The sequence below is a fragment of the Megalobrama amblycephala genome, linkage group LG5 (assembly GCF_018812025.1).
Source record: "Megalobrama amblycephala isolate DHTTF-2021 linkage group LG5, ASM1881202v1, whole genome shotgun sequence".
NCBI classification, from domain to species: domain Eukaryota; kingdom Metazoa; phylum Chordata; class Actinopteri; order Cypriniformes; family Xenocyprididae; genus Megalobrama; species Megalobrama amblycephala.
The window spans coordinates 36,265,221-36,337,309 of NC_063048.1; the positions used below are offsets into that span (position 1 = coordinate 36,265,221).

General features: G+C 35.6%; 1 protein-coding gene across 2 annotated transcripts; it reads right to left on the bottom strand.

The window, feature by feature from the left end:
* Positions 1-1,196: 1,196 nt before the first annotated feature.
* On the bottom strand, positions 1,197-59,170 carry LOC125269233 (cysteine-rich motor neuron 1 protein-like). 2 transcript variants are annotated; one of them, XM_048192105.1, is made up of 15 exons: positions 58,582-59,164; positions 51,458-51,616; positions 51,007-51,168; positions 39,070-39,309; positions 32,961-33,140; positions 25,364-25,567; positions 22,064-22,192; positions 21,448-21,601; positions 17,407-17,528; positions 14,200-14,424; positions 12,682-12,894; positions 10,850-11,071; positions 9,028-9,132; positions 7,398-7,576; positions 1,197-2,564 (listed from the first exon to the last, which is right to left on the bottom strand). In XM_048192105.1, the coding sequence occupies exons 1-15, from the start codon at positions 58,880-58,882 to the stop codon at positions 2,412-2,414; spliced, it is 2,748 nt and encodes a 915-aa protein (XP_048048062.1). In that variant the 5' UTR covers positions 58,883-59,164; the 3' UTR covers positions 1,197-2,411. The 2 variants fall into 2 exon arrangements, with proteins under 2 accessions (XP_048048062.1, XP_048048063.1); XM_048192106.1 differs by lacking the exon at positions 22,064-22,192 and having other exon boundaries at positions 58,582-59,170.
* Positions 59,171-72,089: the final 12,919 nt, after the last annotated feature.

The following is a 72,089-nucleotide window of genomic DNA, read 5'->3' on the forward strand; positions in this document are numbered from 1 at the left end:
AAAAAAAAATGAGTGAGCATACTAAATTTTATTGCATTTTAAATGAATAAAAAAAAACTTAGACAAAACCTAGAAGAGTGGCAGTTTAAAAATGTAAAATTACAAGTAATTAACATTTGGGGTAAAAGTAATTAGTCTTTAATATGGCATAAATTGATTTTTGTTGTAAATATCCCTGACAAGATTGTTACACTGAATGACATTTTAGTGGGTGTCGTTCTGTAAATCATGGTAAAAATATATATTTAATTTTTGCTCAGAAAAACAAACAATTGAAACAGGATCCATTCTGATGTATTACTCTTATTTTGATGCTTGAAAACCCTTTTTCGTGTTTGATCTTTCCTAATTTAGTTTACATTTGGAGACAATATAAATCATCAATCAAACATATAATAGTAAGTTAGTCATTCGTTTTGCAGCCACTGTTCAATTTTTAACTTTTTGATGTCATAATTACTGATGAGTTTAAATTATGCATTTGGGTTTAAGATTTAGTCACATCACACATCTCTAAGAAGTTTGACCCAGAAGTTATGTTGCGCAATAATATTTAACAATGCATAATATCTTTAGCCAAAGGCAATGTAGCAATAAAATCATATTTTGCAATGCAGTTGATTATCAATATAAATAAGGCCGTTTTCAGACCTCGCTTGATTTGTTCTGAAACGGGTATTAAAATTGTTACAATTTCTTGGTTCGGTTACATTTTAAATGTTTTTATGTTTTTTTTTTTACAATAATACTAAGATTCAAATGAAATAGTCATTTTACGCCGGACTGCTTCACAAACGAGGGTCAATTCAACACAAAAGATGAACATGACGGCACATGCTAGTGGATGAGTTGAATCAACTCCACAGCAACTACATCAATTTATCCACTAACCATTCAGAAACGTCTAAAAGTTGTAACTTCTTCCTGAGTCTCTCCATCAGTGTCGACTCCGGTTTGAACAATGTAAGGCTGAAAACTTTCGTCATTTTGGCTGCGTGAGATTCTCCAGCTTTGTTGTTGTTGAGCTGTTAAAGCTCCGCCCTCTTCTGGAGCAGCAGCTCATTTGCATTTAAAGGGACACACACAAATGGCCGCATTCTGGAGACACCAGAGACTGATATTACATTATCTTGAGAACGGGGCATTATAGGCCCTCTTTAACATTTATGACACAGGAATATTAAGCTACAGACATGACAGTTCACACAATTCATTTTTATTTCAAAAACAAGTGTACGCGTTACAGCCGAACATCTAGAGGATCATATAGACACGTGGCAAAGGTCAAATAAATAAGCAGACAGACGGTTTACAAAATCTGTACAGCAGCTTTGGGTTTCTCTGCCAACATCACAGACCAGACAGAAATCGCAATCACTTACTAAAGTTTAGTATTAATAAATAAATGTGAAAAAATAAATAAGATACTTTCCTCTACTATTTTTTTTATGGTTTTTGTACATTTATCAAACAACTGCATTCGCTCTAATTCCCCACGAGCGGCTCAGACATTATTTAAAACCCTCTGAACGATAATCATCATGTAATTCATTCAGACTAACATGTTTTACTGAAGCCGTTTTTCATTTGGATAGTATGAGATCAGAATCACGATGATCATAACCCTCTTGAAGTCTCGTTTGTTACGTAAACGTCTTCCTCAGTCCGTTTATTGAACCTAAACCGCAAAAATGACTTCATATGACATCACAACCATTATTAACATATGACAGAGGTCCACCAATCACAGCAGAGGTCATTTACATATCTCTTAAAGATACAGTATCAAAAAACAGTCAAACGAATGGATGTTAATGTAAATAATTTCTGCCTTTTTTGGCACCAAAAAACCTCGACTTGGTTTATAGATGAATTTGGAAGATATAAAATATGTAAACTATAAACATGATGCTGTCTAGTTAGACGACTCACTAGGGTACAGAAACCGATGCTTGTGAAGTTCATCTGTTCATGACGCACGGGAATGTTTAGTCTGGCCGTCGGGATGTCGTGTCTCCCGCTTCGTCGCGACACGAGGCTTAAAAGTGACTAACGATAAACTACAAGTAAAACATATAGAAATTAATAAACAGACTTGAGAGGTCAGGAAACACGCCAGTCCTGTAAGGCCTCGGAATATGTTGGAAATTCCTCTTTTCTGTGGTCCGTATGGATTTACACAATGGTAATAATTGTTCCGTCTGAACGTTTCGTCGTGGATTGACACAGAACGGCACGGAGCTCCATGTCCATGAAACTGTCGTCCCCGTTGACGCGTGATAAAAACATTTAATAAAGCACGAGATGTCGAGCGTTTCACAATACTTGATTCTTCTGCCGGAGACCGAAGCTCCTAATGAGTCGCCGCTGGATTCTCCAGCGTTCGGTTGGAGTATCCGGTCCAGGTGCGGTTAGCGTCCGTGTCCGTTGGCGAGTTTGGCCCGCGGGATGGTGATCCGCTCTGCGTCTGATGGGAAGCTCATGGCGCTCTGGAACTTGTTCTCTTTGGACGGCTCCATGTACACGACCGAGTTCGTATTCACGTGCTTCTTCAGGATCACCGTCTACAGATGAACGGGAGAGGAAAAACATGCAATGTTTGGTTTTTCTGCAAAAGAATTTCACCAGATGACTATGACTTTATTTATGAACACTTGAATGCGAGAAGGTTTAATAAAAAAGCAACATTTTGAACAAAAAAGATGAGAAAAACTGCTTTTTTCAAAGACTACAACACTTCTATCTCTTGTTTCTGCTGCTTCTTTTCCTGTGTTTTGATCCAGAGATTCTGTACTCTTTCAGAAGATGTGTAATAGCGCCCCCTACCATATAACAGTGAGAAAACAGAAAGCTGGAAAATTCCGTCCAGGCGGGGAAAGAGTTAATATCATGTCTTGCATTCATCATATTAGAGCTGTGCGATACAATGTTAGATGATCTAAACAATCACAAAGTTGATATATACTGTAGAGCATATATATCACACGTTACATGAGCGTACTGTATATGTGGATAAAGCTGGACATGTTTATATATGCTGTGTGATAAAAGAGTTTCTATGACGATTGGGGTGATTTTGCTGAGAAGTGCATCTGCACGGAAATGTTTTTTTTTTTTAAAGCTAAAAAAATACGGAGCCCCGCGCATGAAATACTGGAAAAAAATAGTAGGCTAAAATCGTGCACACGATTTAGCAAATCATGGGAACGAAATAGTAAATCATGGGAATGAAATAGTAAATCATGTGCACAATTTAGCAAATAGTAGGAACGAAATAGTAAATCATGGGAATGAAATAGTAAATCATGTGCACAATTTAGCAAATAGTAGGAACGAAATAGTAAATCGCGGGAACAAAATAGTAAATCGTGGGAACAAAACAGTAAATCGTGCACACAATTTAGCAAATAGCAGGAACGAAATAGTAAATCGCGGGAACAAAATAGTAAATCGTGGGAACAAAACAGTAAATCATGTGCACAATTTAGCAAATAGCAGGAACGAAATAGTAAATCGCGGGAACGAAATAGTAAATCGTGCACACAATTTAGCAAATAGCAGGAACGAAATAGTAAATCATGCGCACAATTTAGCAAATCGCAGGAATGAACTAGTAAATCACGGGAACGAAATAGTAAATCATGGGAACAAAATAGTAAATTGCGGGAACGAAATAGTAAATCGTGGAAATGAAACAGTAAATCGCGGGAACGAAATAGTAAATCATGTGCACAATTTAGCAAATCGCAGGAATGAACTAGTAAATCACGGGAACGAAATAGTAAATCATGGGAACAAAATAGTAAATTGCGGGAACGAAATAGTAAATCGTGGAAATGAAACAGTAAATCGCGGGAACGAAATAGTAAATCATGCGCACAATTTAGCAAAAAGCAGGAACAAAATAGTAAATCGTGGGAACAAAACAGTAAATCGTGCACACAATTTAGCAAATAGCAGGAACGAAATAGTAAATCATGCGCACAATTTAGCAAATCGCAGGAATGAACTAGTAAATCACGGGAACGAAATAGTAAATTGTAAATTGTGCACGATTTAGCAAATTGCAGGAACAAAATAGTAAATCACGGGAACGGAATAGTAAATCGCGGGAACAAAATAGTAAATCATGTGCACAATTTAGCAAATCGCAGGAATGAACTAGTAAATCACGGGAACGAAATAGTAAATCATGGGAACAAAATAGTAAATTGCGGGAACGAAATAGTAAATCGTGGAAATGAAACAGTAAATCGCGGGAACGAAATAGTAAATCATGTGCACAATTTAGCAAATAGCAGGAATGAAATAGTAAATCGCGGGAACAAAATAGTAAATCGTGGGAATGAAATAGTAAATCATGCGCACAATTTAGCAAAAAGCAGGAACGAAATAGTAAATCGCGGGAACAAAATAGTAAATCGTGCGCACAATTTAACAAATAGCAGGAATGAAATAGTAAATCATGGGAACAAAATAGTAAATCGTGGGAATGAAATAGTAAATCGTGGGAATGAAATAGTAAATCGTGGGAACAAAATAGTAAATCGTGGGAATGAAATAGTAAATCGTGGGAATGAAATAGTAAATCATGCGCACAATTTAGCAAATAGCAGGAATGAAATAGTAAATCATGGGAACGAAATAGTAAATCGTGGGAATGAAATAGTAAATCGTGGGAATGAAATAGTAAATCATGCGCACAATTTAGCAAATAGCAGGAACGAAATAGTAAATCGTGGGAACGAAATAGTAAATCGTGGGAATGAAATGGTAAATCGTGCGCACAATTTAACAAATAGCAGGAATGAAATAGTAAATCATGGGAACGAAATAGTAAATCGTGGGAACGAAATAGTAAATCATGGGAACGAAATAGTAAATCGTGGGAACGAAATAGTAAATCGTGGGAATGAAATGGTAAATCGTGCGCACAATTTAGCAAATAGCAGGAATGAAATAGTAAATCATGGGAACGAAATAGTAAATCGTGGGAACGAAATAGTAAATCATGGGAACGAAATAGTAAATCGTGGGAACGAAATAGTAAATCGTGGGAACGAAATAGTAAATCGTGGGAATGAAATAGTAAATCGTGGGAATGAAATAGTAAATCATGCGCACAATTTAGCAAATAGCAGGAATGAAATAGTAAATCGTGGGAATGAAATAGTAAATCGTGGGAATGAAATAGTAAATCGTGGGAATGAAATAGTAAATCATGCGCACAATTTAGCAAATAGCAGGAACGAAATAGTAAATCGTGGGAATGAAATAGTAAATCATGCGCACAATTTAGCAAATAGCAGGAATGAAATAGTAAATCGTGGGAATGAAATAGTAAATCATGGGAACGAAATAGTAAATCGTGGGAATGAAATAGTAAATCGTGGGAATGAAATAGTAAATCATGCGCACAATTTAGCAAATAGCAGGAACGAAATAGTAAATCGTGGGAACGAAATAGTAAATCGTGGGAATGAAATAGTAAATCGTGCGCACAATTTAGCAAATAGCAGGAATGAAATAGTAAATCATGGGAACGAAATAGTAAATCGTGGGAACTAAATAGTAAATCGTGGGAACGAAATAGTAAATCGTGGGAATGAAATGGTAAATCGTGCGCACAATTTAACAAATAGCAGGAATGAAATAGTAAATCATGGGAACGAAATAGTAAATCGTGGGAACGAAATAGTAAATCATGGGAACGAAATAGTAAATCGTGGGAACGAAATAGTAAATCGTGGGAATGAAATGGTAAATCGTGCGCACAATTTAGCAAATAGCAGGAACGAAATAGTAAATCGTGGGAACGAAATAGTAAATCGTGGGAACGAAATAGTAAATCATGGGAACGAAATAGTAAATCGTGGGAACGAAATAGTAAATCGTGGGAATGAAATAGTAAATCATGCGCACAATTTAGCAAATAGCAGGAACGAAATAGTAAATCGTGGGAACGAAATAGTAAATCGTGGGAATGAAATAGTAAATCGTGCGCACAATTTAGCAAATAGCAGGAATGAAATAGTAAATCATGGGAACGAAATAGTAAATCGTGGGAACGAAATAGTAAATCGTGGGAACGAAATAGTAAATCGTGGGAATGAAATGGTAAATCGTGCGCACAATTTAACAAATAGCAGGAATGAAATAGTAAATCATGGGAACGAAATAGTAAATCGTGGGAACGAAATAGTAAATCATGGGAACGAAATAGTAAATCGTGGGAACGAAATAGTAAATCGTGGGAATGAAATGGTAAATCGTGCGCACAATTTAGCAAATAGCAGGAATGAAATAGTAAATCATGGGAACGAAATAGTAAATCGTGGGAACGAAATAGTAAATCATGGGAACGAAATAGTAAATCGTGGGAACGAAATAGTAAATCGTGGGAACGAAATAGTAAATCGTGGGAATAAAATAGTAAATCATGCGCACAATTTAGCAAATAGCAGGAATGAAATAGTAAATCGTGGGAATGAAATAGTAAATCGTGCGCACAATTTAGCAAATAGCAGGAATGAAATAGTAAATCATGGGAACGAAATAGTAAATCGTGGGAACGAAATAGTAAATCGTGGGAACGAAATAGTAAATCGTGGGAATGAAATGGTAAATCGTGCGCACAATTTAACAAATAGCAGGAATGAAATAGTAAATCATGGGAACGAAATAGTAAATCGTGGGAATGAAATAGTAAATCGTGGGAATGAAATGGTAAATCATGCGCACAATTTAGCAAATTTTATAGTGCAACTTTAAAATAACAACACTAATATTTAGCTCTGAATTTCGTAATTTTGAACGTTAAACTTTTATTTTGCTGATTTGCATGTAAATGAACAGTGCTGCGCTTCACTTTGAAACACACGGCACATTTATTATCGCAGTCTTCGTGATATCGCAATTTTATTTCAATATATCATTCAGTCCTATTTTAGACGTCAAGATGACATCAAAACAGACTTTATTTCTTAATTCCTGTTTTTTATTGTGAATAATTCATCATCAGTGACGTTATACTGACGAATGTTTTTTCTCGTTAAATATTGAGACGCATGAGAGTGTCAGAATGGAAGATTCATGTCGACTTCAGAATGAAACCACTTGTTTTGCATGAGTGTTTTGAAACAGACCCGCTCATATGATATATGAGATTAATTACCCATGCTGCAACACTTCATTTCATGCCATCTAATAAAGCTCTTGACACATTCTCCTCTTTGACATTTGGCAGACTACGGATTCACTCATTCCAGCTTTAATGGCTCTTACGACATCATGTGCTCTTGAGTTCGGAGAAGCAGCGACACTTTTTCATTTTTCATTTTATTGTTTGTGTTTGTTTTATGATGCTCAGTAAAGCACAAATAAACTCTGACTTTTACCTTTTTGGGCGCGCTGTAGCAGGACATCTGGACCCAGTTCTTCCTCTTGTTGACCAGGACGGCCACGATGAGGAAGATGACGACGGCCAAGAGGATGCCGGCCAGAATCCAGGCTGCTGATTGGTAGATGAGCGTCATCTCCATCTGGTTCGGGACAACCTTCGATAGTCCTTTACCATCTAGACAAGAGAAGGCTGACGTCAGAAAACATCGATCTGTAATATGGCAGTGTTTCCAGTGCTGTATTCCCTCATCTAATCAGAGCAAATGAAAACAGCTCGGATCTTCCTCTGTTGTTTTCATTGGCTGCTTCGTCTCGTATTGTTCCCACATCAGTCTGATGGTTGTAAGCCAACACTTACATAAAATCAATCGAATTAAAACACTAAAAATTAGACATAAAAATGTAAAATAATTGCTTAATAAAAAAGCAATCGAATTAAAACACTTAATAAAAATTAGACAATTTTTTTTTTTTTTTAATAAAATCAAAAATCTAAAAATTAGAAATAAAGAATTAAAATTAAAGTCATTTTAAAATAAAATCAGTCGATTTAAAACCTTACTAAAAATTAGACAGAAATTTTAAATTAAAATCAATAATTTTAAAATAAAAGCAATCGAATTAAAATACTTAATAAAAATTAGACAAAAAAAGTATTTTTTTAAATAAAATCAATCCAATTAAAACACTAAAATTTATACAAAAATGTAAGATATTTTTTTAAATAAAATAAATCAAATTAAAACCTTACTAAAAATTAGAAATAAAAATTTAAAATTAAAATCAATCATTTTAAAATAAAACCAATCGAATTAAAACACTTAATAAAACTTATACAAAAAATTAAAACTTAAAATAATTTTAAAATAAAATCAATCGAATTAAAACACTAAAAAATAGACAAAAATGTAAAATAAAAATATAAATAAATAATTTTAAAATCAAATCAAATTAAAACTAAAAATTAATCAAATCATAAAATGTAAAATTAAATAAATAATAATAAACACATTAAAAATTAAACAATTTGAAATTAAAATAATTTTAAAATAAAATCACTAAAATTAAAAAAAGAAATAATACTAAAAAACATTAAAAAAATAAAAAATTAAAGTAATCAAAATAAAACAGTTAAACATTAAAATTAAAATAACTTTAAAATAAAATCAATAAAACTAAAACACAACAAATAAAATTAAATAAAATTAAAACAAACATTAAATAATAAAAACATAATTAAAATAAATTATTTTGAAATAAAAACAAAAGAAAACACTAAAAATTAAAATCATAAAAATGTAAAATTGATCTAAATAAATAATTTTAAAATAAAAGCAATCAAAATTAAACACTTATTAAACATTAATCAAATCATAAACATGTCAAATTAAATAATAATTTATTTATTTTTTTTACATTTTTTAATTTAATTGTTTCATTTAATCATTTAAAATTTAAATAATAATAAATAATGTATTGGCAGTATTTGCAGTGTAGGCCTGAATGAAAACAGCTCGGGTCTTCCTCGCGCTGCTCTTGTTGTGATTGGCTGCTTCGTCTGGTGTTGTTGTCACGTGAGTGAGAGTGTTGCTGATCAGTGTCGTGACTGATCGTGTCTGATCGCACCTGTGGCGGTGAAGAGCGGAGGAGCGGCGCTGGTCCCTGTGCTCCGGCTCTCGGGTTCGGCCGCGGCGCTCGACAGCATCACTGGCACTGACGTTGTTGTGATCTCTGAGGACGGGGAAAAAAAACAATTTCACAAACTAAATGAGTGTGGAGAGTCAAGAGAGACTCATCAATCTCATCCGACATCATCCAAACCCGCAGCCACACCAGCCGGAGGGCGTGTGATTTATCCCCATTTCCACTGTAATATTTTTATGGGGAAAAACAAGCTGCCCGTTTCTGAGCTCGACTCCAAAATCAAAACAAAGAAAAGATGAAACATGGAGGGCGAACAATGCGAGGCTTTTTCTCTCGAAAGGAAAAGCTGATGGAGTGATTTGCTTTGAGAGCCGCGGATCAGGAAACGTGTGAATGTGCGGATATCGCTGGAATGTTTTCCTGGCTTTAGTCTGTCAGATGACTGATCGATCTCTATGACATGCCAGCGTTTGTCTTTAAACAATGCTTTAAAGTTACTGATCACAGCCCCGCCCCTCTGCTCTGATTGGATGAGCCGCGGAATTTTTAAATAAAAGCAATTAAAAAACGTACAAAAAATTAATTTAAAAAAATTTTTTTTAAATTAAAAAAAATCTAAATAAAACACCTAAATTAATAAAATAAAATAAAACACTAAGAATTTAATGTAAAATGAAAATAAATAATGTTAAAAGAAAAGCAATCAAATAAAACACTTACTAAAAATTAATTAAATCATTAAGAATGTAAATGAAAATAAATAATTTTTAAATAAAGGCAATTCAAATACACTTACAAAAAATTATTAAAGTCATGAAAGCAATCAAAACTATAAAAAACACTTACTAAAAATTGTATTTAATATTTAAATAAATAAATCAATAAATAAAAATAATCAAAATAAATCAAACCAAACAATAAAACATAATAAAATAAAACACTAAGAATTTTGTGTAAAATAAAAATAGAAAAATTATTTAATAAGAAAAGCAATCAAATAACGCACTTACTAAAAATTAATAACATTTTAAAATCATAAAATCAAAATAAATTAATAAAATAAAAAAAATAAATAAATCAAAAATCAAATTAAACCTAAATAAAATTAAATCTAAATAAAACACTTAATTAAATAAAAAATAATTAAATAAAAATAAAATAAAACTAAATAAACATTTTTTTAAGTAAAGGCAATCCAAAAACACTTACTAAAAATTAAGTAAAAAAATAATAAATAATTTTAAAATGAAAGCAATCAAAATAAACCACTTAATAAAAATTGTATTTAATAAAAAAAATGTAAAATGAAAGTGAATAAATAAACTTGAAAGAAACCAAATATAAAAATAAATAAATAAATAACCGAAATAAAACAGTTACCAAAAATGTACTAAATCATAAAAATATTTTCATAAATAATACTAGAAAATTAAGCACTAAAAATGAAATAACACAAAAAATTAAGTCTAAAATAAATAAATACATTTAAAATAAAAGCAATCGAAATAAAACACTTAAAACTATATTATAAAAATGTAAAAGATACAAGGGAATAAAACACTAAAAAAATTTAATATATATATATATATATATATATATATATATATATATATATATATATAAATGCTAAATTAGAAAAAAAAAATCAAAATAAAATAGTTAAAAATAAATTTAAAAAATGTAAAATAAATAAATACTTTTAAAATAAAGTTTGTGAGTCCCTGACACTCTTCAGCACGGTAAACTCAGTGTAATGCAGTGATCACGAGGATGAATGTGGTTTGGTGGTGGTGGACACTCGTACCCAGGCACTGTGGGCAGCACTGGCCCTTACGCAGGACAGGAACCCTGCAGCCGGCGGCCGGACACTGCTGCGAGAAACACCGGACGCTCCCGTTCCGGCAGGTGCAGCTGGTGCAGGCGTTGGACTTCCACGAATCCCCGGCCAGGAGGATCTCTCCGTTGCTGGAGATGCAGTATTCCTGTCGGCTGCTGTTGACGGGGAGGAGCGGCTCGAGTTTGTCCTCTGCGGGCAGAAACACAGAACATGACCGTGATTCACTGCAGTGACCGCATGTGTCCGCAGGTACGAGCCGTTAAATGAGACGTGCGTGACGGCCGGCGGACACATGTGTTTCGTGCCCTGAGGTTCACTTCGCCCCAGCTGCTTTATTGAGAGTAACTCGACTCTGTGTCTGAACAAGCACATGTTCATGAGACGGACCGCAATTAACCTGTGACTTTTATGACTTTACATTTTATTATTCAAGCTTTATTACCTGCAAACTATATGAGAGTTTTCTATTCTATTTTTATTTAAAAAATCAAAATAAAACACTTTCTAAAAATGATTAACATCATAAGAATGTAAAATAAATAATTTGAAATAAAACACTAACATTTTATTAAATCATAAGAACTGTGAACGTGTGAATGTGTCGTAAAATTACTGAAATATTAACTTGAATGAACTTCTTTTTATTACATATTGTGTGCTCCTAAAACACTTAAATTAAAAATTAAATCATGAAACATGTCCAAATAAAATTGGAAACAAAGCAAAATATAACACTTAAATGTTAAAAATGTTACGTTTAAAAATAATTAAAAAATAAAAACGAATACAAATTAAACAAAATAAATAATTTTAAAAACAATCAAAATAAAACACTACAAATTAAAAGGCATAAAATATGTAAAAAAAATAAGAACAACAAATTAAATCATTAAAATGTAAATTAAAATAAAATATAAAATAAACACATAAAAATGAAACACTAGTAATTACTTTAAAATGAATAAGAACAACCAAAATAATTAAACCAAATTAATAATTAAATTATAAAATGTAAAAAATTTAAATAATTAATTTAAAATAAAACAAATCAAAATAAAACACTTACTAATAATTTATTAAATCATAAAAACCCTAAATATGTGAATGTGTCGTTAAATTACTGAAATATTAAGTTGTGAATAATCCTTTTTTATTACATATTACTTTTATTACGTTTGCATTTTATTATTCAATTTTTATCATCAGCACTACTTGAGAGTTTTTATCTATTTCTCCAGAGATTGTACATATATACATTTTTGATATATTTTTACTAGTGGGTTCAGGACACTATAGTTGATTTATGTAAGTGAGGATAGCAAAATAAAGTAAACTGTGACATACTGTACCCAAAAATACAGTGGACTACCAGTAAAACTGATAAAAATTTGGAACCAAAAATGATTCAGACACTTTGACATGACCATGTTTTGCTTAAGTGTTATCTGACATAATTAAGATTAATGTTTTCTGACACAGTTTAACTCTGAGATCTTGTCATATTTTATTACTGTTTTTTAAACTATAGTGAATAAACTGTATTTATCAATGAAATGTTCAAGGTGTCTTTTGGTTTGACTGTATATATACAGATTTCCTCTGAACCCCTCCACCTCCCCAGCTCCACCTGCCTAGATCTGCTACAGGATTGATGTATGTGTATTTATGCAGCAGCAGCAGCAGATCTTACAGGCTCACAGCAGCATGTCTGTGTATCTGTTAGTAGAAAGAATCTTGCAGCAGCAGCAGCAATAATCAGCAGCAGAGTAGCAAATGCTTCAGGGTTTGTGATCTGGTACCTGGGCAGACGGAGCAGCAGCTGTCTTTGCTCTTGACGGGTGCGTGACAGAGAAGCGGAGGACACACTTCAGCGTCGCAGAGCACGCGTCCCTGTCTGCAGGTGCAGCGCGTGCATTCGTCCAGACTCCACGTCTCTCCTTCCACGTAGAGTTCGCCGTCCGGAGCGCGACACACCACCATGTCCATTCCCAGCTGCCCGCTGCCTGACTCGTCTGCGTCAAAACATGGAGAGATATTAGAATGATTTCTGAAGGATCATGTGACACTGAAGACTGGAGTAATGATGCTGAAAATTCAGCTTTGATCACAGGAATAAATTACACTTTACTATATATTCACATAGAAAACAGTTAATTTAAATTGTAATAATATTACACAATTTTTAACAGTTAACTAATCTTGAAAAGTGTTGCATTATATTGAGATCGTGGCATGAAAGGTTGCAGTGATGAACATGTAGTCGATCACACATGTTGAGATCATGAAAGCAGTGATCTCGTCATTGCAACTCAATTTCTGCACACTAACGAATGCTTTCATCATAACTAACAGTGCAAACGTGATGAAACTAAGAGATTTGTTGAATAAAACAGGAGTTTTGGTGCGAGTCACTGATAAACTCGCACTGTTTGATTGACAGCTCCAGCGATTGTAAAGGGAGCGTTCTTTGATCGCTTTCTATATATAATTTAATCACCATTTAAATAACAGATTATTTTCATCCTACTAAGAGAATCAAGGTGAAGTTGAGCGTTTAGTCGCTGGTTTGATTTACTGACACACAGACAAAGATCATCTGACTGTACATGAATCATTAATATCAGATCAGGCATTAGAATGAACACAGTTACTGACATGTTGTTGCATTACTGTCGTAAAAGTCTAAAGTCCGAAATGCGATTGATTTACCAAAGAATCCACAGTGAAATGAACCAAATACAAATCAATAAAGCTCAACTGAGACATTCACATTGTTGAAAATAAATAACCATATTCCTGCATTAGGATCCTTTGAAAGGTAATGTTATTTTAGTCCTGTATCGCTCTTCTCTCCTCCTCATCTCACTAACACACCAGTGGGCGGGGCTAACGCTGCAATGATGAAGTAGGCGTTGATTTCTTCTGCGGAGGCGGAGTTTCACCTATCTATGACAGGATCAGTCGTTCTCTGGGTCTGCTGTTGATAAAAGCTTTTATTGGACTTACAGGATATTCTTACAGTATGATGACCTCTTAAATATCAAAAGCTCAAAGAAAAGCTGATTTCCCAATTCATGACCCCTTTAATGGCATCCCGGGTCATGTCTAAGGATTTTATGTTTGTTCGGAGCATTTTATTTTGTAAACGAGGCACAGTGTAAAGAATCTTTTGTTGACAGACGACTGTGTTGAATCTGACAGCAGCTGCATCACAAACCCGTAAATAATTTCATAATGCTCTGTCTGTAGATGACGGTAGTGTACCACGACAGATCCGTGTGTAAGCGTGTCGTGAGAGGTTCGAGTGTTGAACGTACCCTCACAGCCGGGGCAGCACTGCTCGGGTCGGAGCACCGGATGGGCGCAGGTTGGCACCGGGCAGGATATCAGCACACACATCTCCCGGCCGGCGTGGCAGTAACAGTCCCGGCAGCCGTCGTGCCACCCGTCACCCTCCTCGAATCGCCGCCCGTCCGCCGTCAGACAGAAGCTGTAGGAAACCGTGACGGAGACGCTGGTGCTGGAAACGTGCCTGTCTGTGTCTAAGCATCATCACAACAAAGAAAAGATCATTAGAAATAAATGTCACGCGTTATATTAACTATGTTAATCATTTAATTCAATGCACTAACTGTGTACATACATTGTCTATACATTGTACTTAAAATAAAATCTGCATGTCTGTGAATTAATTTCTGTATTTCCATATATATATATTTAACCCCATAAGCTATTTAATAAAAAATAGTAAATTAAACCAGTAAATAAATTAAATCAAATTACAGTAAAAATTACAGTAAAAAGGAGAAAGAAATAAAAATATGTATTTCGCATGAATAAAAATATAAGCCTTATAAGATTTTTACTGTAATGCATCTGAAAATGTTTACATTATTTTTCATTCTCACTATTGACTCTGATCTGATTTTTCTATTATGGTTAAACAAACTACTGTAATCAGTGTTATTTTACAATCATTGATATACTATTATATAATATTTATTTTTATATTTTGAATTTCATTTAAGTTTTAGTATTTTTTATGTATTTAAAAAAAAATGTCTATATAGTTTTTATTCATTTTTATTTCAGTTGTACTTTGTTATTTCAGTACATCAAGTTAAACTAAATGAAAATGAGAAATGTTGCAACTAGCTGAAATTTTATTTTATTTCAAATAATGAAAATGTTTTTTTTATGGATTTAGTTTTAGTTGATGATGATGATAACCATGAATGCAATTTAAAAAAAAAAAAGAAAAGAAAGAAATGTAAATCAGCATAAATTAAAGGCAGTGCAACTAAAACTCTTAATACTTGACCAATGAAATATGTCATCATGATAACATCATTCTAACAGTATTAGTGTAATATGAATATAATATCCAATTATAATCGCCGTCTCCACCTGAAAAAACATCCTCTAAACGGCTGATATTTTGCCAATAATGAGTTTATAATTATGCAGTGGATCAACTGAACTGAATGAACCAGTTAAGCCAACACACACAACTGCAAGAAAAACCAAAGGCACCGTCCACGTGTTTATTTGCTTCCTTTAAGAGTGTTTTAGTGATGGTGAACTTTTCATCTCTCTAAATATTTAAACAGTTTGCTAAAAAATAATTCCAGATGTTTCAAAATAGCTGCTCTGAGTTTACAACGTGCGTGTGACTGAACACAGGACGAACATGAGCGCCGACGACTAAAATATACTCCGCAAACACACTATATTTACACAGAAACACAATGAAGGCATGAAACTGAGTTGACACAGTTAAAATAACCTGCCCACAAATCACTCGTGACCTGCGAACAAGTCCTTTAAACTTGCAAATGAGTATCATCAGGTGAAAATGACTAGAATCAATCACTCTAATAGAACTGCTCTGAATGTTCACTCAAATTATATGCATTCACAGCCTTTAAAAGATGTGATGTACATGTGTGTGCGCGCTTGTGTATGATATACAGCGGTGTGAAAAAGTGTTTGCCCCCCTCCTGATTTTTTTTTTTTTTTGCATGTTTGTCACTTTAATGTTTCAGATCATCAAAATAAATATGAATCAAAGATAACACAAGTAAACACAACATGCAGTTTTTATTATGAAGGGAAAACAAAATCCACAAACCCACATGGCCCTGTGTGAAAAAGTGCTTGCCCCCTAAACCTAATAACTGGTTGGGCCACCCTTAGCGGCAACAACCTCAAACAAATGTGTGCGATAACTTGCAATGAGTCTGTTACAGCGCTGTGGAGAAATTTCGGCCCACTCATCTTTGCAGAATTGTTGTAATTCAGCCACATTGGAGGGTTTTCGAGCATGAACCACCTCAATAGGATTGAGGTCAGGACTTTGGCTAGGCCACTCCAAAGTCTTTATTTCGTTTTTCTTCAGCCATTCAGAGGTGGACTTGCTGGTGTGTTTTGGATCATTGTCCTGCTGCAGAACCCAAGTTCACTTCAGCTAGAGGTCACAAACAGATGGCCAGACATTGTCCTTAAGGATTTTTTGGTAGACAGCAGAATTCATGGTTCCATTTATCACATCAAGTCTTCCAGGTCCTGAAGCAGCAAAACAGCCCCAGACCATCACACTGTTGGGATTATGTTCTTTTGTGTTACTTTTACGGCAGACGTAATGGGACACACACCTTCCAAAAAGTTCAACTTTTGTCTCGTCAGTCCACAAAGTATTTTCCCAAAAGTCTTGGGGATCATCAAGATGTTTTCTGGCAAAACTGAGATGAGCCTTTATGTTCTTTTTGCTCAGCAGTGGTTTTTGTCTTGGAACTCTGCCATGCAGGCCATTTTTGCCCCGTCTCTTTCTTATGGTGGAGTCATGAACACTGACCTTAGCTGAGGCAAGTGAGGCCTGCAGGTCTTTGGATGTTGTTGTGGGGTCTTTTGTGACCTCTTGGATGAGTCGTCGCTGCGCTCTTGGGGTAATTTTGGTCGGCCGCCCACTCCTGGGAAGGTTCACCACTGTTCCATGTTTTCTTCATTTGTGGATAATGGCTCTCACTGTGGTTCGCTGGAGTCCCAAAGCTTTAGAAATGGCTTTATAACCTTTTCCAGACTGACAGATCTCAATTACTTCTTTTTGTTACTTAATTTCTTTCAACATGATGTGTAGCTTTTGAGGATCTTTTGGTCTGCTTCACTTTGTCAGGCAGGTTCTATTTAAGTGATTTCTTGATTGCGAACAGGTGTGGCAGTAATCAGGCCTGGGTGTGGCTAGAGAAACTGAACTCAGGTGTGGGGGGGGCACTTTTTCACACAGGGCCATGTGGGTTTGGATTTTGTTTTCCCTTCATAATAAAAACCTTCATTTAAAAACTGCATGTTGTGTTCACTTGTGTTATCTCTGATTCATATTTAAATTTGTCTGATGATCTGAAACATTAAAGTGTGACAAACATGGAAAAAAATAAAAAAATCAGGAAGGGGGCAAGCACTTTTCCACACCACTGTATATATATCTCCCACAGTCCTGCTGTGAACCTCCTCCTCCACACACTCACCTTCACACTCGCAGACGCTGCAGCCCTTCCTGCTCTTCCTGTAGCCATCAATGCAGTGTTTGTCGCAGGTGAACGGCGGACACCTGACGCAGCGGCACATCTCACAGCCGTGTTTGTTCCTCCTGTGGGAAGAAACAAAAGACATGCCGTCAACATCCTGTCAATAACAGATTATGTGACTGACTACACTGGTTCACCAGTTCAACCAGCACTAACCAGCCTGTCATGAGCTGGTGATTAACAACAGAAGCGCAGCTCTTGATTCCTGTTTCTAGGTCAGACCCTCTTTAAGTTCTAAGGACAGATGAAAGCATGTCTCACGATACCTCATAATAACGCAGGACACTTTTATGCTCATAGCGTCGTCCTTCATTAAAGTTTCGCCGTTCTGAGCTGCTGTTTTTGAGGCGCGATACACCGGATCCAGATGCTCAAACGGGTCTAACGGGCATCTGGTTCTGTTTTATTCTGCTGTACATGAGCTTCACGAGTCCAGATAAAAGCAGCACCAGAAACATGTCGCACCTCCAAGTAGTGCACCACCAGTGTGAGTTCACTAACAAGAACTAGTGGACAATATAATGCTGACTATATTAGGTTTATACTAGGTTTATTTATGCTTAAATGTCAAAAAGAAGCTGAAAACATTTTATATTTAGTTTGCTTCAAAATTAATGAAGACTAAGACTGCTTCCACATTATTCCCCACCGAATCCAGTTTTACATAAACACAAATTATCGCCTTGCACGTGCTTCCGCTTTCCGTATTCTTCAAAAAGCTTACGCTGTATGCCCTACGCCTTCTCTATTGTACTTATGGAAAAAAACTAAATTGCCGCCGCATTCATTCAGTAAGTTGAAGACATACAGCATAAGCTTTTTGGAGAATACGGAAAGCAGAAGCACGTGCAAGGCGATCATTTGTGTTTATAAAGCATATACAGTTTTGTCAATCTTTGAAGTTGCACTGAAACTGTAATTTTGACCTTCAACCATTTGGAGGCAATTGAAGTCCACTATAAGGAGAAAAATCCTGGAATGTTTTCATCAAAAATCTTCATTTCTTTTCCACTGAAGAAAGAAAGACATGAACATCTTGGATGACATGGAGGTGAGGAAATTATCAGGAACATTTGATTTGAAAGTGGACTAATCCTTTAACTTCTGAGCTGATAAATTGAAGGTTCAAACCCCACATGAGCTGATTCATGAACTATCACCATTGATCAGGGCTCCTAATGAGGGTAGATGAAACATTAATGAAGATGAAACCTCATTAATTAGTAATTCTTCATGAATCAAACACGTCCCCTCACTGGGCAGCAGTACAGTAGTGGTTCGCTGCTGAGACAGCATGCAGTCGAGGTCTACAGTACACAAACACAGCCGTGACCCTCCGAGCTTTAACGTTTTCACTCGGGACGATTGCTGACTCGACACATATTCCAGCGGCCCCACCGACGGCCCTTTACGTCCTGTCAAATCCAATGACATTTTAGCTCCATTGAATAGGGGAAACGATTTAAGACCCTCTTTGTGCGGAGTCCGACTCATTCGACTGTGTAAAATGTCAATGTAAACAGTCGCTCGTCCTCTGTGACACGCAGGACTCAAGCAGGACTGGAACTGTTCTTAATCATTCTTATGGACCATAATTCAGTGCTTCAGAACCATAAATGTTATCACCATGATGAAATTATAGCCGAAACATACATAAAATTCATTTAAAACAAATATTGCATCGCAATGTTTACTTTAAATAATACTTATATTTTATTATTCATATTGCTGATAATATGTGATTAGATTTAAAGTGAACAGTGATCACAGTTGTGGTGATCAACACTATTATAAACCTAATTTGGACAATGCAATTGTTTGCAACAAACCTCTTAAGCTATGAAAACCTTATAAATAATGATAACTATAAACACAATATTAGAAACATGGAACCAGCTACAGATATTTAAGAAACAGAAGAGGGTCATCTTCTTCAAACGGTCATGATCTTTGGGTTTGTTTCCAGATCTTTGTAGCATCTGTTTATCTTACTGGCAATAACCGCCAGCAACAAACTCAGCAGAAGATGATCTCGACATGAGCCACTATAAACAGGGATTTCCTCCAGAGCGAGATGGAGAGATGGGGCTCAGAGGACTTCTAAACTTCTAAAAGGCTCTTCTGAAATGATCCAGGAAACCCTCCGTCCCCCCCGAGGGAGCTCAAATCCCGGGTATCCAGTGAAAATCTATCTGCTCCATCCTCCACTGGGGGCTCGTGGTTCAGATACCAGCGGAATCACACCTCGCGCTCACATACAGTCGCTTTTGTGTAAATGTGCATTTGATCGTTGTGTTGACACGGAGGGACGGTTTTGAAATGAAAGCAGAGTATGAGGAGAGCAGAGCACCCAGATGTTTGACCAGGTTCACGGATTACAGGGGGTAATGGGGGGGTCAGGCTGTTTAACCCTGAGTAAACATTGTTTTAACCCCATGATTAGGTTGCTTTTAACCCTGGATCATAATTATTTGAATCACTTATAACCTTGGGTTACACAATGTTTCACGTTTGTATTTACATAGAGGATAGCACTGCGTTTAAACCTATGTTAACATTATTTGAATTTCTTTTAACCCTGGGTTAAATGTTTTACACTTGTATTTAGACAGAAGATAGCACTGCAATTAACCCTAGGTTATCATTATTTGGATCACTTTTATCCCTGGTTTAAAAAACATACTTTTATTTAGACAATGGACAACACTGCATTTAACCCTGGATTAACATTATTTGGATGGCTAAAAGTGATCCAAATAATGTTAACCCTGGGTTAAATGCAGTTGTCCACTGTCTAAATAAAAGTGTGAAAAACCAGGGTTAAAAGTGATTAAATGGTTTCACACTTGTGTTTAGACAAAGAATAGCACTGTGTTTAACCCTGGGTTAACATTATTTTAATCACTTTAAACCCTGGGTTAAACAATGTTTCACACTTGTATTCAGAAAAAGGATAGCACTACGTATAACCCTGGGTTAACATTATTTTAATCTTTTTAACCCTGGGATAAACAACATTTCACACTTGTATTAGACAGAGGATAACACTGCATTTAACCCTGGGCTAACATTATTTTAATCATATTTAATGCTGGGTTAAGTAATGTTTCACACTTGTATTTAGACAGAGGATAGCACTGCATTTAACCCTGGTTTAACATTATTTTAGCCTGTGATGCGGTCACTTTTAATCTTGCGCTAACAATGTTTCACACAGATATTCGAACCGAGGTTAGTACTGTGTTTAACCCTGGGTTAACATTATTTTAGCCAGTGATGAGGTCACTTTTAACCCTGGGTTAACATTGTTTTAACCCTGTGATGTGGTCACTTTTAACGTTGGGTTAACAATGTTTCATGTAGATATTTAGACAGGTTAGCATTGTGTTTAAACCTGGCTTAACACTATTTTAACCACATGATGAGGTCATTTTTAACCCTGTATAACACTATTTTAACCAAATCCTGACATCAATTTTAACCATGGGTTAAACAATGTATTACATTTGCATTTAGACAGAGGATAGAACTAGGTTTAAACTGGTTCAACATTATTTTAACCCAGTGATGAGGTCACTTTTAACCCTTGGTTAACACTATTTTAACCCTGTGCTGATTTCACTTTAAACCATGGGTTAAACAATGTTTTACACTTGTATTTAGCTAGGTTTAATGCAGGGTTAACATTATTTTAACCCTGATGTCACTTTTAACCCTGGGTTTGACACTTTGAAAGAGGTAAACGCTGCCCCTACCTCTGCATTTTAAAGTTCTAGCCAGGTGTAACCTGTACCAAATAAATATAGCGTTAAATGATGCAGCATTACAGCAATTAACCTAATTAAAAATCCATGTGACGTTTATAAATATATGCATAAAGCATACTTCTTATAATTCAGTACATTTGGGTCTGAGATGAAGATACTGGTTATGAATCAGACCACAAGATGCTTTCTGCTGGGTGCATACATATAAACTTACACGTATCCATAAGGGCACGTCTTGCTGCAGGTCAAGGGCCGGCACTTTGGTGCGGATATGCTACATTCACACACTTCACAACCGTTGTTGTCTTTCTCATAACCCATGGGACACTCCAGAGAGCAGTACATGGACACATCAGGACAGGTTTCATCTGAAAAAAAACAACAACAGTTATTTACATACAAAAGTGAACAGTCAAGTCAAATTTATTGATATTTGTTTACTCTTTGCAAAGCCTTTTGATGCTGCAAGTGGTGTACAAACCCCAAACATTATTTTCTAAACTATAATACTATTGCACATTTGCTAAGAACTACATGTAATTCTTTGGAGCAGTTTACAATCCCATGAGCACCATGGTGGCCAAACGTCCGACTGACCCCCGATACTGTCTTGAATTCACATGAGAAAAAGCTTCGGAATCATTTCTGTCATGGGGAGGATTGAGCAGATTTGTGAGGTGGATTCGTGTCTGAGATCATTATTTCTTGAGTCAGTGTTTGCTTGTGTTGCGGGCCGTTGGCACTTTCTCAAACACAGACTTGGGAGTATTTTGGAGCGGTTTGCACGCAACACAGTTCTCATGGGTTTGTGTGTGTGTTTTTGCACTCACTGCTGACACACTGGCACAGCAGACAGCCGCTGGGATCTTGCTGGAAGCCGAACGGGCAGTCGTGCCCAGAGAGAGAGCAGTTTTCCAGCGGTGGGCAGAGCAGCGGGCTCACCGTCTCATATGACGGCTCTAGAAGAGAAAGTTACATAGATTTTGTTTCTGTTCACTGATTAGTATCAATGTTGTGCTGCTTTATATTTCTGTGGAAACCTTGATACGTCTTTTTTAGGATTCTTTGATGAATAGAATTATTAAAAATGGGGATTCCCACATGGTTATGTAATATAGAAATCATTTCTGAGTTGAATTTCCAACAAAAATACGTTACTGACATTTAAACAACTCGTATTGGGAAATAAGATTTTGGTTACACCACCCACCACTAGATAAAATTATCTTGAGAATAACATGCACTTATAAGGTCCACAATAACATAAATTAGGGATTCAAAGAGACTGATTTCACATCGACTATTTTCTACTTCCAGAGCATCTAAGATTTATAGCTGTGATGCAAACTGCTCAGATGTTTCTGGTAAATACTGGTGCGTGTTGCAAGAACTGCGTGTTGAAGTGAAACTTTAGATTCATCTGTTGTTTGGCACAGATCATCATGTGAGCCGCTCTGGGGGTCGTTCGCTCCAAACGCATCCTTACAGCGCTGTGCAGTTTAACTGCAAACAGAAGCGTCCGGTTTGCATCGATTACACATAAACACGGCCGCAATTACCGCGCAGCGATCCTCCTCATCTGACAGCCGTGATGAACGAGTATTGTTGAAAGTTGCGCAACTGCTTTTCTGATTTCCTCGATCACTAACCTCAAAATCAAACCGAACACGGCCGTCAAACCTCAACAAGATGCTTTTCGTCGCTGGGATGCCACATGTGCAGCCAGCAATGTTGGCACGTACAGAGGTAAAGAGGTGTGACTAATTATTCTTCCAGAAAATAATAATGTATAATTAAGGACAGCAGGTGGCTTCCATTTGGCTGGTCGGAGCAGTAAAAGCCAAAGCTTCTGTAGTCCACAGACGCCTGCTGCTCGACGCTATTGAGCACACGTCAGTGGAACGTCAGTTTGAGCTTTAATGGGCTGTGTGTGTGTGTGTGTTTCAAGAGCTCCAGATACAATAAACCTCTGGCAATATCTGCAGCTACCGCTAAACAGAGACAGATTTCAGCCTGCAGCAGGAACTGAACCTGTATAGATATATGCACCGATCGGGCATAACATTATGACCACCTTCCTAATATTGTGTTGGAGCCCGTCGAGGCATGGACTCCTCTAGACCCCTGAAGGTGTGCTGTGGGATCTGCACCAAGTTGTGAGGTGGAGCCTCCATGGATCGGACTTGTTTCGGCACATCCCACAGATGCTCCATTGGATTGAGATCTGGGGGATTTGGAGGCCAAGTCAACACCTCAGACCATTCCTGAACCATTTTTGCTTTGTGGCAGGAGAGGCCACAGCCACCAGGGAATACCGTTTCCATGAAAGGGAGTACATGGTCTGAACAATGCTTAGGCAGGTGGTACGTGTAACATCCACATGGATGGCAGGACCCAAGGTTTCCCAGCAGAGCATTGCCCAAAGCATCACACCGGCATGCCTTCTTACAAAAGTGCATCCTGGTGCCATGTGTTCCCCAGGTAAGAGACGCACACGCACCCGGCCATCCACGTGATGCAAAAGAAAACGTGATTCATCAGACCAGACCTTCTTCCATTGCTCCATGGTCCAGTTCTGATGCTCACTGTTGGCGCTTTCGGAGGTGGACAGGGGTCAGCATGGGCACCCCGACTGATCTGCGACTATCAGTGATGGGAATAACGGCGTTATAAATAACTTTTAGTTACCATTAGTTGACTAATCACATTTATATTAATTTAATTTCTTAAATACTGGAGAGAATAAACCATAATAATGAGCGTTTACGTATAGGCTATATAGCACATAAAGCGTGCCATAAAGAACCGGCAAAAGTAATGATTATGAATGTGACCAAAACAGCAAGGAAACATTTTAATTGTTTATTAATAAACTAATGTTTTCTGAATCAGTGTCGGCTGCGAAGATGAAAGTTGACATTGCTGACTCTCATCATCTGCTCATATAGTGGATGCGCCTAGAGAATGCACATTTAATTCGGATTACATTTTCATTTTTTAATTATTTTGTTTTTGTTAAAGTAGTTATTTCAAGCTTTCTATAGATATTTTTCTCATGTCTGTGAGGAAAGCAGCCTATACGCTGAGTTTCCGTTCATTTAGCCTATAAGACGTGCTCTAGTTCACGCGCAAGTGATCGCGCCGGCGCCTCCATGTCATGATTATACTGTCTGCTATATTTGCTTCTTATTTATTAAATCCAGGCAAACGTAATAGTTACTTTCCCTGGTAATTAGTTACTTTTATAACTATGTAACTCTGTTACTAACTCCGTTACTATTTGTGAGAAGTAACTAGTAACTATAACTAATTAGTTTTTTAAAGTAGCGCGCCCAACACTGGCGACTATGCATGCAAAACTCGCTCAAATACTTACGCTTGCCCATTTTTCCTACTTCTAACGCATCAACTTTGAGGACAAAACTCAAACTCATCATCTCCTCATAGTGGACGCGCCTAGAGAGAAAATGCACATTTCATTCGGATTACATAATCAGAGTAGCCTATTTGTTTTCATTTTTAATTATTTTGTTTTTGTTAAAGTAGTTATTTCAAGCTTTCTATAGATATTTTTCTCATGTCTGCGAGGAAAGCAGTCTATACGCTGAGTTTCGGTTCATTTAGCCTATAAGACGTGCTCCAGTTCACGCGCAAGTGATCGCGCCGGCGCCTCCATGTCATGATTATACTGTTTGCTATATTTGCTTCTTATTTATTAAATCCAGGCAAACGTAATAGTTACTTTTCCTGGTAATTAGTTACTTTTATAACTATGTAACTCTGTTACTAACTCCGTTACTATTTGTGAGAAGTAACTAGTAACTATAACTAATTAGTTTTTTAAAGTAGCGCGCCCAACACTGGCGACTATGCATGCAAAACTCACTCAAATACTTACGCTTGCCCATTTTTCCTACTTCTAACGCATCAACTTTGAGGACAAAACTCAAACTTGCTGCCTGAATATATAACAGATGATCAGTGTTATTCACTTCACCTGTCATAATGTTATGCATATATCTTCAGCATAACAGTGACGCGTCGACACGTCTCTATTCATGCTCGATGTGTGAATCACAAGCGTTTATGTAGAAAACCCTCGTGAACATGCATATGTAAGCACTTCGTACCCTCACAGAACGGGCAGCATTCTCCAGGGATCTTGACGGGGTTCTGGCAGCTCTGTTTGCAGGCCATGGCGGTGCAGTGCGGCTGTCCGTCCACACACTGGCAGAAGGTGCAGTCGTCTTCCTTCCACTGCTCCTCGTGCGCCCGCAGCTTGTGATTCACCCAGCAGCTCGCCTTCGTGCTCTCCACCGACAGCAGCTCCACATCTACAGAGTTCACAAACACACGTTTGCATTACTGAACTTTAAACATTGTTCTTTCTACATTTCTGTCACCTCATGGAGGTTGGGTTTCTTTGCCACTGATCGGTTGGGGTTTAAAATACACCTAATATTAGTCATATTATTGATTTGACATCATGATTCGACTTTGCAACATCGACATATATTCAATATGTTATTGAACTGAACTGAATCAACATAAAACTGAATTGATCTGAATAATGACAAGTCTTTTAGAGCTGCAGAATTTGATTTTGTCTTATATTTGCATCGTTATTTTGCTATTTATTACGATAAAGCTGCTTTGAAATTATCTGTATTGTATGAAGCTCTATAGAAATAAAGCCGACTTGACTTAAAAATACAACTTCAAAATAATTGTAGTTAATTTAAATAAAGCTGAAATAATATACATTTTATATAATAGATTAACATGAAATAAAAAAATTAGAAATATTGCCTTGAAATATGAATTACTTACACTAAAACTGAAATAGATATAAAATAAAACTAAAATGAAAACAAAAAAGCTCATTCAAATTATTAATAAATACCTTAATAGTATATACATTATGCATTACAAGAATAAACATGATTATGATTTCATGATGACATTTTGATTTCAGACAAGAATATATTTCTATCTCAAAGGTATGGAAGCTTATTTCCGCCATGGAATAAAAATATAATTGCGACTTGTTAAAATTGCACAGTATGATTTTTTTTCTCTCGCAATTTTGAGTTTGCATCTCATAATTCTGCATGTACATGCAGTCAGGTCAGGTTTCGAAAATTCATGAGGAGATGTAAACTGAGAACCAGGTTAATCTCACTGAAACTTTTAGTACAAGAGCACAAATTTGATCTGTTGACCACAGTTTGTCCCATAGAAACTGTTTTGAGTTTGACCTTTAACCTTTAGGAGCACAAGGTCGCAGCTGTAATGCACAGATGACTGAAATCTGAGCCGCTCTTAAAGCTGAAGAAAGACGTCTAGAGCTTCTACAGGTTGTGTTAACAGATGAAGCTCTGGCGGGCGGTGACGTGTGGACAGTTAGCCGTCAGTAACCCTGTGTTTGTTGATCTTTAGTGTGTGTGAAGAGTGTCGCTGCTGAATATGAGGCGGTTTGTGTGTTCGCTGATCTGCTGGTATTGGTGACCTGTCACATTTTTCCTCCTCGTGTAACTCATCATAGTTTATCTTTAATCGGAATCAACTATAAGAGACTGGTCTAAGATGAAACCATCAGCTTTTATTTACATTTATGCATTAGGCAGACTTTTTTTCCAAAGCAACTTCACGCCGCTACACATTTACATTTTGATTTCCCTGGGAATCGAACCCATGACCTTTGTATTGCTGCCGCCATGCTTTACTCTTTAAACTTCAGGAAATGTGCTAAAATCAGTGCAAATGATAAAATCAGTTGATTGGCTGATGAATTTCTTGTAGCTCAGCAGTAGAGCATGGCAAAATGCCAAGGTCATGGGTTTGATTCCAAAGGAATGCATGAACTGGTAAAAAAAAATGCATGCCTTAAATGAAATTTAGGTTGCTTTGGATGAAAGCATCTGCCAAATGCATAAATGTAAATGCACAAAAAACAATTCAATGAAATAATGGTAACACTTTATTTTAAGGGTCCAGAATAATGCATTATTAAGCATTAATTAATGATTAACTTGTTCACTATTAAGCATTAGTTCAGAATGAACACACTAGTAATTCATGATTAACTTTACATTTTAAGGGTCCTGAATTATGCATTAGTTAAGCATAAATAAACTAGTAATTAATGATTTACTCGTTCACAATTATGCATTAGTTAAGCATGGACACAATAGTAATTAATGATTAACAACATATAGTAGGGCATATTAGCCATTATTATATGAAAGATACACATTTATGCTATAAATAAACAAAAATAACCAAGTAATTAATGATTAACTGAATGTATAGTAAATGCCTTTTAGTCATTATCTACAACATGCATAATTAATTACAATCTATCTACAATTAATGCATAATTGTGAACAAGTAAATCATTAATTACTAGTTTATTTATAATTAACTAATGCATAATTGTGAACGAGTTAATCATTAATTACTAGTTTATTTATGCTTAACTAATGCATAATTGTGAACGAGTTAATCATTAATTACTAGTTTATTTATGCTTAACTAATGCATAATTGTGAACGAGTTAATCATTAATTACTAGTTTATTTATGCTAAACTAATGCATAATTGTGAACGAGTTAATCATTAATTACTAGTTTATTTATGCTTAACTAATGCATAATTGTGAACGAGTTAATCATTAATTACTAGTTTATTTATGCTTAACTAATGCATAATTGTGAACGAGTTAATCATTAATTACTAGTTTATTTATTCTTAATTAATGCATAATTGTGAACGAGTTAATCATTAATTACTAGTTTATTTATGCTTAACTAATGCTTAATAGTGAACGAGTTAATCATTAATTACTAGTTTATTTATGCTTAATTAATGCATAATTGTGAACGAGTTAATCATTAATTACTAGTTTATTTATGCTAAACTAATGCATAATTGTGAACGAGTTAATCATTAATTACTAGTTTATTTATGCTTAACTAATGCATAATTGTGAACGAGTTAATCATTAATTACTAGTTTATTTATTCTTAATTAATGCATAATTGTGAACGAGTTAATCATTAATTACTAGTTTATTTATGCTTAATTAATGCATAATTGTGAACGAGTTAATCATTAATTACTAGTTTATTTATGCTTAACTAATGCATAATTGTGAACGAGTTAATCATTAATTACTAGTTTATTTATGCTAAACTAATGCATAATTGTGAACGAGTTAATCATTAATTACTAGTTTATTTATGCTTAACTAATGCTTAATAGTGAACGAGTTAATCATTAATTACTAGTTTATTTATGCTAAACTAATGCATAATTGTGAACGAGTTAATCATTAATTACTAGTTATTTATGCTTAACTAATGCTTAATAGTGAACGAGTTAATCATTAATTACTAGTTTATTTATGCTTAACTAATGCATAATTGTGAACGAGTTAATCATTAATTACTAGTTATTTATGCTTAACTAATGCTTAATAGTGAACGAGTTAATCATTAATTACTACTTTATTTATGCTAAACTAACGCATAATTGTGAACGAGTTAATCATTAATTACTAGTTATTTATGCTTAACTAATGCTTAATAGTGAACAAGTTAATCATTAATTACTAGTTATTTATGCTTAACTAATGCATAATTGTGAACGAGTTAATCATTAATTACTAGTTTATTTATGCTTAACTAATGCATAATTGTGAACGAGTTAATCATTAATTACTAGTTTATTTATGCTAAACTAATGCATAATTGTGAACGAGTTAATCATTAATTACTAGTTATTTATGCTTAACTAATGCTTAATAGTGAACAAGTTAATCATTAATTACTAGTTTATTTATTCTTAATTAATGCATAATTGTGAACGAGTTAATCATTAATTACTAGTTATTTATGCTTAACTAATGCTTAATAGTGAACGAGTTAATCATTAATTACTAGTTTATTTATGCTAAACTAACGCATAATTGTGAATGATTAATCATTAATTACTACTTTATTTATGCTAAACTAACGCATAATTGTGAACGAGTTAATCATTAATTACTAGTTTATTTATGCTTAACTAATGCTTAATAGTGAACAAGTTAATCATTAATTACTAGTTTATTTATTCTTAATTAATGCATAATTGTGAACGAGTTAATCATTAATTACTAGTTTATTTATGCTTAACTAATGCATAATTGTGAACGAGTTAATCATTAATTACTAGTTTATTTATGCTTAACTAATGCATAATTGTGAACGAGTTAATCATTAATTACTAGTTTATTTATGCTTAACTAATGCATAATTGTGAACGAGTTAATCATTAATTACTAGTTTATTTATGCTAAACTAATGCATAATTGTGAACGAGTTAATCATTAATTACTAGTTTATTTATGCTTAACTAATGCATAATTGTGAACGAGTTAATCATTAATTACTAGTTTATTTATGCTTAACTAATGCATAATTGTGAACGAGTTAATCATTAATTACTAGTTTATTTATTCTTAATTAATGCATAATTGTGAACGAGTTAATCATTAATTACTAGTTTATTTATGCTTAACTAATGCATAATTGTGAACGAGTTAATCATTAATTACTAGTTTATTTATGCTTAATTAATGCATAATTGTGAACGAGTTAATCATTAATTACTAGTTTATTTATGCTAAACTAATGCATAATTGTGAACGAGTTAATCATTAATTACTAGTTTATTTATGCTTAACTAATGCATAATTGTGAACGAGTTAATCATTAATTACTAGTTTATTTATTCTTAATTAATGCATAATTGTGAACGAGTTAATCATTAATTACTAGTTTATTTATGCTTAATTAATGCATAATTGTGAACGAGTTAATCATTAATTACTAGTTTATTTATGCTAAACTAATGCATAATTGTGAACGAGTTAATCATTAATTACTAGTTTATTTATGCTTAACTAATGCTTAATAGTGAACGAGTTAATCATTAATTACTAGTTTATTTATGCTAAACTAATGCATAATTGTGAACGAGTTAATCATTAATTACTAGTTATTTATGCTTAACTAATGCTTAATAGTGAACGAGTTAATCATTAATTACTAGTTTATTTATGCTTAACTAATGCATAATTGTGAACGAGTTAATCATTAATTACTAGTTATTTATGCTTAACTAATGCTTAATAGTGAACGAGTTAATCATTAATTACTACTTTATTTATGCTAAACTAACGCATAATTGTGAACGAGTTAATCATTAATTACTAGTTATTTATGCTTAACTAATGCTTAATAGTGAACAAGTTAATCATTAATTACTAGTTATTTATGCTTAACTAATGCATAATTGTGAACGAGTTAATCATTAATTACTAGTTTATTTATGCTTAACTAATGCATAATTGTGAACGAGTTAATCATTAATTACTAGTTTATTTATGCTAAACTAATGCATAATTGTGAACGAGTTAATCATTAATTACTAGTTATTTATGCTTAACTAATGCTTAATAGTGAACAAGTTAATCATTAATTACTAGTTTATTTATTCTTAATTAATGCATAATTGTGAACGAGTTAATCATTAATTACTAGTTATTTATGCTTAACTAATGCTTAATAGTGAACGAGTTAATCATTAATTACTAGTTTATTTATGCTAAACTAACGCATAATTGTGAATGATTAATCATTAATTACTACTTTATTTATGCTAAACTAACGCATAATTGTGAACGAGTTAATCATTAATTACTAGTTTATTTATGCTTAACTAATGCTTAATAGTGAACAAGTTAATCATTAATTACTAGTTTATTTATTCTTAATTAATGCATAATTGTGAACGAGTTAATCATTAATTACTAGTTTATTTATGCTTAACTAATGCTTAATAGTGAACGAGTTAATCATTAATTACTAGTTTATTTATGCTAAACTAACGCATAATTGTGAATGATTAATCATTAATTACTACTTTATTTATGCTAAACTAACGCATAATTGTGAACGAGTTAATCATTAATTACTAGTTTATTTATGCTTAACTAATGCTTAATAGTGAACAAGTTAATCATTAATTACTAGTTTATTTATTCTTAATTAATGCATAATTGTGAACGAGTTAATCATTAATTACTAGTTATTTATGCTTAACTAATGCTTAATAGTGAACGAGTTAATCATTAATTACTAGTTTATTTATGCTAAACTAACGCATAATTGTGAACGAGTTAATCATTAATTACTAGTTTATTTATGCTAAACTAACGCATAATTGTGAACGAGTTAATCATTAATTACTAGTTTATTTATGCTTAACTAACGCATAATTGTGAACGAGTTAATCATTAATTACTAGTTTATTTATGCTAAACTAACGCATAATTGTGAACGAGTTAATCATTAATTACTAGTTTATTTATGCTTAACTAATGCTTAATAGTGAACAAGTTAATCATTAATTACTAGTTTATTTATTCTTAATTAATGCATAATTGTGAACGAGTTAATCATTAATTACTAGTTTATTTATGCTTAACTAATGCTTAATAGTGAACGAGTTAATCATTAATTACTAGTTTATTTATGCTAAACTAACGCATAATTGTGAATGATTAATCATTAATTACTACTTTATTTATGCTAAACTAACGCATAATTGTGAACGAGTTAATCATTAATTACTAGTTTATTTATGCTTAACTAATGCTTAATAGTGAACAAGTTAATCATTAATTACTAGTTTATTTATTCTTAATTAATGCATAATTGTGAACGAGTTAATCATTAATTACTAGTTATTTATGCTTAACTAATGCTTAATAGTGAACGAGTTAATCATTAATTACTAGTTTATTTATGCTAAACTAATGCATAATTGTGAACGAGTTAATCATTAATTACTAGTTTATTTATGCTAAACTAACGCATAATTGTGAACGAGTTAATCATTAATTACTAGTTTATTTATGCTTAACTAACGCATAATTGTGAACGAGTTAATCATTAATTACTAGTTTATTTATGCTAAACTAACGCATAATTGTGAACGAGTTAATCATTAATTACTAGTTTATTTATGCTTAACTAACGCATAATTGTGAACGAGTAAATCATTAATTACTAGTTTATTTATGCTAAATTAACGCATAATTGTGAACGAGTAAATCATTAATTACTAGTTTATTTATGCTTAACTAATGCATAATTGTGAACGAGTTAATCATTAATTACTAGTTATTTATGCTTAACTAATGCTTAATAGTGAACAAGTTAATCATTAATTACTAGTTTATTTATTCTTAATTAATGCATAATTGTGAACGAGTTAATCATTAATTACTAGTTATTTATGCTTAACTAATGCTTAATAGTGAACGAGTTAATCATTAATTACTAGTTTATTTATGCTAAACTAACGCATAATTGTGAATGATTAATCATTAATTACTAGTTTATTTATGCTAAACTAATGCATAATTGTGAACGAGTTAATCATTAATTAATGCTTAATAATGCATTATTCTGGACCCTTATAATAAAGTGTTACCGAAATAATGAAAATAAAACGCACAACATTTACTCAAAATGGTTTACGGTCCACTGACAAAGCAGTTAATAGAATCTGGAACTGACTTGTTCTCAAAATCATCCATTTCTGTTCAGTTAAAAGCACATGCTGTCAGACCGATGTGACAAATCAAGCTCGAGCTGGACTGATGATGTTCAGTACCTATACAGACGGGGCAACATTCTCCTTCAGGGACGTAGAAGTTCTCGCAGTCCAGCTTGGCACATTCGGCTTTGGAACAGAAGGATACTCCACCTCGACACTGACACAGCCAGCACGGGTCCATACGATACACCTCGCCCTCCGCAAACTCCTTCCCGTCATGAACACACCTGGGAGAAACTGCAGAACAGAGAGACAAACTCAAGTGTGTTTGGACTGTCTTGACATATGTATAATTATTACAGACAGACAGATGATAGGAATCAAATAGAGTACCAGTTTCCACGAAATCTTTCATACGTCACTGTGGTTGACAAATGAATCAACTGCTGTATAATGATGAGGTGTGTTTTAAATCTACATAAAACCAAGAAACACACGCATTCCCCCCAACTGCGCTCGATATATCAGTGAGCTCAGCACTTTTGCGAAGCCTCGGGCGCAGGATCTCCGACGATCCGGCCAGCTCCGCTGAGGTGGAATTCTCAGACGTGGCATGTGAAGCCGTGTAATTGGTGTTCACTCACGCACAAACGAACACTTACACATGTGAGGTCAAAGAAATGCAGCAACCGAGGCCAAGAGAGCTCCTGTACGGAGAGCCGGTAAGAGCCGGAAACCCTCGCTGTCTCCAGACCCCTCGGCACATGAACAATAGCTTCTGTACGGCTCATTAGAGACCCATAAAACCCTGCGCTCAGGAACGCCACCGTCCCCCAGACACAAAGACATACTACAGCAGAACATGATATTACTGCGGTTTTGGACACGGTACCGTGCTATTATCAGGACATTCACCGTGGCATTACTGTGTTCTTTTCCAGTATTTTCCAGACGTTAACAAATGGGACCTTATCGTAAAGTGTTACCAATTATACACACGACTCTTTCTTTGTAACACAATCTCTCTTATTCTCACACACTGACTCAAGACACACACACACATTCCCATCAGTGACCTATTGAACCTTCCCATCAACCTCTCCTTCTGTTCTTCTGACTGATGCATAAGCAGTTTTTCCTCCGCCCGCTGCGCTTCTCCTTAAGTCCATTAGTTCCAGGAGGCAGCACACATTTAGCGGCCGGGCCAAGAGGCCAACGCGGGAATTTGGATTGTTGGTAAAACGGAATATTTGACGCTAAACCAGAGTAAACACAGAGGCCCTGTCTCACTGACCCCGCCCCCTTTTCACACCTCATCACTTCCTGTCTGTCCAGCTCTCACAAGAGGACCTCAGTGTTTCATGTAACTAGAAGCAGCTCCTGACCAGCCGTGATGCAGCAGGTTTCCAGTGCCAAATAACACATCTGTCCTCACTGACAGTGACCAACAATTACTACGGAGCCGCTAAGTGGTCATGGTGATCTAAAAAATATGAGATGACAGGAAAAATCTGTTTCAATGCTCATGCATTCACTCTCAAAACTTCTCCTGAGGAACTTTGCATTCACAAGCAGAAGCATTAATATATAGTTTTTCCTCTGACCTCATATTACTTCTATCGCATAGTTTCTATAGGGAAACACAAAAGTTTTGCGAGGAAACAAAGTTGCGAGCAAACACAAAGTTTCTTGAGGGAGTGCAAAAGTTTTGCAAGCTAACGTAAAGTTTTGCGAAAGAGCGCGATGTTTCTCTGGGAAATGTAAAAGTTTTGCAAATTAATGCAAAATTTCTTGGGGGAACAAACATTTTGGGAGAAAATGCAAGTTTTGCAAGCTAATGTAAAGTTTCACGAATTGAAGAAAATGCAAAAGTTTTGCAAGCTAACGTAAAGTTTTACAAGTGAACAAAGTTTCTTTTGGGAACACAAATGTTTTGCGAATTAAGGTAAAGTTTCTCTGGGAAACGTAAAAGTTCTGTGAGTAAAGGAAAAATTTCTCAGGGAAACAAATTTCTATGTCAAGTTTCTATGGGAAATGTAAAAGTTATGCGAAGAAACACAAAATTTCTCAAGGGAATGCAAACATTTTGAGAGAAATGCAAGATTTGCAAGCTAAAAAAGTTTTGTTATCAAACGCAAAATTTGTCGGGGCAACACAAACATTTTGGGAGAAACTGCAGAAGTTTTGCAACTAAGGTAAAGTTTTCCAAGTGAACAAAGTTTCTTGGGGGAACACAAATGTTTTGCGGAGGAATGCAAACTCTCTCTGGGAAATGTAAAAGTTTTGCGAACAAATGCAAAGTTTCTCTAGGAAACCTAAATGTTTTGGGAACAAATGCAAACTCTCTCTGGGAAATGTAAAAGTTTTGGGAACAAACCCAAAGTTTCTCTAGGAAACCTAAATGTTTTAGGAACAAATGCAAACTCTCTCTGGGAAATGTAAAAGTTTTGGGAACAAACCCAAAGTTTCTCTAGGAAACCTAAATGTTTTAGGAACAAATGCAAACTCTCTCTGGGAAATGTAAAAGTTTTGGGAACAAATGCAAACTCTCTCTGGGAAATGTAAAAGTTTTGGGAACAAACCCAAAGTTTCTCTAGGAAACCTAAATGTTTTAGGGAACAAATGCAAACTCTCTCTGGGAAATGTAAAAGTTTTGGGAACAAACCCAAAGTTTCTCTAGGAAACCTAAATGTTTTGGGAACAAATGCAAACTCTCTCTGGGAAATGTAAAAGTTTTGGGAACAAATGCAAACTCTCTCTGGGAAATGTAAAAGTTTTGGGAACAAATGCAAACTCTCTCTGGGAAATGTAAAAGTTTTGGGAACAAACGCAAAGTTTCTCTAGGAAACCTAAATGTTTTGGGAACAAATTCAAACTCTCTCTGGGAAATGTAAAAGTTTTGGGAACAAATGCAAAGTTTCTCTAGGAAACCTAAATGTTTTGGGAACAAATGCAAACTCTCTCTGGGAAATGTAAAAGTTTTGCGGAACAAATGCAAAGTTTCTCTAGGAAACCTAAATGTTTTGGGAACAAATGCAAACTCTCTCTGGGAAATGTAAAAGTTTTGGGAACAAATGCAAACTCTTCTCTAGGAAACCTGTAAATGTTTTGGGAACAAATGCAAACTCTCTCTGGGAAATGTAAAAGTTTTGGGAACAAACGCCAAAGTTTCTCTAGGAAACCTAAATGTTTTGGGAACAAATTCAAACTCTCTCTGGGAAATGTAAAAGTTTTGGGAACAAATGCAAAGTTTCTCTAGGAAACCTAAATGTTTTGGGAACAAATGCAAACTCTCTCTGGGAAATGTAAAAGTTTTGGGAACAAACCCAAAGTTTCTCTAGGAAACCTAAATGTTTTGGGAACAAATGCAAACTCTCTCTGGGAAATGTAAAAGTTTTGGGAACAAACCCAAAGTTTCTCTAGGGAAACCTAAATGTTTTGGGAACAAATGCAAACTCTCTCTGGGAAATGTAAAAGTTTTGGGAACAAATGCAAACTCTCTCTGGGAAATGTAAAAGTTTTGGAACAAACGAAAGTTTCTCTAGGAAACCTAAATGTTTTGGGAACAAATTCAAACTCTCTCTGGGAAATGTAAAAGTTTTGGGAACAAATCAAAGTTTCTCTAGGAAACCTAAATGTTTTGGGAACAAATGCAAACTCTCTCTGGGAAATGTAAAAGTTTTGGGAACAAACCCAAAGTTTCTCTAGGAAACCTAAATGTTTTGGGAACAAATGCAAACTCTCTCTGGGAAATGTAAAAGTTTTGGGAACAAACGCAAAGTTTCTCTAGGAAACCTAAATGTTTTGGGAACTCAAATCTCTGGGAAATGTAAAAGTTTTGGGAACAAATGCAAACTCTCTCTGGGAAATGTAAAAGTTTTGGGAACAAATGCAAACTCTCTCTGGGAAATGTAAAAGTTTTGGGAACAAACGCAAAGTTTCTCTAGGAAACCTAAATGTTTTGGGAACAAACCCAAAGTTTCTCTAGGAAACCTAAATGTTTTGGGAACAAATTCAAACTCTCTCTGGGAAATGTAAAAGTTTTGGGAACAAACGCCAAAGTTTCTCTAGGAAAACCTAAATGTTTTGGGAACAAATGCAAACTCTCTCTGGGAAATGTAAAAGTTTTGGGAACAAATGCAAAGTTTCTCTAGGAAACCTAAATGTTTTGGGAACAAATGCAAACTCTCTCTGGGAAATGTAAAAGTTTTGGGAACAAATGCCAAAGTTTCTCTAGGAAACCTAAATGTTTTGGGAACAAATGCAAACTTTCTCTAGGGAAATGTAAAAGTTTTGGGAACAAATGCAAACTCTTTCTGGGAAATGTAAAAGTTTTGGGAACAAATGCAAACTCTCTCTGGGAAATGTAAAAGTTTTGGGAACAAATGCAAACTCTCTCTGGGAAATGTAAAAGTTTTGGGAACAAATGCAAACTCTCTCTGGGAAATGTAAAAGTTTTGGGAACAAACGCAAAGTTTCTCTAGGAAACCTAAATGTTTTGGGAACAAATGCAAACTCTCTCTGGGAAATGTAAAAGTTTTGGGAACAAATGCAAACTCTCTCTGGGAAATGTAAAAGTTTTGGGAACAAATGCAAAGTTTCTCTAGGAAACCTAAATGTTTTGGGAACAAATGCAAACTCTCTCTGGGAAATGTAAAAGTTTTGGGAACAAACCCAAAGTTTCTCTAGGAAACCTAAATGTTTTGGGAACAAATGCAAACTCTCTCTGGGAAATGTAAAAGTTTTGGGAACAAATGCAAACAAATCAAACTCTCTCTGGGAAATGTAAAAGTTTTGGGAACAAATGCAAACTCTCTCTGGGAAATGTAAAAGTTTTGGGAACAAATGCAAAAGTTTTGGGAACTCTCTCTGGGAAATGTAAAAGTTTTGGGAACAAACGCAAAGTTTCTCTAGGAAACCTAAAAGTTTTGGGAACAAACCCAAAGTTTCTCTAGGAAACCTAAATGTTTTGGGAACAAATGCAAACTCTCTCTGGGAAATGTAAAAGTTTTGGGAACAAACCCAAAGTTTCTCTAGGAAACCTAAATGTTTTGGGAACAAATGCAAACTCTCTCTGGGAAATGTAAAAGTTTTGGGAACAAACGCAAAGTTTCTCTAGGAAACCTAAATGTTTTGGGAACAAATGCAAACTCTCTCTGGGAAATGTAAAAGTTTTGGGAACAAATGCAAACTCTCTCTGGGAAATTAAAAGTTTTGGGAACAAACCCAAAGTCTAGGAAACCTAAATGTTTTGGGAACAAATGCAAACTCTCTCTGGGAAATGTAAAAGTTTTGGGAACAAATGCAAAGTTTCTCTAGGAAACCTAAATGTTTTGGGAACAAATTCAAACTCTCTCTGGGAAATGTAAAAGTTTTGGGAACAAATGCAAAGTTTCTCTAGGAAACCTAAAAGTTTTGGGAACAAATGCAAACTCTCTTCTGGGAAATGTAAAAGTTTTGGGAACAAATGCAAACTCTCTCTGGGAAATGTAAAAGTTTTGGAACAAATGCAAAGTTTCTCTAAAACCTAAATGTTTTGGGAACAAATGCAAACTCTCTCTGGGAAATGTAAAAGTTTTGGGAACAAACCCAAAGTTTCTCTAGGAAACCTAAATGTTTTGGGAACAAATGCAAACTCTCTCTGGGAAATGTAAAAGTTTTGGGAACAAACGCAAAGTTTCTCTAGGAAACCTAAATGTTTTGGGAACAAATGCAAACTCTCTCTGGGAAATGTAAAAGTTTTGCGAACAAACGCAAAGTTTCTCGGGGGAACATAAACTCTTTGGGAGAAAATGCAAAAGTTTTGCAAGCTAACGTAAAGTTTCGCAAATTAACACAAAGTGTTTTGGGAAACTTAAACATTTCATTAGTGAACACAAAGTTTCTCAGGAGAATGCAAACGTTTTGAGAGAAAACGCAAAAATTTAGCTTCCAAGTTTCCTGGGGGAACACAAATGTTTTGTGAAAGAAAGAAGAAGTTTTGGGAGAGAATGCAAAAGTTTAGCTAGCTAACGTAAAATTTTGTGAGCAAACGCAAAGTTTCTCTGGAAAACGCAAAAGTTTTGTGAGCGAATGCAGAAGTTTTGGGAGAGAATGGAAATGTTTTGCAGGGTAACATGAAGTTTTGAAAGCAAACACAAAGTTTCTTTGGGAAGTGCAAAAGTTACTGTGAACAAGAGTTTTGCGAGTGAATGTCTCCAAACACTCAGTACAAACAGCTCTTTACCTCTTTGGCATGTGAAGGTGTGGCAGCAGTTTCCCGGCGCTCCGGTGCCCTCTTTAACCAGCACTGCTCTGTGCCCGTCACTGCAGTCCGGAGGAGGCGGGCAGCGGGAACACGTGCACTGAGCAGGTGCCGTCGGGCAACATCCGGCAGGAGGCGTGTAGCTGCGGGTCAGGACTGAATCAGACGGGCAGTCGGGGACGGGCAGCGATGGGCATGTGATTCCAGCACACTTCAGAGCATCTGAGAACAAACACACACACACACACAGGTCAGATATAGTGTAACGGTCACACATCTTCCGCTGAGTGAACATACTGTTCGGAGACGGAGCGAGAGGAAGGACGCTTGTGTTGCAGGTTTGGCAGATGTTCGTCCTGTCATCGGCTTTCAATCACTGACAGTTTTACAGCTTCCTGAACCCAGAACACTCGTCTCCACGGAAAGCTGTAAACATCAAAATCAAATACTTCCCTACTATATAGTATGCGAAAAGGTCTCTTCTGCTCATTCATCAGCATCACTGGGTCTCTCCCGGGCCGTGTCCTCCGTGAACACTCTCCTCATTGACTGCATTGTGTATTTTAATTCCCTCATTCCGTGCGGTTGGGAATATGATGCTCTGATACGGCTGTGGAGACGCTGGGATTCTCCAGGGTGTATTTTGGACGCCATTCAGGAAAAGAAAAGTGGGAGATTTGGTTTCTTCGCAGTGCTGCTATTACAGGAGCAGCAACAGAGCTGCTGTTACAGGCATTTAAACATTGTTTACTTCAGGTTTTAGTGGAAATGAAACAGACTGAGTGAGTGGCATTAGAAGAGCAGACAGAGAAGAGAACAAACACACTTATCTGACAAATGCAATGACAGCTGCACAAATCTCTTACTTTGCTAATGCTGCATAGTTGATTTATATTTAACAGTCCTTATTAAATGATGAATATGAGCATCTCATCTTCGCACTATGGATGACAGGAGATTTTCTGTTCATGCTCCAAAACTCTAGAATGCACTACCTACTAATATTCAGAAGCTCAGTTCAAGATATATATCTTTAGGACAGCTTTTATTTATTTTTCTCTTATTATGCATGTTTATTTTAGTTTTAAATGTTTTCCAGTTTCTGTGTAAGTAGGTACTTTATAAAATAAAGTTATTATTATTGCATTTACTTTTATGCTTTTGGCAAAAGCTTGTATCCAAAGCAACTCACATTGCATTTAAGTTAAACATGTTTTCAGTTCATGCATTCTCTGGGAATCGAACCCATGACCTTGGCGTTGTGAGTGCCGTGCTCTACTCCTGACTGAAATGCATTAGAACTTTTTATTTGTTGCACTGCAATAATATGCATGTCAAGTTCAACTAGGGCTGCACAATGTTAAAAAATCCCGGAAAAAACTGACGTCGCAATATTTTTATATTTAGCATATTGAGATATTAATAAATACAGTTTTTACCAGATATCTTAAATAGCTTTATTTGAAAAGAATGAATCATAATAGAGTTAGTGGAGTGATTTTGATTTATAAAATAATAATTATCATTATCTTTTTATTATTAATAAAAAGATTTAATTATTTGAAAATTAATAATTTTATTTTAAATTTTCTTATTATCATTAAATAAAAATATTAAACAAAACAATAAATATATTGTATATTGTGAAAAAAAAATATTAAAAAATATGAAAATGTGCCTTGCCAGTTGCAGAGTGAAGCTCAGCATTATTTTTATTATTAATAAAAACAATATTTATTTAATTATTTAATATTTAATTAAATAAAAAATTATTTTCTTGTATTATTTTTGATTATTATTACATAAAAAATATTAAACAAAACAAGAAATATACTGTATATACAATAGTGTAAAATAAAAATCGAATTAATTTTAATCTAATTAATTACGCAACGTGGCGATTAATTAATCGAATTAATCGCACATCAAATTTGACTGAGAAATTACCCCAAAAGATAATTTAAAGTCATTATTGTGTTAAATGAAAAAAGCATCACATAGATATTACAAAAAGTAGCTTTAGAAAGAAATATTATATTTGATTCAAAAGAGAATTTATTACGAATAACCTTTTAGGCTTTTAGGATAAGTAAATGATGACAGAATTATCATTTTTGGGTGAACTATAGCTTTAATTGTTTTTTTATTTATCTAAATAAGAAACTAAAACTGCCAATAGGTGGTGATAAATGTCTAAATGAGTAAGTCATTGAGTCATTCATTCATTCGATTCATTCAAACAGCTGATTCATTCAGTCATGAAGTAAATGGTTCTCTTTATGAATGAGTCATTGAATCATTGATTCACCCGACTGATTTGCTCAAAGGCTGATTCATTCAGAAACGAAACACCACTGTGTGTTGAACTGTTTACAAACTAGTTGCATAGTTCAGAATCCTCTGTCCAATGCAGGCTGGGAAAGAAAATAAAACCCGAATGAAATTGCACAACATGATTTGCACAGCGGTATCTTCCAGAAGGCAGTGGCTTTACTGATGGTGTTCCCTGGCTTCAGCTGTGGGGCCCCGGTCCCCGTCCGACCCTCGTGCAACCTGATGCTGGCCGAGGATGTGCTGTAAGAAGAGCTGCTTTATCCAGCAGCGTCTGACTGAGCCAATCACACGTCTCAGATCTCTCTGTTTCAATCCTGGATAATCTCACATAACTAGAACAAGACGGCAGTCCCACTATACTGGTGCACACACAACAGGGCCGGTCCCCAATAGGTTTCTGGGTCATAAAGACGGTTAATTGACAGCAAATTAGGTTGTTTAAACCACCAAAACAGGCACAGAATAGAGTCAGTGTGTGTGCGGCTCATATTTGGGTAGGAAACGTGACGGCTGCGATTGAGCCGCAGAAACTGCTGAATAAATACATATCTGTACCGTAGTGTTTACTTTAGCTCCGCTCCACACAGAGCTCGCATTGATCAGCTTCCTCTCTGAATATTGTCACAGAGGAAAATGACGCTCACGTTAACGGCAGAACCGCTGAATTCATCTCTGTCCTGTGGCTGAATGAATTCATTAAAACTCCTACACAAGTACTATGGTAATATCATGGTTTCTAGGACAGTGTTATTTTGAATTACCTTTTATTTTTATATTTTTAGTTTCATGTTAGTTTTTGTTAAACTGCTCTGCTTATGTGCTTCTGTATTCGTTTTAGGTTTACTATTTAGGTTTAATTTATCTTCATTTCAGTTTTAGCTTTAGTTAGTTTTAGTTAATAAATGTAAACTTATTTCAGTTCATTGCCAAGGCAAGTTTTTCGACTAATATTTACATTTTATTTGATTTCAACTTTATTTCAATTAACAGAATCTAAAGATGCACGATTAATCGTTAAAAGATGGTGATCTTTTTGTTCAAAAACACTGATGAAGAAGTCTTTATGAGTGAGTCATTGAATCATTCATTCAAGAGATTCATTCAAAAACACGGATTCATCCACTTACAAAACAAGTGAAGTCTTCTTGAGTGAGTGATTGAATCATTCATTAATAAGATTCATTCAAAAATACTGATTCATCCAGCAATGTGAAGCAAGTGAAGTCTTTATGAGTGAGTCACTGAATCATTCATTCAAAAGATTTGTTCAAAAATGTTGATTCATCCAGTAATGAAACAAGTGAAGTCTTTATGAGTGAGTCATTAAACCATTCATTCAAGAGATTCATTCAAAAATGCTGATTCATCCTGTAATGAAACAAGTGAAGTCTTTATGAGTGAGTCATTGAATCATTCATTCAAGAGATTTGTTCAAAAACGCTGATTCATCCATTAATGAAACAAGTGAAGTCTTTATGAGTGAGTCATTGAATCATTCATTCAAGAGATTCGTTCAAAAATACTAATTTATCCAGTAATGAAGCAAGAGAAGTCTTTATGAGTGAGCCTTTGAATCATTTGTTCAAGAGATTCATTCAAAAATACTGATTCATCCAGCAATGTGAAGCAAGTGAAGTATTTATGAGTGAGTCATTGAATCATTCATTCAAGAGATTCATTCAAAAATGCTGATTCATCCAGTAATGAAACAAGTGAAGTCTTTATGAGTGAGTCATTGAATCATTCATTCAAGAGATTCATTCAAAAACGCTGATTCATAATAACTCTAGTACATTGCCATAAAGCATTTAATGAAGTATAATATATTTACCATGGTATATGAATATAGCAATAACACAGTATCAATATTATTACCATATTATTATTATTAGTTAATATTCAGTAATATTATAGATTCAACTGCTTTGACAAAACAATATTGAACTGAACTAATTTTTGTTTTGTAACTATCTGTATTGTGTTAAAGCACTATAGAAATAAAGCTATAAAATAAACCACAGTATTTCCATGTTTTTCCAATGGTACCATGGTAATACTATGGTTTTTCAGATGCTATCATCATTATCTCAGGAGGACAGAAATTAATTGTGTTTCAGCCGTTATCGTGAGCGTCAAGTTTCTCAACAACAATATTCAGAGAGTCTGATTCTTCTCAGATGTTTCTCCCAAGAAAAAGACTCCTCTGGAGTTTCAGAAGAGATCTGAACAATGCCTCAAAGTGCGCTCAGATTTATCTGCTTTTATATTTTGCCATCTGCAAACTCCATTAATGACATTATGTAACGTTTTCATGCGCACCATTATGTGCATGTGTATATGTCTGCAGACTGATTCAGTAATGAGCATCAGAGGTCAAAGCAATCAGAGCTCATATTGTCATTCAAATGTGATTCAAGGCGTCCGTCTCCAAGCCTGATGTTCAACAATTATGAGCGTGAGCTGAACGAACACAATAGGTCATGGACAAATTCAGCTTCTAATGCATACGCCATTATTTACCTTCTGTTTGGGGGCTCGTCCGGGATAATTAGCTAGTCGTCGGCGACACAATGGCGTCTCTCGCGTTCGGCACACAAAAGCACAAAGGCTTCATTTAAGGTGCTTGATATATTCAGTCCTGAAAATGGCTCAAATGTGTCACGGGCAGAATGGTGTAATAGTATAAAGTGCCTAGCAACACTAACATCACGTCTGGGCAGCAAACACACACACACATGAAGCCTCCAGGGTAAGCGGAAATTGGTTTTATAAGCGCAGAAAGGCCCTTTGTAAACAATGCATATATCTGAGATCTCAGACGCTCTTTCATGAAAGTGAAGCGGCTCTTTGTAAACGTGTTTTTCTTTGCGCGGAGGGCACAAGGGCGGCAGTCTTCCTCCGTAGCGCGCCGCTCGCAGGCAGAGGAGGCTGTGTTGACAAGCAGGGTTTACTCATGGAAAAAGCGCACAATGTGCACTCTGTTCAGAGACTGACTTTGGATGCTAGTCAGCGCAGAACAAAGCCGTCTCAGTCCAGCCGCCCCTGTGTGGCTTTTTTTGGGGTAAGTCCTCTGGTTTAACATCGATTTTCAGTTTAGTTCACGTGAAGAGACACAATGAGACGAGCTCCTCGCTGCAGTGCCGGCCGTGACTTCAGCAGAACACAGGAGTGAAAGATTGACAGTGTCAAAGACAAACATGAGATGGCCTTCACAACCTACTGCACCTCTGATGTGTTATTATAATAATATCACGGCCAAAAATGTTGTGATTATATATCAATTTGACTATAAAATAATAATAATTATTATTATTAATGATTATTATTTTTACTAAATAAAATATTTTAATAAATCATAAATATTACTATTGTAATAAAAACAGTTTGGTCAAAAATGTTGTGATTATATATCAAAATAACTATAAAATAAAAATAATAATAATAAAAGTAATAATTATTATTATTATTATCATCATTATCATTGATATTATGTATGAATTTATTTTTATTATGATTATTATTTTTAATAAATAAAAATATTATAATATCATTAACTAATGTAATATTTCACTGTAAAATTAAGTATTTAATAATAACTTCAGCTGTTATTATAATAACAATTTAGCCAAACATTTTGTGATTGATTCTATATCAATAACTATAAAACAATAATAATTAATTATTATTATGTATTTATTATTTTATTTTTATTATGATTATTATTTTTACTAAATAAAAATATTAAACAAAATTAGAAATATTACTATTGTAATAATAACAATTTTGCCAAAATGTTGTGATTATATATCAATATGACTATAAAATAATAATAATAATTATCATTATTATTATTATTTTCATCATCATCATCATCATTACTATTATGTATTTATTAATTGTATTATTATTATTATTATTATTACTAAATAAAAATATTAAAGTAAGAAATATTACCATTGTAATATTTCACTGTTAAATTAAGTATTTAATAATAACATTAATACAATAATAAAAAAAACTATAATAATTTTATTTTATAGTACTGTAAAATTACAATACTAATATGTATGGCTTAATTTCTTCATTTTGAAGTGTTAAACCATCAAACTTTAATTTTGCAGGCTTATTTTGTCAGCTGTGCATCACTCTCAGAGATGTGGAGCAGGATTTACTTCAGAATGAGTCGCTCTGAGACACTGAAAACCCTGGATTATGAAATGCCATTCGCAATCTATTATACTTAATGCAGAAGATTTTGTGAGCAAATGCAGAAGAACGCAAAAGTTTTGCGAAAGAACAACAAACAGTTTTTCCACCCATCTTATATTTTTCATGTCATCACCATGTCCCTTTAGGTGCTTCTTCTGTGGAACATAAAAGAAGATATTTTGAAGAGCGTTGGGAGCCAAACAAAACTGGACCCCATTGACTTCCACTGTATGAACAAAATATTTTCTATTGCGTTTCACAGAAGAAAGGAAGTCATACAGGTTTGAAACATCTTTTGTGGGTGAACGATCACTTTAAGAGCAAAAAGAAGCCTCCGGTAGCGTCAGCAGCACATACAGGACAGTTTCACATCATGTCCTTGACTTGATCCAATGACAACGGCACAGTTTCTGATATGAAAATATAAACAACCGCTCACATGTGGTGTTTCTGAACAGAGAATACTTTAACATGATAAGCCTGTCTGTGTCCGAGACATTTTCTGACCATTCAATGATTTAATTTTGAATTATCTTCAAACGGAGGCTTTTATTTTGCTGGTTGTTTTTTTAAATGCACATTATATTACAAACTCGCAGCGCTTGAGTTCATGTGGAGCAGCGTTTACTGTAAAACAAGCCGCTGAAATCACGTACAAATGAACACAGTGCTTGACTCTGAAACATGCAGCGCATATATTTATTCATTAAATCAGCCTTTGATAATTGCACTCAGCCATATAACGATGGATTCATTATACTTCGATTTGGATTCAATGTTTCAATTGACAGCTCTATTTTTCCTATGAATCGCTTTTCTAATAGAGGACGTCCCGAAATGTCTCAGTAAGGTTGTGTCAAATTTAGCTCATTTCTGGGGTCAAATTTGCACTGAATTACAGCTTAGTAAACACACACACACACACACACACACACACTGGCAGAGCAACAGTCTGTCCTTCATGTCTGTGTTTATGTGTTGTCTGCTCAGACACTGACGCTCTGAAGAGTCTCGACACAAAGACACGCTGAGCGAGCAGAACTAATGAAGAGGTTCATGGTGACCGGCGCTGTGATGCTGTCAATGGCACTAGCTTAAATGATTTCATTAGCAGAAGCGAGGCCAAGTCTCACCCGCCATGAACGTCAGAAAGGTTCAGCAACACTTGTGATTTTATATTTCAACCCATATTAGCAGGTAGTGCAAGCGATCATTCACTGGGTGACTAAATGCCACACAAACTCTGGCTAGTCTCTCGAGATGCTGTACTTTGTAACAATATTTTACTGGTTACAAATTATGAAGGCGAAGTGGGAACAGTATTTGGGATTTTACAATTAAAATAAAAAATAAATAAATAAATTTTAAAAAAATAATAAAATAAAATAAAATAAAAATAATAAAAATAAATAAATAAATAAAATAAAGAATAAAATAGAATAAAATAATAAAATAAAATAGGTTTATAATGTTTTTGAAAGTTTTAAAGTTTTTTTCTGCTCAACAAGGCTGCATTTATTTGATCAAAAATACAGTAAAAATTGTGAAATATTATTACAATTTAAAAAGCTGTTTTCTATGTGAATATATAGTGAAGAGTAATTTATTTCTGTGATCAAAGCTGAATTTTTAGCATCATTACTCCAGTCTTCAGTGTCACATGATCCTTCAGAAATCAATCTAATATGATTATTTGCTGCTCAAGAAACATTTATGATTATTATTATTATTAATGTTGAAAACAGTCGTGCTGCTTCATATTTTTGTGAAAAACATGATACACTCAAACTCAAAGTTTTGGGTATGCAAAATTTATTTAAAATCATTTAAATTAATTCTTTTATTCAGCAAGAATGCATTAAATTGATAAAAAGTGGCAGTAAAGATTAAAGAGTAATGATGCTGAAAATTCAGCTTTAATCACAGGAATAAATTATAATTTACTATATATTCACATAGAAAACATGTTTTAAATTGTAATAATATTTCTTAATTTTTACTGTATTTTTGATCAAATAAATGCAGCCTTGGTGAGCAGAAGAGACTATTTTATAAAATCATACCAACCTCAAACTTTTGAACCGTAGTGTATACACACATACATTAAAAAAATCTTTACACCTCCATGTACAGATACAGTAATAGCCTCTTTAATAGATGTTGTAGATCTGACATGCGATTCGCCTTTCATCAAGAGACTAACAGATACCTGATCATATGTGCGCCGCATGTGGCGGAAACATGGTTTTCAGGGACGAGTCTGTTATATAAGCTCCACACTGAAGCGTTGATAACAAACAGACACTCACATCCCACTCGAACAGTCGTGCAAACAAGCTAATGATCAACAGATGTGCGCTTGAGTAATCGCACACAAGCAGCGCTCAGTGTTTGGTTGCTGGAAGGGCCGTCGCTGAACAAAAGGAGCGGCAGAACCAAGAAATCTTGTTTACTGTATCGCTGGACGGATTCGCAGGTCCGTCTCGGGTTCGACAGTTACAGTATGAAGTGATTACTCCACTGAGACTGTACGCTGAAACTAAACAACATCAAGCCTTTTACAAACACTGAGAATAACAGGCCAATCGCTCTTCATTCAGAGAAACGGATCATGTGATGCATTGCAACATCTATTATTACAAATTCTTTCCAGGTTCATGTCAACAGCTTCACTTTGATTACTATTATAATAAACCAGGAGAATAATTAGGTGCTGAGAGAATAAAACTACAGTACTGAAGTAAAGCTCACTATCTAAACAAGAGACGCTGTTAAATAAACTCAACATGCATTAAATGATACTGGACTGAAGTTACAGATACTGAATCAGGAACGATATACTGCTGATTGACATGAGAAATGAAACATGTATTAAAACATTGAGTGGAGCAACCGAGATGAATGTCACAAGACATGAAACTGCAGAAATGCTATTCAGAGTTCTGCATTTATTTGAAGAAAAATACAGTAAAAATTGTAAAAATGTTATAATTAAAATAACTACAGTAAAAATTGTGAAATATTACAATTTAAAATAACTACAGTAAAAATTGTGAAATATTATTTCAATTATATTAAAATATGAAATAACTACAGTCAAAATTATGAAATATTATTGCAATTTAAAATAACTACAGTAAAAATTGTGAAATATTACAATTATATTACGATTTAAAATAACTACATTAAAAATTGTGAAATAGTATTACACTTTAAAATAACTACAGTAAAATTGTTAAATATTACAATTTAAAATAACTACAGTAAAATTGTAAAATATTACACTTTAAAATAACTACAGTAAAATTGTTAAATATTACAATTTAAAATAACTACAGTAAAAACTGTGAAATATTACAATTATATTACAATTTAAAATAACTACATTAAAAATTGTGAAATAGTATTACACTTTAAAATAACTACAGTAAAATTGTTAAATATTACAATTTAAAAGAACTACAGTAAAATTGTTAAATATTACACTTTAAAATAACTACAGTGAAAATGTGAAATATTACAATTTAAAATAACTACATTAAAAATTGTGAAATAGTATTACACTTTAAAATAACTACAGTAAAATTGTTAAATATTACAATTTAAAATAACTACAGTAAAAATGTGAAATATTATTACACTTTAAAATAACTACAGTAAAAATGTGAAATATTACAATTTAAAATAACTACATTAAAAATTGTGAAATAGTATTACACTTTAAAATAACTACAGTAAAAATTGTGAAATATTACAATTTTAAATAACTACAGTACAAAATTATGAAATATAATTACAATGTAAAATAGCTGTTTTCTATGTGAATATATAGTAAAGTGTAATTTATTCCTGAATTTTCAGCATCGTTACTCCAGTCTTCAGTGTCACATGATAAATGATAAAAATGATAAAAATTTGCATTAGGTACACTGCAAAAAATGCTTTTCTTACTTAGCATTTTTTTTATTCACAATTTTAATCGTTCACACATGAAAGCGATGTATGCAGAAAACGTCACAGACTTGCTCAGAATTTAAAGTCACCATGAATTCAAAATGGACAATTCTTGTTTTTTTTAATGGAATATTGCAGTGTGATTTATCGCTGCACATCATTATTGTGTTAAATTCATGTTCCTGGTAATCTTGAATCAGAATATCTTCTCCTCCCTCTTTCAGCACCTCTTCTCTGATGATGAGGGCGGGGCAACCTGTCACTCACATGAGATCCACCAATAGCAAACCACAACCATCCAATCAATTCCACACAGACAAAATCAAGCCCCGCCCTACATTTGTTCTTGTTTGAGAAGCGTTTCACTCGTATATATGACACAATAGAGAAGAAAAGACCAGCGAAACTTTCCTTTCATGCCAACTTTAAAGATCCATCATTCACAAAGTTCTACACATCTTCTGCCTCTACTTGCTTGTTTGTTTATTAAATATTCAGTCTAATCTGATGATGCTTTCTGCTACCAATAAGAGTGTAATACACACATTTAACATATTTGATCCAGTTTTTCCCACAGTAAATGTGATCGAATGCCAGATGCCACCTGGAACTAATAATAATAATAATCATCTTCCAGCAGGTAATTCAGTTCATTAGTTTGGTTTTCAGTTGGAATTATCCATTTTATATCTTAAAGTGCCTCTATTATGCTTTTTCGGATATTCCCGTTCATGCAGTGTGTAACAGAGCTGTTTGTGAATCAAAGATCAAAGATAAATGGAGTTTTTGTCTCCCAAAAGAAAGAATCGATTCTGAACTGTCTGAAACGAGTCGTCAGTAATTTCAGTCTCAATTCCTGCTTAAATCTACATCATTTTGTGACTAATTTGCATAATACCAGCCCATTGGCTGCTGGCAAACAGCATCTGCTTTGCCCCGCCCTCAATCACATGTGTTGTTCATGTCGAGACGACCAAAGCAAATCCACTTTGATGAGATTGATATGATAAAACCGACACCATCGTTACTGTTCGTATCACTGTGAATCAAGAGCTGAGATTCAGATATGATAATGAGCGTTTGGTTTCTGACCTATCACAACAGACTTGGCCATCTGACCAATCAGAGCAGAGCAGAATCTCAGAAAGGCGGGGTTTAGAGAGACCGAATCTTTGAACGAACAGTTTCAGACACTGTGAGAAAAGAGCTGATGCTGCAGTGGATATTATGAGAAAATTAAAGTGTTTTTTGACCTTGGATGGGTGTAAACCTATTGTAAACCTCCAAAACAAAACTAGGAGCCTTTAAAATAGCATAATAGGTGCAAAAATTCTAAAACTATCGCACATACACACACACACACACACACATCCTGTCTCAAATGTCCTGTTGAGTGTTAATGCACTGGAAATGTTGCGTTACCTGCTGCTCGCTGGCACTGACTGCGGTTGACGTACGTGAAGTGATCATAGCAGCTCTGGGACGAACAAACACAGCCGTCGGCCGTCAGATTACAGCCAGAAAACACACACGCCGGGTTCGCGGGGCCCACAAACTTGTGTCTGTGTTCGTGACGGCGAGACCCTGAGAGACAGAGAGTTTCAGGTCAAACACAGGCTACAGATGATTAATAGACCATGATTAATGTGGCATATAAATTGCGACTCACCTTAATGTAAACTTGGTTCAATGAATTTAAATAAATTTAGGTTCAAATAACTTTACACTGAACATAAACGATGTGACATGACAGTTTATTTAAAGATACATCATGCACAAACCTGTTAAAACACGTCAGAGCTGCTCGCAAAGAAAACTTTGGGACGTGTTCCAATCCGAACGAAAAAGAATCGATTTTGCACAGGCTTCATACCTGTTTTCCCAGCATGCACGCATGCGTCTCTGTCGGGATAGCTGTAGGTTCTGATGCAGGAGCGTTTGGACTCACACACACACCGTCCGTCCACACGATCACAGCCGCTCACCAGGGGGCAGCGCTCGTCCTCCATGTCTGCGTCCGCATCGGGTACCACTGTAGAGAAGAAGAAGACAGCGTTACTCAATAACGTCAGGCTCGTTTGTCTCGGCTGTAGTGAGATTTGTTTGCTTTCGTTCCACAGAATGGTGCCAAAACGAGACATGGCATGCTTGAAAAGATCTCTTTAATGTCTCATGAGCAATGCAATGAGATAAAACTGACACATAATCGAGAACTTCACTCTAAAAGAGAAACCTCTGAGCGAAAAGAATTACCCCATTTGTACATTAGACACAGTTTGAGTCTTTCTGAATTTCACTGCCTCAAGTTTCTCTTGAGCCCCTCACATGCATCACTGTGTTTTCCTCTTCCAGCCGCATGTGTGTTAAATAAGTCTAGAGTATCCACGTCAGAGGCAGAACCCCCTCCGGCTCCCGCAGGTTCTCCTGAAGACCCCCCAGCCCGGCGCATGTGAATAAACAAAGACAAACCGGCTTCGACGGCTCCTACGGTCCCCCGTGATGCTCTCCTGGGGATTGGCTCACAAACTCTCACCAAACAAACCAGAAGAAAACTGCTCAGGAGATGTAATAGCCCAGCTTACAAAAATACGTTCTAATACATTCCCTTTAGATTATGAAAATGTTTTTTCTGAATGTTCTCTGAACGTTCAAAACATCCAGTTTTATACAAACCTTTTTCTTGGTAATGCGAATGTTCCATTTTATCATTCTCTAAACACTTTAGGAATGTTACATTTGAATGTTCTCTGAATGTTCTCAAACAAGCAGTAACAATTTAAAAAATGACAAACATCCAAATAAAACAACAACAACAACAAAATAAAAAACGTTCCATGATGTATAAATAATGTTTTTGTGCTAATGCTTTGAGAACATTACAGATAACTTTGAACAAACATTCTATTGGCCACATTCAGACTGCAGCTATATTAATTTAGAGCTTAATCCTGTTCTGTACACGCTGTTCAGTCATTTACAGGAGTGACAACAGCATTCTACAACTGATTTAACTCCTGAGGTAGTGACAAGTACCTATTACTACTACCGCTGCTGCTGTTATTGCTGCTGCTGGTTATTGCTGCTGCTGCTGCTGTTATTGCTGCTGCTTTTATTGCTGCTGCTGCTGCTGCTGATGCGGTTATTGCTGCTGCTGCTGTTATTGCTGCTGTTGGTTATTGCTGCTGCTGCTGTTACTGCTCCTGCTGCTGTTATTGCTGCTGCTTTTACTGCTGCTGCTGTTACTGCTCCTGCTGCTGTTATTGCTGCTGCTGTTACTGCTCCTGCTGCTGTTATTGCTGCTGCTTTTATTGCTGCTCCTGCTGCTGTTATTGCTGCTGCTTTTATTGCTGCTGCTGCTGCTGCTGTTGGTTATTGCTGCTGCTGTTATTGCTGCTGTTGGTTATTGCTGCTGCTGCTGTTACTGCTCCTGCTGCTGTTATTGCTGCTGTTGGTTATTGCTGCTGCTGCTGTTACTGCTCCTGCTGCTGTTATTGCTGCTGCTTTTACTGCTGCTGCTGTTACTGCTCCTGCTGCTGTTATTGCTGCTGCTTTTATTGCTGCTCCTGCTGCTGTTATTGCTGCTGCTTTTATTGCTGCTGCTGCTGCTGCTGTTGGTTATTGCTGCTGCTGCTGCTGCTGATGCGGTTATTGCTGCTGCTGCTGTTATTGCTGCTGTTGGTTATTGCTGCTGCTGCTGTTACTGCTCCTGCTGCTGTTATTGCTGCTGCTGCTGGCTATTACTACTGCTGCTTTTACTGCTGCTGCGGTTATTGTTGCTGCTGCTGCTGCTGCTATTGCTGCTGCTGCTGCTGTTATTGATGCTGCTGTTTGTTATTGCTGCTGCTGTTATTAATGCTGCTGCTGTTATTGCTGCTGCTGCTGCTGGCTATTACTACTGCTGCTTTTACTGCTGCTGTTGGTTATTGCTGCTGCTGTTGGTTATTGCTGCTGCTATTGCTGCTGCTGTTATTGCTGCTGCTGCTGTTGGTTATTGCTGCTGCTGCTGTTATTAATGCTGCTGCTGTTACTGCTGCTGCTGTTGGTTATTGCTGCTACGGTTATTGCTGCTGTTGTTATTGCTGCTGCTGCTGTTATTGCTGCTGCTATTACTGCTGCTGGTTATTATTGCTGCTGCTGTTATTGCTGCTGCTGGTTATTACTGCTGCTGCTGCTGTTATTGCTGCTGCTTTTATTGCTGCTGCTGCTGCTGTTATTGCTGCTGCTGCTGCTGGCTATTACTACTGCTGCTTTTACTGCTGCTGCGGTTATTGTTGCTGCTGCTGCTGCTGTTATTGCTGCTGCTGCTGCTGCTGCTGTTATTGATGCTGCTGTTGGTTATTGCTGCTGCTGTTATTAATGCTCCTGCTGTTATTGCTGCTGCTGCTGCTGCTGGCTATTACTACTGCTGCTTTTACTGCTGCTGTTGGTTATTGCTGCTGCTGTTGGTTATTGCTGCTGCTATTGCTGCTGCTGTTATTGCTGCTGCTGCTGTTGGTTATTGCTGCTGCTGTTATTAATGCTGCTGCTGCTGTTACTGCTGCTGCTGTTGGTTATTGCTGCTGCTGTTGGTTATTGCTGCTGCTATTGCTGCTGCTGTTATTGCTGCTGCTGCTGTTGGTTATTGCTGCTGCTGTTATTAATGCTGCTGCTGCTGTTACTGCTGCTGCTGTTGGTTATTGCTGCTACGGTTATTGCTGCTGTTGTTATTGCTGCTGCTGCTGTTATTGCTGCTGCTATTACTGCTGCTGGTTATTATTGCTGCTGCTGTTATTGCTGCTGCTGGTTATTACTGCTGCTGCTGCTGCTGTTATTGCTGCTGCTTTTATTGCTGCTGCTGCTGTTATTGCTGCTGTTGGTTATTGCTGCTGTTGGTTATTGCTGCTGCTGATGCGGTTATTGCTGCTGCTGCTGTTATTGCTGCTTCTGTTATTGCAGCAGCTGCTGTTATTGCTGCTGTTGGTTATTGCTGCTGCTGCTGTTACTGCTCCTGCTGCTGTTATTGCTGCTGCTGCTGCTGGCTATTACTACTGCTGCTTTTACTGCTGCTGCGGTTATTGTTGCTGCTGTTATTGCTGCTGCTGCTGCTGTTATTGATGCTGCTGTTGGTTATTGCTGCTGCTGTTATTAATGCTGCTGCTGTTATTGCTGCTGCTGCTGGCTATTACTACTGCTGCTTTTACTGCTGCTGCTGTTATTGCTGCTGCTGCTGTTGGTTATTGCTGCTGCTGTTGGTTATTACTGCTGCTATTGCTGCTGCTGTTATTGCTGCTGCTGCTGTTGGTTATTGCTGCTGCTGTTACTGCTGCTGCTGTTGGTTATTGCTGCTGTTGTTGCTGCTGCTGTGGTTATTGCTGCTTCTGTTATTGCAGCTGCTGCAGCTATTGCTGCTGCAGCGTGCCTCTTGAGGCCAGGTGAGTGAGGTTTACACACACAGCTCTACTAGCATGCCTCTGTTACACTCACCCCCTAAACCTCACTACCATCCGGGTCACAGCACCAAATGTAACCGGTCCTACTGATCAAGCTGATCCGAGCGGGATTCAAGCCGGCATCTCCAGCATGGGAGGCAGGCATGCTAACAAGGATGCTAAACGCAGTTTCTAGCGTCAGTTGCCAGCATGCCTCTTGAGGTCAGGGGAGTGAGGTTTACACGTGTGTTGCCAGACCTTGCTAGAAAAACAGCGACCAAGGACAAGCCCACAATAAACCAAAATAAATTCAAATTCTATATAAATAAGAAAATAAGACAAAAATATCGCAACCACCCAGCTCACTTTAATAACTCCATAAACAAGATTGCTTTACAAGCCAAGCTTAAGCAACAAGCCCAAAAACGCTTATAATAAGTGGACATGGCAACACTGCAAGAGCGTGCACTGTGAAGCAGCCTACAAGCATCAACAAAACACGACGCCTCCGTCAACTGTGCTTCAGTTAAAATTGCTGAACATAATGAGTCTTTTGTCGCTGTAATATTTCTTTGGTCAGAATAGCGGATACCAAACACGCAAGACGCCAGAGCGTTGCTATGGTTACCACGGTGTCAATCATTACCGTTTTTGTCACTCCTGAAACTTTACAGTGCGTACGTGGCCTATTAATGTTCCAGGAAGAACGTTTGCTCATAACTTTGAGAGAACCTTGCCAGAACGTTCTCTGTTTACTGGAGGAGATGTGCTTCTATTCTAAAATTCCTGAGATGAAATATAAAAACAGACACAAACAAGTCCTACAGTAAGAGAATCCGCGGATATCAACTTGCTTCAGCTCATATTGAGATCTCTGAGCTGCTGGAAAGGCTTGCTAAATGTTTTTGAACTTTCATCTCAATGCTGGAGAAACAATTGAGATATTATGTGTTTTAAATTGAACAGTACTGGTTAATACAGTAACCACATTCTCAGACATGACTGAGTACTTAAACCAAAGCAGCCAGATATTGGTGCATTTGGCACAAAAAAGTCCCATTTGTGGAAAACCACGTCGCGGTTGTTCTCACGCAGACAGCGCCATCACAAACAGGCTTTTCAAACCAGCCGTCAGATGACCCTGCCAAAACTTTCCCTTTTATTTCCTGTCACCTCAGAATGATCCGCTCCACCAACGTCTTTTCCATATGAATACTTCCTGCGAGGATATTTTCATATTTTCACACGACCCCAAACGCTTTTTGTAGCGAGCGCCCACAAAGCACATCTGTTCACGTCTACGGATCAGACACTGGTTCTGTTTATCAGCACAGGTTTTCCAAAAAGAGGCTGGATCAAACAGGATGCATAAACATGGGGAACGTACTTGTTGAACACAGGCTAGTCTGTAATAAAAACAGTCTGTTCTAGTGCTGCTATCTAAAGTCCACATGATAACTAGTTTAATCAGTTTTGGAGAGGCTGAATGCAAACAAGTTACGTCCTACTCAGTATTGCAGTTTCTCTTATAATTGTTGCAGGTCAAATGAGGAAAGCTGATATTTAAACTCACAAACAGAAGGACATGGAGAAAGTTTGTCTTGGCGTCCAGACCGAGAGAGGAGACAGCTGACATCAGGGACTGACCTCAGGCTGAAGAGACTAAACGAGCGGTCTGACAGTGATTGACCTGCTAGAACAGTTTCATACTGGGGAAACCTGTTTGAAAACAGTCATTATTCTGTTTGGATTGCTGCAGAAATAACACACTGTCACTTTAAATATGCAGTACTGATGTAGAACAGAACACTGCAGAAATGTAGCATTATTTAAAGGTTCTTTATGGAATCATAGATGCCAATATTTATTGTTAAGAGTGCATGAGAACATTACAAATGAACGTACCCCAAAAAAGACCGATATACAATATTCAACAAGCTCTTTTCATTTCCACATCTTCTATTCGTCTTCAGCCATGTCAGAATATAAATAGCCTCATTAATTTCTTTGCTAATGGGGGGGATGAGGTAATTATCGATGATAATCATGAATAATGTATTACTATGCTAAAGAGATGCTGGTTAATCAGTGGCTGGAAACGACTATCATTATTTAACCTCAATTTTTTGAAATGATGATCATATTTTATTTCTCATGATCGCACTCCTAAAACTTCCACGCTGTCCACACGGAGAATAACTTAAAATATAACTTAACTTTGAGACTTTTTCCTCTAACAGTTCTGGCTTTTCAGGTGCTGATTTTGGGATTTGAGACCCGTTGAGGCAAACTCATTCACAGCATCCATTGAATCAGACTCATTCAAAGCAGGGTTACGCACCGGGTCGGGATTAACCCTTAACACCGCGCTTGTAAATAAAACCTAATCAAGGACACGATCCCTTGGGATGAATCACAGACCCCACAGGAGGAAGATGAAGACGAGGGGTAATTGAGCTCCGGAAACCTTCCCACAGACCAACTTCTGCTTTCGCTCAGCCGTCTGGAGCAATTCAAGTATTTAAACATGGAGAAAGTCCAGCTCCGGTCAGGCATTATGACCTTTTCCTTACTAAACTCTTGGAAAGGAGCCTAATATCACATCATAGATCAAATCACAGGACACTGCGGTCAATGAAGAAGAGCCGATCATCCAGTGCAGTTACATCAGCGCCATTATTACATCAATGAAGGATGAAATTTTAGACTGACATAAGATGGATTCACATTAACTGAGCAAATCTCTTACGAATAACTTGTTCTTGATTATCAGACAATTTTGACATTATAAACCTCATAGCAACAAAAATGGGAATCAAAATAAGCATATCTGTGTCTCCACTAACTAAAAAGTACCATGGTATTATCAATGGTCTTTTGGACATGCACTATGTCAATACTATACTGTAGTATTTGGACAAGTAACTATGGCAATACCATGTTTTTGGACATGTGCCATAGCAATACTTTGGTATTTTGCACATGGTACTAAGGCAATACCATGTTTTTTTACATTTGCCATGGCAATACTATAGTATTTGGACATAGAACTATGGCAATACCATGTTTTTGGATATGTACCATAGCAATACTATAGTATTTTAAGCATGGTGCTATAGCAATAACACTTTTTTTACATTTACCATGGCAGTACTATAGTATTTGGACACAGAACTATGGCAATACCATGTTTTTTAGGCATTTGCCATGGCAGTACTATAGTATTTGGACATAGAATTTTGTTTTTGAACATGACACTATGGCAATACCATGTTTTTTTAGACATTTAGCATGGTATTCTTCAAAGTGTTATATGCTATTATACATCTCAATCAGAGCTATATGACAGTACCATGGTATTACCATTATTTTACCATGGTACAGAACTACCTTCTGAAAACTATATCAGTCAGTGTACTAAAAAAAGCATAATTTCTCACTGATTTCATCCAACCAGAGCCAAAATCCACAACCTTACTCCCCCTCCTCATCTTCATCTTCATCTTCATCATCATGGGTGGTCTTACACACTTCATAAACATTCACTCAGTGTCGTGAAGTCAAGGTAAAGCTCGCGCGCGTCACTGACCTCTGCAGACACCTGTCTCAGGTATGAGCGCCGGTCCGGTTCTGTTGAGCGCGGCGCATGTGAGTCCGAAGCCGCAGTAGCCCAGAGTCCAGTCCGGCCCGCCGCACAGCTCGAGCTCCAGCCGAGAGCACTGCTCGCAGCAGCCGCACGGGTCACGGGCCAGAACCCGGCCCGAACCGCACCCGAGCGCGCCGAGGTGCGGGCACGAGCGGAGCGCGCACGGTGCGCATTCGTGAGCCCCAGCCACCCGAGCGCAGAAGCCCAGCACACTCAAAATGCACAACAAACTCCGGTGACACATTGTGACGCGCTTTGGCGAAGTTTACAGAGTCTCGAGCGTCTCTAACATGAACGTCCAGATGCGCAAAGTCCAAATAAATCCAGAAGCGGATCAAATGAGACTCTCTTGATATACAAACTTCCTACAAACTTCCTCGCTAGGAATGATAAAAGTTTCCAGTAAGTGAAAGTGTTCGTAAAGCTGGTACAGTAACTGTGGTGATGATGATGATGAGGATGATGTTTCTGTCCGTGTCACTGAATCACTGACACTCCAACTGAGTCTCAAACACGTTACAAGGAGAGAGACATCATAGCCACGCCCCCCTCGATGATTGACGTGGAGTGCGTCCAATCAGAAGCAGCGAAAGAGGGGGCAAGTCAGTTTCTCATACAAAATCTGTCAAACATTCATTCATTCATTCATTCATTCATTCATTCATTCATTCATTTCAGTGAGCTTCAATAATAACAAAAAGTGAGTTTTGGCATGAAATGAATATCCACCCTCTCTATTTTCTAAATGTATGTTATACATTTCATCTGTGCATACATTTAGTGCACTTAAACCCCGCCCCCTGCAAACTCTTTTGAGTGCCACGCCCACATCTCATTATCCAATCAACAACCGATGCATAGAACCAAGTCCCACCCTACGCTTTTTCTTTTTCAATAATCCATTACAATTAGATGTACATCACCATATACACAAGAAAAGATAGTGAGTTCAGAAACATCTACTTTTGAGATTTATTTATTTATTTATTTATTTATTTATCTATCTAAAGTGTTTAGTATTGAAATTATGCATCATTCTACAGAATTATGTCCTTCAAAAGTTGCATTTGTTTTGAAGTCATTCTCTGTCTAAACTGCTTTGGCTTCACAAAAGCTGTTCAAGTCGTGGCACGTGTGACCGGCCGCTCCGCCCTCACTTCTCTGTGATCTTCTGCTCTCCACAACCTTTAATGTGGGATTTTTTCACCTGCTTTATGGTCCGGCCGGTGAAAATGGTGCATCTGATCACTTAGTAAAGTAGCAGCACACAAGACACATGATTTGAGGAATCATTCACTTCTGGAGTACAAACGCTGCACTTACACACTACAGAATTGCGAGATATAAAGTCAGAATTGCAAGATATAAAGTCAGAATTGCGAGATATAAAGTCAGAATTGCGAGATATAAAGTCAGAATTGAGTGATATAAAGTCAGAATTGCGTGACATAAAGTCAGAATTGTGAGATATAAAGTCAGAATTGCGAGATGTAAAGTCAGAATTGTGAGATATAAAGTCAGAATTGCGTGACAAAGTCAGAATTGTGAGATATAAAGTCAGAATTGCGAGATATAAAGTCAGAATTGCGAGATATAAAGTCAGAATTGCGAGATATAAAGTCAGAATTGTGAGATATAAAGTCAGAATTGTGAGATATAAAGTCAGAATTGCGAGATATAGTCAGAATTGTGAGATATAAAGTCAGAATTGCAATTTATAAAGTCAGAATTGAGTGATATAAAGTCAGAATTAAGTGATATAAAGTCAGAATTGCGAGATATAAAGTCAGAATTGCGAGTTATAAAGTCAGAATTGTGAGATATAAAGTCAGAATTGCGAGTTATAAAGTCAGAATTGCGTGACATAAAGTCAGAATTGTGAGATATAAAGTCAGAATTGTGAGATATAAAGTCAGAATTGCGTGACAAAGTCAGAATTGTGAGATATAAAGTCAGAATTGTGAGATATAAAGTCAGAATTGCGTGACAAAGTCAGAATTGTGAGATATAAAGTCAGAATTGCGAGTTATAAAGTCAGAATTGCAATTTATAAAGTCAGAATTGAGTGATATAAAGTCAGAATTAAGTGATATAAAGTCAGAATTGCGAGATATAAAGTCAGAATTGCGAGATATAAAGTCAGAATTGCGAGTTATAAAGTCAGAATTGCAATTTATAAAGTCAGAATTGAGTGATATAAAGTCAGAATTGCGAGATATAAAGTCAGAATTGCGAGATATAAAGTCAGAATTGCGAGTTATAAAGTCAGAATTGTGAGATATAAAGCCAGAATTGCGTGTTATAAAGTCAGAATTGAGTGATATAAAGTCAGAATTGCGTGATATAAAGTCAGAATTGCGTGATATAAAGTCAGAATTGCGAGATATAAAGTCAGAATTGCGAGATATAAAGTCAGAATTGAGAGATATAAAGTCAGAATTGCGTGATATAAAGTCAGAATTGCATGATATAAAGTCAGAATTGCGAGATATAAAGTCAGAATTGCGAGATATAAAGTCAGAATTGTGAGATATAAAGTCAGAATTGCGAGTTATAAAGTCAGAATTGCGAGTTATAAAGTCAGAATTGCGAGATATAGTCAGAATTGTGAGATATAAAGTCAGAATTGTGAGATATAAAGTCAGAATTGCGAGATATAGTCAGAATTGTGAGATATAAAGTCAGAATTGCGAGTTATAAAGTCAGAATTGCGAGTTATAAAGTCAGAATTGCGAGATATAGTCAGAATTGTGAGATATAAAGTCAGAATTGTGAGATATAAAGTCAGAATTGCGAGATATAAAGTCAGAATTGTGAGATATAAAGTCAGAATTGCGAGTTATAAAGTCAGAATTGCGAGTTATAAAGTCAGAATTGCGAGATATAGTCAGAATTGTGAGATATAAAGTCAGAATTGTGAGATATAAAGTCAGAATTGCGAGATATAGTCAGAATTGTGAGATATAAAGTCAGAATTGTGAGATATAAAGTCAGAATTGCGAGATATAAAGTCAGAATTGCGAGTTATAAAGTCAGAATTGCGAGTTATAAAGTCAGAATTGCGAGATATAAAGTCAGAATTGCGAGATATAAAGTCAGAATTGCGAGATATAAAGTCAGAATTGAGAGATATAAAGTCAAAATTGCGTGATATAAAGTCAGAATTGCGAGATATAAAGTCAGAATTGCGTGATATAAAGTCAGAATTGCGAGATATAAAGTCAGAATTGCGTGATATAAAGTCAGAATTGCGTGATATAAAGTCAGAATTGCGAGATATAAAGTCAGAATTGCGTGATATAAAGTCAGAATTGCGAGATATAAAGTCAGAATTGCGTGATATAAAGTCAGAATTGCGTGATATAAAGTCAGAATTGCGTGATATAAAGTCAGAATTGCGAGATATAAAGTCAGAATTGCGTGATATAAAGTCAGAATTGCGAGATATAAAGTCAGAATTGCGAGATATAAAGTCAGAATTGCGTGATATAAAGTCAGAATTGCGAGATATAAAGTCAGAATTGCGAGATATAGTCAGAATTGTGAGATATAAAGTCAGAATTGTGAGATATAAAGTCAGAATTGCGAGATATAAAGTCAGAATTGCGAGATATAAAGTCAGAATTGTGAGATAAAAGTCAGAATTGAGACATATAAAGTCAGAATTGTGAGATAAAAGTCAGAATTGCGAGATATAAAGTCAGAATTGCGAGATATAAAGTCATAATTGCGAGATATAAAGTCAGAATTGTGAGATATAAAGTCAGAATTGCGAGTTATAAAGTCAGAATTGCGAGTTATAAAGTCAGAATTGCGAGATATAGTCAGAATTGTGAGATATAAAGTCAGAATTGTGAGATATAAAGTCAGAATTGCGTGATATAAAGTTCGAATTGCGAGATATAAAGTCAGAATTGTGAGATATAAAGTCAGAATTGCGAGATATAAAGTCAGAATTGCGAGATATAAAGTCAGAATTGTGAGATATAAAGTCAGAATTGCGAGATATAGTCAGAATTGTGAGATATAAAGTCAGAATTGTGAGATATAAAGTCAGAATTGCGAGATATAGTCAGAATTGTGAGATATAAAGTCAGAATTGTGAGATATAAAGTCAGAATTGCGAGATATAAAGTCAGAATTGCGAGTTATAAAGTCAGAATTGCGAGTTATAAAGTCAGAATTGCGAGTTATAAAGTCAGAATTGCGAGATATAAAGTCAGAATTGCGAGATATAAAGTCAGAATTGCGAGATATAAAGTCAGAATTGAGAGATATAAAGTCAAAATTGCGTGATATAAAGTCAGAATTGCGTGATATAAAGTCAGAATTGCGAGATATAAAGTCAGAATTGCGTGATATAAAGTCAGAATTGCGAGATATAAAGTCAGAATTGCGAGATATAAAGTCAGAATTGCGTGATATAAAGTCAGAATTGCGAGATATAAAGTCAGAATTGCGAGATATAGTCAGAATTGTGAGATATAAAGTCAGAATTGTGAGATATAAAGTCAGAATTGCGAGATATAAAGTCAGAATTGTGAGATATAAAGTCAGAATTGTGAGATATAAAGTCAGAATTGCGAGATATAAAGTCAGAATTGTGAGATAAAAGTCAGAATTGAGACATATAAAGTCAGAATTGTGAGATAAAAGTCAGAATTGCGAGATATAAAGTCAGAATTGCGAGATATAAAGTCATAATTGCGAGATATAAAGTCAGAATTGCGTGATATAAAGTCATAATTGTGAGATATAAAGGCAGAATTGCGAGATATAAAGTCAGAATTGCGAGATATAAAGTCAGAATTGCAAGATATAGTCAGAATTGCGAGATATAAAGTCAGAATTGCGAGTTATAAAGTCAGAATTGCGAGATATAAAGTCAGAATTGTGAGATATAAAGTCAGAATTGCAAGATATAGTCAGAATTGCGAGATATAAAGTCAGAATTGCGAGTTATAAAGTCAGAATTGCGAGATATAAAGTCAGAATTGCGAGATATAAAGTCAGAATTGCAAGATATAGTCAGAATTGCGAGATATAAAGTCAGAATTGCGAGTTATAAAGTCAGAATTGCGAGATATAAAGTCAGAATTGCGAGTTATAAAGTCAGAATTGCAATTTATAAAGTCAGAATTGAGTGATATAAAGTCAGAATTGCGAGATATAAAGTCAGAATTGCGAGATATAAAGTCAGAATTGCGAGTTATAAAGTCAGAATTGTGAGATATAAAGCCAGAATTGCGTGTTATAAAGTCAGAATTGAGTGATATAAAGTCAGAATTGCGTGATATAAAGTCAGAATTGCGTGATATAAAGTCAGAATTGCGAGATATAAAGTCAGAATTGCGAGATATAAAGTCAGAATTGAGAGATATAAAGTCAGAATTGCGTGATATAAAGTCAGAATTGCATGATATAAAGTCAGAATTGCGAGATATAAAGTCAGAATTGCGAGATATAAAGTCAGAATTGTGAGATATAAAGTCAGAATTGCGAGTTATAAAGTCAGAATTGCGAGTTATAAAGTCAGAATTGCGAGATATAGTCAGAATTGTGAGATATAAAGTCAGAATTGTGAGATATAAAGTCAGAATTGCGAGATATAGTCAGAATTGTGAGATATAAAGTCAGAATTGCGAGTTATAAAGTCAGAATTGCGAGTTATAAAGTCAGAATTGCGAGATATAGTCAGAATTGTGAGATATAAAGTCAGAATTGTGAGATATAAAGTCAGAATTGCGAGATATAAAGTCAGAATTGTGAGATATAAAGTCAGAATTGCGAGTTATAAAGTCAGAATTGCGAGTTATAAAGTCAGAATTGCGAGATATAGTCAGAATTGTGAGATATAAAGTCAGAATTGTGAGATATAAAGTCAGAATTGCGAGATATAGTCAGAATTGTGAGATATAAAGTCAGAATTGTGAGATATAAAGTCAGAATTGCGAGATATAAAGTCAGAATTGCGAGATATAAGTCAGAATTGCGAGATATAAAGTCAGAATTGCGAGATATAAAGTCAGAATTGCGAGATATAAAGTCAGAATTGCGAGATATAAAGTCAGAATTGAGAGATATAAAGTCAGAATTGCGAGATATAAAGTCAGAATTGCGAGATATAAAGTCAGAATTGCGTGATATAAAGTCAGAATTGCGAGATATAAAGTCAGAATTGCGTGATATAAAGTCAGAATTGCGTGATATAAAGTCAGAATTGCGAGATATAAAGTCAGAATTGCGTGATATAAAGTCAGAATTGCGAGATATAAAGTCAGAATTGCGTGATATAAAGTCAGAATTGCGTGATATAAAGTCAGAATTGCGTGATATAAAGTCAGAATTGCGAGATATAAAGTCAGAATTGCGTGATATAAAGTCAGAATTGCGAGATATAAAGTCAGAATTGCGAGATATAAAGTCAGAATTGCGTGATATAAAGTCAGAATTGCGAGATATAAAGTCAGAATTGCGAGATATAGTCAGAATTGTGAGATATAAAGTCAGAATTGTGAGATATAAAGTCAGAATTGCGAGATATAAAGTCAGAATTGCGAGATATAAAGTCAGAATTGTGAGATAAAAGTCAGAATTGAGACATATAAAGTCAGAATTGTGAGATAAAAGTCAGAATTGCGAGATATAAAGTCAGAATTGCGAGATATAAAGTCATAATTGCGAGATATAAAGTCAGAATTGTGAGATATAAAGTCAGAATTGCGAGTTATAAAGTCAGAATTGCGAGTTATAAAGTCAGAATTGCGAGATATAGTCAGAATTGTGAGATATAAAGTCAGAATTGTGAGATATAAAGTCAGAATTGCGTGATATAAAGTTCGAATTGCGAGATATAAAGTCAGAATTGTGAGATATAAAGTCAGAATTGCGAGATATAAAGTCAGAATTGCGAGATATAAAGTCAGAATTGTGAGATATAAAGTCAGAATTGCGAGATATAGTCAGAATTGTGAGATATAAAGTCAGAATTGTGAGATATAAAGTCAGAATTGCGAGATATAGTCAGAATTGTGAGATATAAAGTCAGAATTGTGAGATATAAAGTCAGAATTGCGAGATATAAAGTCAGAATTGCGAGTTATAAAGTCAGAATTGCGAGTTATAAAGTCAGAATTGCGAGTTATAAAGTCAGAATTGCGAGATATAAAGTCAGAATTGCGAGATATAAAGTCAGAATTGCGAGATATAAAGTCAGAATTGAGAGATATAAAGTCAAAATTGCGTGATATAAAGTCAGAATTGCGTGATATAAAGTCAGAATTGCGAGATATAAAGTCAGAATTGCGTGATATAAAGTCAGAATTGCGAGATATAAAGTCAGAATTGCGAGATATAAAGTCAGAATTGCGTGATATAAAGTCAGAATTGCGAGATATAAAGTCAGAATTGCGAGATATAGTCAGAATTGTGAGATATAAAGTCAGAATTGTGAGATATAAAGTCAGAATTGCGAGATATAAAGTCAGAATTGTGAGATATAAAGTCAGAATTGTGAGATATAAAGTCAGAATTGCGAGATATAAAGTCAGAATTGTGAGATAAAAGTCAGAATTGAGACATATAAAGTCAGAATTGTGAGATAAAAGTCAGAATTGCGAGATATAAAGTCAGAATTGCGAGATATAAAGTCATAATTGCGAGATATAAAGTCAGAATTGCGTGATATAAAGTCATAATTGTGAGATATAAAGGCAGAATTGCGAGATATAAAGTCAGAATTGCGAGATATAAAGTCAGAATTGCAAGATATAGTCAGAATTGCGAGATATAAAGTCAGAATTGCGAGTTATAAAGTCAGAATTGCGAGATATAAAGTCAGAATTGTGAGATATAAAGTCAGAATTGTGAGTTATAAAGTCAGAATTGCGAGATATAAAGTCAGAATTGTGAGATATAAAGTCAGAATTGCGTGATATAAAGTCATAATTGTGAGATATAAAGGCAGAATTGCGAGATATAAAGTCAGAATTGCGAGATATAAAGTCAGAATTGCAAGATATAGTCAGAATTGCGAGATATAAAGTCAGAATTGCGAGTTATAAAGTCAGAATTGCGAGATATAAAGTCAGAATTGTGAGATATAAAGTCAGAATTGTGAGTTATAAAGTCAGAATTGTGAGATATAAAGTCAGAATTGTGAGATATAAAGTCAGAATTGCGTGATATAAAGTCAGAATTGTGAGATATAAAGTCAGAATTGTGTGATATAAAGTCAGAATTGTGAGATATAAAGTCAGAATTGCGAGTTATAAAGTCAGAATTGCGAGATATAAAGTCAGAATTGCGAGATATAAAGTCAGAATTGCGAGATATAAAGTCAGAATTGCAAGATATAAAGTCAGAATTGTGAGTTATAAAGTCAGAATTGCGAGATATAAAGTCAGAATTGTGAGATATAAAGTCAGAATTGCGAGTTATAAAGTCAGAATTGTGTGATATAAAGTCAGAATTGTGAGATATAAAGTCAGAATTGCAAGTTATAAAGTCAGAATTGCGAGATATAAAGTCAGAATTGCGAGATATAAAGTCAGAATTGCAAGATATAAAGTCAGAATTGCGAGATATAAAGTCAGAATTGCGAGATATAAAGTCTGATGTTTTTAGTGGCGGAAACAAGCTTCCATAACAGAGAATGTTATATTACTATTATTTCAAGCAACATTTTTTCATGGTTTTAGTTTTAGTTTCAGTTAACTATAATAAGGAAGATATTTGTCCTCTGTTATTTCTCCATAACAGGCTCTCTGACCCCATGACCTTTGACACAGTGGTGAAAACTTGACCCTTAACATCATCAGAGGAGAGGTCAGAGGTCGTGGTCTGTGTGTGACTGATGACTCTATCTGTGTGCCGTAACACTCCAGTTTCTCCTTTAGCCAGATAACCGCATGTCTGACATGCGCAGGCGCTCGAGTGCGTGAGAAGAGCTGACGGACGGTTCTGACATGTCAGTGACGTGTGTCTCCTCGCAGCAGACATGAGGACGGCTCTCAGCACTCCATGTGAAGTGGACTTCAGCTCTCACTCAAATAGCTCAATCCTCGACTTATCTCAGTAGAAGAGCTAGAAATCCTGCCGCACTGCCTCCACATCAGCTGCTGCTGCTTTCAGGACACACATTTTCCAGTTGGAAATCAAGTGATCCAACATAAGTTTATGGCAGTAAACAAGAATGTCCTTAAAATAAAACACTGAAATGTATTAATATTATCATCATATTATCAAGTTGCGAAATTATTAACAAGACAGACATTTATATCTCGCAATTCTGACTTTATTTCTTGCAATTCCGACTTTATATCTCGCAATTCTGACTTTATAACTCACAATTCTGACTTTATATCTCGTAATTCTGACTTTATATCACGCAATTCTGACTTTATATCTCGCAATTCTGACTTTATATCTCACAATTCTGACTTTATATCTCACAATTCTGACTTTTATCTCACAATTCTGACTTTTATCTCACAATTCTGACTTTATATCTCACAATTCTGACTTTATATCTCACAATTCTGACTTTTATCTCACAATTCTGCAATTCTGACTTTATATCTCACAATTCTGACTTTATTTCTTGCAATTCCGACTTTATATCTCGCAATTCCGACTTTATAACTCACAATTCTGACTTTATATCTCGCAATTCTGACTTTATAACTCACAATTCTGACTTTATATCTCGTAATTCTGACTTTATATCACGCAATTCTGACTTTATATCTCGCAATTCTGACTTTATATCTCACAATTCTGACTTTATATCTCACAATTCTGACTTTTATCTCACAATTCTGACTTTTATCTCACAATTCTGACTTTATATCTCACAATTCTGACTTTATATCTCACAATTCTGACTTTTATCTCACAATTCTGACTTTATATCTCACAATTCTGACTTTTATCTCACAATTCTGACTTTATATCTCACAATTCTGACTTTTATCTCACAATTCTGACTTTATATCTCACAATTCTGACTTTATATCTCACAATTCTGACTTTATATCTCACAATTCTGACTTTTATCTCACAATTCTGACTTTATATCTCACAATTCTGACTTTTATCTCACAATTCTGACTTTATATCTCGCAATTCTGACTTTATATCATGCAATTCTGACTTTATATCTCACAATTCTGACTTTTATCTCACAATTCTGACTTCATAACTCGCAATTTTGAGTTTATTTCTCACAATTCTGACTTTATATCAGTTTTGACTTGCGAGTTTAAATCTTGCAATTCTGAGAAAAAAAGTCAGAATTGTGAGATAAAAAGTTTTACCTTTTTTATTTTTTTATTTAGTGGCGGAAACAAGCTTCTATAATTTCAACCTGATTCAACACGTAAAAATAAGTTTTGTTGGTATAAATTAATGTATTTAGGTTGATTCAATGATGTCACATAATATTTTTGACTTGAATAAAACCAGTTACAAATTTGAAGGTTGCAAATGTTTTGCAGTCCATTTACATTTATGCATCCAAAGCGAGAAACAAAAGCAGTTTTGTCACATATTGCACATTATATATTGCAAATATAGCATGTCATCTTGTTATTTCATGCACATACAAGACTGACACACTGCAAACATAAAGTAGTACAATCTTGTGCACTATTCTGAACATAATCAAATGCAATGCGAGCTACATTTTGCATCATTTCTAAAGGTAAATTATTGTCATTTGCTCTTTGAATGAAAGCAGGGCAGTGATGTGGTTTCTCATTGTGGAGCTGAGTTTTATTTGAAACATTCACCCATAAATTTCAGGCTTTTACCCCCTAGTACAGTGGCATGTGTGCCAGGAGATTGTGCAATCAGGAAAAACTCACACAGAAATAACTTAAAACCATCCGTTCTCACACTAAGACAAACAATTCCTGTCCTCGCGCTGTGACCTAAAGCGTCACACCAAAGGATCCGCTTCAAATGCATCCAAAAGAGCATTTCTCACCAACCTAAAGATCATAAACAAGTTTTTTTTAGAACTGTTTATCAAACGCTGTTTGTATAGCTTCACTGAAACGCTTCATTTGGCAGGTTGAAGGCGAACAGCAGATTACACGACAAACTAAATCAGTGTTTGAAGAATGTGGCAGCGCAGAGGTCACCGTCAGAGGTCAGTGAGTTCAAAGTTTCATGGGACCCTGATACTGATCAGCATTAAAACTGTGATTTTTACCTCGAATCATTCGTACAATAGCACAACAAACATCACATCAATCACTGCTCTTCATGGGAACCAAACGACGTGTTGTTTTCCTGTTTCTGCAGTAACCGGTTCCTGTCACTAGGGAGCTGCGCAGAAGAAAAACTGTATAAACACACTTCAGGTCACATGGGCACCTTCATACTTGTGTTCTAGTCCTCGAAGCATAATGGCATTCTAAACAAAAACATATATATTAGGAACGATGATACTTCAGAGCACTGTAAGAATATGTATGAATTACTTTCTTATTGCTGTTGTGTGAACAGCTTGTAATGAAACTTAAAAAGCGAGACCTTCGCTGACTTCCTAGGTTGTCTATGAAAGCCTGTATTTTTATGTGAAAGACTCGGGATGTTTTTTTTCAGTCAAAAGAATGTGACGTTTACTCTCTTCTGTTCAATGACACATGAAACGAATGCTTATACAATGTTCAGGATAAAAATGCTGAAAGAGTCGTTCTGTACTGTAATGTCAATGTGTCGTGATTCATTCAAACTATAGTCTCAGAGTCAGATCTATATAGTCTATAGTCTCAAATATACTTATAATCACACTATCATAAAAGTATAATTTTAATCACATGATGCGGTGAATCTCAGCGCTGGTCAAACATATCAACATCACTATGATCAGATGCTTTCTGAACTGCTGTTTTCTCATTTTTGTTGAATGTTTACTTTGTTATTGAGAGGAAAGCGTGCAGCATATATTTACGTATTCATCTAAACGTCGCTCTCAGCAGTGTGGACGGCATCGGGGTGTTTGTTAACAGTATAAAGGTATTTCACACTTCTTTTTACTTACAAGCGAAGAACGAAAGGACCTCTGTGAGTATCCTGAATCACATTCAGGCTCTTGTGTGTTACATGTGCACGAGTGCTGCTGCAGTTCACTTAATGGCCACCGGTGTTGCTAACAATAAGGATTTCTGATTTCTACATACAGCCCCTTTAAGTTGCCAGACCAGAAAAAAAGATGTGCTGACAGTCATTTCTGTCCACTGTGTGTGATATTGACCGACAAAATCAAATAAACTTGCAAAAAACTAAAAACAAAAAAAAAGCATTTCTCCCAGTGTTGCCAAGTCCACAGTTTTTCTGCGAAACTGGGCCACTTTTGCCACAGGTTGACCCCAAATAACATGATATTTAACCCCTGGAATGTGAATTTTACCAGGGGAACTTCGTCAAAAATCTGGATTTTATCCCCTGGAATGCATTTTTTACTGGGAGACCCCCTCGAAATGCGATTGGGCTAGTTTTGAGTAGTAATTGGCCGTATTTTGTTGTGAAAACCTGGCAACCCTGATTTCTCCTCTTCTAAATTGCTTCCTAATCTAGTTGTCTAATTAACTTGCTGTTGTAAATTAAACGAGGGAACAGTGCCATTTTGCATCTTTACACACATTTGCAATGAACAACATGTTCTCCAACCAATAAACCCATATAGGTCGTTTGTCACTTCCCTAAAATACGACCCATAGGAGAGTTTGCTAAAGTTGCGCCCCTATTGACAACAGGACACTTTCATTTTAATGCATGGTTCCCTTTTATCTGCATCATATTTCGGGTTTCGCGTAGCTCAACTGGCAGAGCATTGCAATATATAGCAATATGCAATCATAAGATCGTGGGTTCGATCCCAGGGAACACGTGCTCATAAAGTGTGTATGCACTATAAATCACTAAGGGTAGGTTTAGGGGTGGGGTGGGTATGGTCGTTAATAAGAAATGGTGTAAAAAGTCCACACATTGCATTTAAATGAACACGCATTTTGATTGGTAATGACAGTCATACGACATTTCATGACGACAGACGTAACACGACACTGTCATTATTTTTACACCAGCTAGAGGGCGCATGACTTTAAAACGTAAATATAGGTCGTAATAAGGTGCTTTTTTTTTTTTTTTTTTTTTTTTTTTTGGAGGACAGTCTCGCAATGAAATGAGGGACATTCAGGGGCACTTCACCAACAAAAGCCTCGTTTCCACCTAATTTACCCAGAACAATTTGTCTCAGGAACTTTTTCCCCCCCAGACCTGTTGCTGTCTGTGTTTCCATCGCGGTCTTAAAGGATTAGTCCACTTTTAAATACACTTTTCCTGATAAATTTACTCACCCCCATGTCATCCAAGATGTTCATGTCTTTCTTTCGTCAGTCGAAAAGAAATGAAGGTTTTTGAGGAAAACATTTCAGGATTAT

Coding starts and splice junctions, on each gene's coding strand:
- LOC125269233 (XM_048192105.1), bottom strand. CDS start 58,882: ATGTGTCACCGGAGTTTGTTGTGCATTTTGAGTGTGCTGGGCTTCTGC. Junction 51,169..51,457: donor CGTGCATGCTGGGAAAACAG/GTATGAAGCCTG, acceptor TCTGTCTCTCAG/GGTCTCGCCGTCACGAACAC. Junction 9,133..10,849: donor GTGCTGCCCACAGTGCCTGG/GTACGAGTGTCC, acceptor CCCCGTCCTCAG/AGATCACAACAACGTCAGTG.